General features: G+C 36.6%; 1 protein-coding gene and 1 non-coding gene across 2 annotated transcripts; one reads left to right on the forward strand and one right to left on the reverse strand.

Annotated features, from left to right (window-relative positions):
- Nucleotides 1-3,083: 3,083 nt before the first annotated feature.
- On the forward strand, nt 3,084-48,659 carry LOC126018704 (fatty acid desaturase 2-like protein FADS2B). The gene is made up of 12 exons (XM_049780802.1): nt 3,084-3,437; nt 12,453-12,563; nt 17,575-17,772; nt 19,735-19,836; nt 28,357-28,482; nt 30,548-30,608; nt 41,407-41,483; nt 41,913-42,010; nt 42,996-43,092; nt 46,113-46,192; nt 47,330-47,455; nt 48,608-48,659. Exons 1-12 carry the CDS (start codon nt 3,084-3,086, stop codon nt 48,657-48,659), a joined length of 1,482 nt encoding a protein of 493 aa, XP_049636759.1.
- On the reverse strand, nt 39,704-39,810 carry LOC126019634 (U6 spliceosomal RNA). The gene has a single exon (XR_007499266.1). It is a non-coding gene; the product is annotated as a U6 spliceosomal RNA (small nuclear RNA).
- Nucleotides 48,660-72,089: the final 23,430 nt, after the last annotated feature.

Below are 72,089 nucleotides of genomic sequence, written 5' to 3' on the forward strand. Positions count from 1 at the left end.
CAGGAGCTTCTGCTGACTCTGCACTCAGGGATCATTCCTATCAGGGCTTCAGGGATTGAATCTGGGGTAGCTGCGTGCAAGGCAAGCTTCTTACCTGCTACACTATCTCTTTTGCTCCAATGACAACATTTTTATTAAAAAAAAAGAGAGAGACAAAGAAAATGAGGTGAGTGTCAGGAAGCTGAGGCAATAATGAACAGACACAGGTAACTAAATTAGAGAGAAATTCACTAAATATCTGGTGCTGGAGCAATAGTACAGTGGGTAGGGCATTTGCCTTACACACAGCTTATCGGTACTCAATCCTCAGAACCCATAGGGTCCAATGAAATACATCATGAGTGACCCTTGTCCACAGACCCAGGAATAAACACCAAGTACTGAAGATTGTGGCCCCCAAACCATAAAGCATAAACAAAAATAAACAAATAAAATAAATAAACCAAGTATCATCGAGTAAATGCAGCTGTTCTATCTATAAGGGTTCCTCTAGATACCAGGCCTTAGACTAGTTTCCTCACATTTGCAATATAATTTTTTTACAAACATATTGTTATTGTTTTTATTCACCACATTATATAAAGTATGAATAGTGAGACAAAGATAATAACAATCTTGTGCAAGAATACACTATTACAACCTGGGAAATAGTTCAAAGGGTTGCAGTTCATACATGAAACCCCAAGTTTAATCCTTAGCTCTTCATGTAGTATTCCCAGTACTACTAGGTATGTTCTTCCTGGCTCCCTAAAACTCTGGCCTTAAATTAAATGATGAGGCCCACATAGTCAGATTGAGTTTAACTAGGAGATATCCCCAGGCACCTTGAGAGCACTCCCCATAAAAGAAAATATAATGTTTAGATATTTCTGACTCTAAAGGTTATGGTATTTGTAAATAACTTACTGCTCGCAAAGCAAAACAAGTACAAATGGTTTTAAAGTATCTATATTGTGTATCTCATGGTGATTCAATTAAATAATTTATTAAAATATCTATGCAGAACTTTCTTTATCTGTGGGTTTGCATTGTGAATGATGGAAAAAATAATAAATAAATATATGACGAACTAATTCCCTTAGACAAGTTAAGTCCAACAAACTTCCAATTAAATTTTGCACTTAAGCCTCATTTATGCTGAGATCTAGAAATCATCCTGAATTTATATGCATGTATAAATTACAAATATCAAATGCTTTCATCTGGATTTATGAAGATCTCATATGGAATAATGGGTACTACAGAAGGTTGCTCAATATGCTAACTTAATGTAATCCTGAGACTTGTACATAGTCTATTATTTTACTGATGGGTAAACTAGAAACAAAAGAAGTAAGGCAATCTGTGCGATGCTCTTCTGTTAGCAAATATTAAGATAAAATATAATCCCAGATTCATATAGCTCCAATATCCATGTTTTATTTTACATTTGTATCCCTGCTTTTAATATGTTCTAAATTTCTGAAGTGGCAGATGTCATTTGTAGAAAAATTGGGAAATCCCATTAAGAAGAAAGGAGAAAAAGCTCTAAAATTCAACTAAAACTAATACTACCATGTGGGAAATTTTTTGTTTTCTGTAATGTTGACTAAAAGAGAATTAATGGACTTATATTTCTACTTGTTATTCTATAAACAAGAAACCTCATTATAAATTCTCTGCATACTCTCAGTCTCTATATACTAGTAATCAATACATATGTGATTAATTAGCTTTCTTCCTTTTTTGGGGGGGCATTTGGGCCACTTCTGCTTTTTAGGAATAATACCCTTACTACATAAGCCTAAACTTTAATTTACTTAGAAATTTATCTCTACTGTGAGAATGTCAATTTCTCTATACTTTCATGAGATCTCTTTTATTAAAATTAATAAGATTTCCCCCCTGTCACTCCAGCATCTCTTCTGCCTCCTTTTTAAGCCAATAAATCAAGTTATTATGTGTGTCTACACCTTAGATTTAGAGCAGGGTGTCAAGAGATATTGAGATCTGGAATCAGAAAAATCTGGGTTCTGCATCAGTTTTCTTCTCACTCACCCAGTGATTCCGGCCATGACTTTATCTTTATCCCACGTTATTTTTTTTAATCTGAAAAAGCAGCACTGGCATTACTTTCCTCAAATAATTACTATAAATATGAAATCAGATAAAACATGTGACAAGATGTTTGTAAATTATGAATCTTACTAAATGTCAGTGGCTGTTAGCTTTAGGCAGGTTGACAGATCTGGACAACTTTCAAAGGAAAAGAGGAAAAGAGGAAAAAAATGTCTTACCATTGATTTGCTCTCCTGGCAAATTTAAACATTTTCTGCTAAAAAAGAAATATAGGCTTTAAAAAAGTGTAAAACTCTGAGGAGAAATAACATCTATCTTAAAGAACATTTCTAAGTCTGAAGTGTTATCTATCTAGTATTTCAGGACTATTACTACTACTACAGCTTTTGTTGGTATGAAGAATTAATAAATCTAAATGTTTCCAGAGATCTGTCAGAAAGGTCTTGAACCTTTCTGTATCCTGTCCAGCTAGATACAGAGCTGGAAATCACGTGACCAAGTAGCTCCTCCTCCTCCTCCCCAATGGGGCAAGTCACCACTTGCATCCTGGCTGCTATTGGTCCAGGAGTTTTACTCCGGGACTTTTAATGCAGAAGGAGGGATGCTCCAGAGTCCAGACAGCTGAGAGAGATAGAGAGAGACACACACAGAGAGAGAGAAACAGAGAAAGGGAGAGAGAGAGAGAGAGAGAGAGAGAGAGAGAGAGAGAGAGAGTGAGTGAGAGAGAGAGAGAGAGAGAGAGAGACAGAGAGACAGAGAGACAGAGAGACAGAGAGACAGAGAGACAGAGACAGAGACAGAGAGAAAGCTGTTAGAACCTTTCAGGAAAAGAAAAAAAGGAAGGCTCATGACACACAGAAATGAGGGTGTGGGTAAGTGATGTGAGGAGACAACTACTAGGCTGAATTATTTTTCTTGTGTTCGAATCCTACTGCAGGGGAGAAAAATCATTCTGATCACTTTTTGATCAGAGTAAAGGATTAGCTAGCTACTCCAGGACTCAACACAGAAATCCCAGTCCGGGCATGAAGTTTGAAGATACGCATGCTGGCAATGGAATCTTGGCAGAAAAGAATCCATTGCCTCTGGGTGAGAAGTCCCACCTGGATGAGAAGACTCAGTCATCCAATGGAAAGGCAGCAAATAGAAAGGCAGCAAATGGAAAGGTTGAGATCTGTGTAAAGCAGGAGGCAAATGGTAAGTGTGTCGTGCCCAGAAAAAGCCTCAACCAGTACAGTTGGCAGGAGATTCAGAAGCATAATCTGGAGACAGACCAGTGGCTTGTGATCAATCGCAAGGTCTACGATGTTACTCGTTGGGCAGACAAGCATCCCGGTGGACGTCGGGTTCTCACCCACTACGCAGGCGAAGATGCCACGGTAAGGATCTCTGAGCTCTTTCCTCTCTTTCCCTCTTCCAATAGCTGAGTGGCTGAGACCTTGGCTCACATCCCAACCCTGGTACATGTTCAAAGCTCCTTTGTTGCTCCCCTCCTCCCAAACCAATCTTTCAGCAATCTTCTGGAAACAAACTAAACCTTGAGGTATCTGTACCATCTTTGAGATAAGCTCACTTTGTTGGCAGTGGATACTGTGTCTTTGGGAATTTCTGTGTTTGTTTGGGGCGTTTTGTTTTGTTTTGAAATCGAGTACTGGCTTTTTTTTAATAGTTTTGTTTTGTTTTTTATAACTTTTTTTTATTATTCTGGTAATATCGTTATGATAATGTTCACGTTGATAGTAGTGATGTGCACAGTTACAGCAGTGACATATCCAAGACTTTCGCCACATGAAGTCCCTGTTATAAAACGTAGAAAATTACAAAAAGATGATAAAATTTCCAGGGAAATGTCCAACAATCCCAACAAATCTTCTAAAATGTTAACAATTTTTCAAACACTTGGAATAGGAGTTTCTTTTTTTTTCTTCTCTTTTTAATAATGTCTTTATTTAAGCACCATGATTACAAACATATGCGTAGTTGGGTTTTTAGTTATAAAAAAAAAACAAACAAGAATACCCCCTTCACCAGTGCAACAGAATTTCTGAGCCCTCAGCCAAGAGTAACTCCTGAACATCACTGGGTGTGGACCCCCCCACCAAAAAGTCAGCATGAGAAAAAAATGATAAGTGTGTAAAGAGTCAAATAGCATATTACACATTAAACAAGAAATAGTGTGAGATTTTTGAAATCGTGGTCCATAAGAACTTTTATAGTTAATTCATAAAATGTACATTTTTCATTTGATATTGATACATCTCACTGAACCCTTAAATGTATTTTGAAATGCCTTTTTAAATACTCCATTAGAAAGTTTACCTCAATCAAGAATTTTATTCTTTATGTTGTGGCAAGGGAATATATGAAAACCAAAGAAAGCTAAAGAATCCAATCATGAAATAAAATTCAGATGCAAATACTTTAATTTTGGGGCCGGGAAGGTGGCGCTAGAGGTAAGGTGTCTGCCTTGCAAGCGCTAGCGTAGGACGGACCGCAGTTCGATCCCCCGGCGTCCCATATGGTCCCCCAGGCCAGGGGAGATTTCTGAGCACATAGCCAGGAGTAACCCCTGAGCATCAAACGGGTGTGGCCCCAAAACAAACAAAAAAAAAAACACATACTTTAATTTCACCATTTTAAAAGCTTTATTTCTTATGGGGCTGAAAAGGCAGTGGGTGGGGTTCTTGTCCTATATGCAGCTAACCCAGGTTGATTGCTTGCACTCATATAGTTCCTTGAACCTACTAGAAGTGAGCACTGAATGAAGAGCCAGGAGTAAACCCTGAGTACCACCATCTGTAACCCAGAAACCATAATAACATCAAATATATATATATATATATATATATACATTTATGAATCCTCCAACTAGATTCAAAGCATAGGACTGAAAATATTGATTCTCTAAGCAATGGTTTATATTTCTGGTACAGAGATAATAATAATTCTGTTAATAACATTTTTATTTCTTCCCACTACTGATTTTCCTTCACTAACCAGGTTGGGGTTTGTTTATTTGTTTGTTTTTTACTTTGGTTTTGGGGTGTTTTTTGTTTAGTTGTTTTTGGCTGCATCTGGACATGCTCACAGGTTACTCCTAGTTCTGAGCACCAAATGGGGTACTAGGGATTGAATCCAGATTGACTGTATGCAAGACAAATGCCCTATCCATTGAATTATTGCTCTGGCCCCTGGCTAAGTTATATTTTTAATGACTGAATTAACCTTGATTTATAATTGTATGTAGATTTCAGGTTACAGCATTATAATTCATCATTTGTATATGCTATGTAACGTCATGGCACAATCTAGTTTTTAACATTCACATACAGCTGACCCTTTTATCTAATTTATATATCCCCTATCCTGATATAGTTCTTATAATCAAGAAAGCTTTTTATTTGTTTATTTGGTTGATTTTTTTTTATCTTCCACATATGAGTGGAGTCATATTGTTTTTCTCTATCTGACTTATTTAAGTATATGCAGAACTATTCAGAAGGATTATTTTCAACATTGGTACCCCTAGTTGCCCTGAATTGATTAGGGGGGAGCAGTGATCATTTTGAATACAATTGGATGTTATAGTGTTTGTTTGCTTTGAAGAGAGCGATTTCCAAAGGAGGATACTAAGGAATTAATTTTCCCTTTTGGGGGGCTTGGTTTGGGGGCAACACCTGGCTCAGGGGTTCCTCCTGGCAATGTGATCAGAAATTGCTCCTGATTTGGGGGACCAAATACAATGCCAGGGATCAAACCCAGGTCTGTCCTGGGTTAGCTGCCTGCAAGGCAAAGAACCGACTCCTGCGCTATCTCTCTTGCCCCTAAGGATTCTTTTTCTCAAAGGACAAAATAGGTGGAATAAGTTTGGATAGCTCTGCAACTCATCTATACTATTGCTAAAGTCAGAGTTTGTCTTTTCATAGAAAAGTATTATTCCATTTGGACAGGTGTATGTGTATATATTTTACATTTTTATTTACCCTTACATCATTGGGAGATTCTTCTACCATATACCAATCTTTATTCTTCATACATATAATTCTCTTTTCTTCTCATAGCCTCATGTGTCTCCAGGAGTGCTGTCAGATAAAATTTTATTTAAGGAGAAGTTACAGTTTTGTGAGAAAATGCTCATGATTTTATATGGAATGGGAAATCATGTGTGTCAGGAAGACAAATTCTACAAGATCCAGAGAACTGAAGGTAGAAAAACGTCTATATTTTGGTAATAAGAGAAAGATAAACAAAGATGAAGTTATGGGGCTGGAGAGAGAATGAAAGAAGTAAGGTGCTTATCTTGCACTCATTCCCAGATTCAAACCTTGGAACTCTTGGAGCTGTAGTGATAGTACAATAGATAGATAGTACAATAGAGTACTTGCCTTACACTTGGCCAACCGGGGTTCTGTTCCTGGTATTCATAAGGTCCCCTGAACCCATCAGGAGTTATTCCTTAGTGCAGAGCCAAAAATAACTCCTGCATAACACTAAGTATGACCCTAAAACAAAAAATAAAACAAACTAACAAAAATCCTTAGAACTCCATATGGTTCTACAAGCACTACCAAGCATGAGCTCTACACCACCACAAGAAAATAAGACAAAGAAAACATTAGAGTTTTTTTAATCTACCATCTTCTTTCCATAGCTCAAAAAATATGGGCGATACTTTTCTAATACCAGTTACAGAATTAATGCAGAACAGTGTTTTTCTATAGGGGCCATAGGAATGAGTTCCCAGGCCATGGGTGAAAATTGAGTAAGTGGAGGACCAATGGCATAAGGCAATGAAATAACTGTAGGATATAGAAAAACAGAGAATCTACAAGTTTAAGGTTAAAAGAAAGCAATATTGTAAATAGACAACTATTGGGGAAAACTTTGAGAAACTTTGGCTTAAAGGATGTGTTAGCCAAGACATAGATATTCAACTATCTTAAAATAAGAAACAGAATAAACTTGAGGCAACTCGGTGGATAAACCTATCGCTGGCTGATCATTTTGATCTCTGTAAGTTAGAAGACAATAATTCTGTATTTAATTCTAATTAACAATAAAAGATTTACAATAAAAACAATCATAAACTTGGGGGAAAAATCACCTCTACCACTTTATTTCTGGATAATGACAAGTCTAAGCTTAGTCCAGTTGTATACCTTAGGCTTAGACTATAGGAACCCAAACACATTCATGAAAATATTTTTATAAATAGAAACATATCAAGATAAATGACACGTGGCAGAAGAATTTTGACCACCACAGTATCCCAGAGGTATTCAAAGTAATGGAAGTCTGAGCTTAGGGATTGGTATATGAGTCTGAGGAAGTTATTGAAATGCTCTGAGACTCAGCAGCAGCACCTGCAAAGGGAAAATGATATGATTCACCTAATTGGTTTATGGTCTATAAAACTAATCCTTGTGTTTAGTGAAATTATAGCCACTAAATTAAAGGGACACTAAATTAAATTATAGCTATTACTGTACTTATCTATAGCCTCAGAGATGTGATTGTTACTGCCTGTTTGTCCTTAGAGTAGAAATTTTGTATTTGGTATCATATTTTGGGATTAGACATGCATATGGTGGGGAAATGTGCTGCTGCCTAGCAAAGAGTGAGATCATAAAGTCGGAAGGCCTGAATTCAGTGCTGACTCTACAACTTAAAAGATGTTTGCAGATTGCAATGTTAAATATAAAAGTATTGTTCCTGTGAGCCACACCAGACCCATGGCCACCCCTTCCAAATGAGCCATCTTTTTCTTATTTATACAGAAAATCTTCTTTAAGTCTCCATTCGTTTCATGAAAGGTGAGCAAAAATAAAAAGCCTAAGTATCTTCCCCGTAAAATAATTAATCCACTCATGTATCTAGTCATTTTAAAATCCTTGTCTGAGGTTCAGCCTAATAATTAAGAGTGCAGAGTTTGAAAAAATAAAACAGGTCTGGTTTGCATCTGTGCTCTGTCACTTAACAGGAATGTTTTCAGACAATTGATATAGCTCGTGAAGCCTTGGTTCCCTTATTGAAGAAGAAGAAGAATACCTTCATCATGTTACTATTGTGAAAGACATGAAGGTAAAGGAAATCATACTAAAAAAACCTTTATTATTACATAGTCCCTCTAAAACATATTCCCCCTCAGAGAAGTTTACTAAGAAAAAATAAGTCCAGAATGAAAAATTGACACATCAGTCCTTTGAAGATCTGATTGCTTTCAAACTATATATATATATATATATATATATATATATATATATATATATATATATATGATTAATGGCATAATGTTAAAAATAACTAGTAGACTCAGCTCTACTCCTTTGGAAAAATTCACTCCAAAAAAGCCAGAAATCATCTGTACATCTGAAAAGAGTCAATTGTTGAGATTACCACATGTGATGGCATATTTGGCAATTTTCAAAATGAGGATCGCAAAACACTGAATGTCAATAAAATAATACTAATAACTCATATGATATAATAAGCCACACTCCTTAGTGGCTACAGAACAAGAACAATTTTACCTAAGGCAATTGTGTCTTGGACTCCACATATGAAGGAAATGCCACTGGGTAGTACATAAATCTGAGTAACAACTTGAGAACAAAGAAAGCAGCTATTATCTTGTGCATTGGTCAGCCTATTCTTCCTGTCTTCTGAGCATGATTCTCTCAAAGGTCACTGAGGAATTAAGGTCTTTACCATGACAGTCAAAAGCCAACAAATCTAGAAGATGGATGTCTAAAAGGTAGAGTAAATATAGTAAATAATAAATTTCAGTTATTTGAGGATGGCAGAGTGTAATTGTGTTACCACCCAAAAGAGTTGTGTGTGGAGCCTACAGAAGCCAGTCAAGAACAAAGGAAAGGGAGGATATGCTTTCTTAAAATATGTAAAGGTTGGGCACAAATGTGAGTCATGCCATGAGAAAGACAGAAAGTCATCCCCACTCAGTCATTTCCTTTGCTGAGTATATTACTGTCAGATAGTATTGTGCTCAATTATTGTCAGTGACTGTCATGGTGTGAGGATGAAAAGAGAAGTAAAGGAGAAAATAAAGGGACAGGAAAGAAGAGAGACAAGGAAGAGGAGGAGAAAAGATTTTAAACACTAAACTAAGGAGAGATTGTCATTCTCTCCTTTTCTAATTAGAAACCATAACATTTCTCTAGCAAAACTCCTCCCACACACACACACCTCCTACCACAACTAAGCACAACCAGAAGCAATGAGGATCTCTCGGCTACTGGTGAAAGAAAAGTGATAGTATTAATTGCATCTTTTCCAGATCAGCCTTTTTAAAAAAAAAATTATCTGATTAGAATTTACTTGATTGGCCAAGGTGGAAGTACCAAAAAGTGAGAACAGTCAGGGAGGAGATGCTATTTTTCTGAACTGTTCATTTCTTTCAAAATATAAAGAGTCCAGAGAACACGATGAAGTCCTGAACAAGACAGTGGAGATGAGGGGATGGATTGTAGGAGTCTAGAAGTAATAATTTCTGACATTTGATGAGTGAAAATAATGGAGAAAAATAACTAACGTATGGTTATCTTATAGGAGTCAAAATGTATTTTTATGTGATGATATTAGAAAGAGAGAGATAAGCATATTGAAAAAATAGGGACTGGCTTGTCTTTATCTTTGCCACAAAGATAATGGAACTTCACAGAACAAAGCATAAAGCACCTAGAGTTGGCCCATAGATCACCTTATAAATAGGGCCACTCAGTAAAGTTGGACACTATCCCTTCTTTGCTTTATCTTAGCCTCTCACCTTTCTTTAGCAGTTACATCAATGTACAGGAATGTTGCTATCAAACCCTCTTTCTGCAAGTCTTTCAAAAAGATGATTTCACAACTTTGTATGCAGATTGTATTAGGAAATTTTATGTTCATTCCAAGAGTTCAGGAATGCCTAAGCTCTTTTATTATGCTACCCATCAATATAATAGAGTGCCACAGTGCAGGCCAATGCCAGCTATACTGGAAAACTGTCGATTTTTCAGTATTTTCCGATATAACATGGGCCTGTGAATCTAGAATATTCCTGTTATCATGCTGCTCAGAGTAAGCTGTTATTACTCTCTGATTGCTTTACTTTCTGATTCTGAACCCTTATGCTATCTTCTATCTGAATCTGCTCCTAAACAATAAACAGAATAGGAGTTTTCAGCATGTCTTTTTTTGAAAACTGAAGTCAGCAAATGACTTCCTGGTTTAAGAAGCCTACATTTTAGAACCACATAATGTGGCAAATAAAATTTCCCTCTATACTCTTGTAGAACATGTCTGACAAAGGAGTCAGAGAAAGTGTGCAGAAGCAGAATAGACTAATTCTTTTTTTAATTTTTTTATTTAAAGAAAATGCATCATATAGTTAACATAACTGATCATAATACATTTGTTTCAAGCTAAAGGAAAACAAAGTTATTAAAAATAGAAAGAAATTAGAAAAAAATCTAAAAAATAAAATGGGAGAGAAGAAAAAAGAAAGAATAAAAATTCAGTGGCAAGTATATTTGTGAAAATTATTGTATCTCCAATGAAGTCATTAATACAATAGCAGAAGATTTAGTAGGCTTTTTTTTTAAAGATAAGAGACAAAAAGTGCAATAAAAATGTGTATGGCAGTTGTTTTTTGTTCTTTTTGTTTTTGCATAGCATAGCAAATTTTGGGAAAATAGAAAGAAAATAGACTAATTCTAAATGATACAATGCCCCATTATGTCAACAATATAGAAATAATTAGGGGACATGAGTCGGAGGAATTTGATATAAATTCAAATTTTATTTTGATATAACTTGATTAAGCATATAAGCAACTCCTTAGAAATAGGCTTGAATGATATTCAGAGTTTATTCATGATTCTCAGGGGAGGATTTAGGCTTAAACTCTCAATTTTGAAATAAAATCTTTGTTTTCCAGATAGGGAGTGAGTTCTCACTAGAGATGTATATCAGAGAAAGGTTGTAAATCGGCACTGAGAATTTGCTACATGATTAGCTGAATCAAGTTAAGTAATTTATTATTTAAAATAAATGTATGGATTTTCCTGTTATTTTTATGACTTCCCCTTTAGAAAAGAGAAAATAGAAGCAAGTCAGGTGATGATTGTCCCTGATTGTTCATCTTGCAGGAAGTTATCAATGGAGAGATTGTTCCAGGGCTTCCTCTCTGACAGCTTTTACAAGGTCATCACTTCCAAATCAAACCTATGGCTCTGTGCATGGCCAAGTTGCAACTCAAGGGACATTTCATGTTTTTTTTATCACTCCCATCTCAATGCCAGAGGAGGCATCTCAGCATCTTCCTCCAGAAAGATCTTTCACTAAAAACACTTGAAACTGCTTTTAGTGAAGTGCCTCCCCCACCCCCCAGAAAGAAAATAACCTTTTCTTCCAAGTTTAAGTAGAATAGAGTAACCAGTGCTCCCTTCATGACCAATTGGAGTGGTTGATAGCCAGTGGGACCTGAGTTGAAAAAGTACCGTTGGTCACTCTTGTGTGCCTGGTGGTCATAGTTACTTCTTAGCTCCAATCTCAGTATGTTTTTTACAGAACAGTCTTGAGGCTCCTTTAGTGACAAGCTTAAGCATGCATGTGCTTCTGTAGATCATTAAGAACTCAAAGTCTAGGCCCCAAACTCATGTGTCTCTTTGTTGTAAGTTCCATGATTAACTTTAATATTTAAAGAGATCTTTCTGAGGGACATACCTGTTGTTATTTAGGGGCTACCTTTGGTTGGGTTTAACTTCTAGCTCGGGCCTCTATCAGAATTGGGGATTGAACCCAGAATTCCCAAATGCAGAGCATGTGCTCTAGCTATTCAAAATATCTCCCCGGCCCTACCTTTACTTTATAAGTAACTCCATTGAATGGTCTCTATTCTCCTGGTCCTTGACCAAGAAAGAGGAAAAACAGGAGACTGATGGAGGTTGTAATTGATCAAGCTATATTTGTTTACTCCATGTTGTCAGAGAGTGCGATCAACTTCCATACTCCTAATGGAGTTGGACTTTAAAGTTGGATTTCAAAGTTGGACTTTAATCATGCCCTCATATAAATTCACATTATCTAACCCTTCAGGTGCTCAGTATAAACTGCAGGGATCTCTTCTACTTTTTGGGAATCGCTTGCCTGCATGGAACTTGTCTAGTTAAGCAAAGGATTATATAGGTATCATTTCCAGAGTGAGCCCTTCATAGAGTAATTTTGAACAATTCCAAGAGTAATTTTGAATAATCAACCTAAAGCTTCAACCTGCAGCTCAAAGCAAATCCTCAGGGACTATGGCTGCTTCCAAGATGGACATAAAACAAGGCAGATAAGTTTATGAGGATAAACATGTCTGTTCTAAACCTCTATTTTTTTCTATCTGATTACAGGATGTTTTTAAAGCCATGCACCCGAACATAGATGTAGTACAATTGTACCTTAAGCCTCTGCTCATTGGAGAACTTGCCCCAGGAGAGCCCAACCAGGAGATAAAAAAAAATGTAAGTAAGTCTGAAGATTCAATCATTATAGAGAGGAGGAGAGGGCAGGGAGGAAGAACAGGAGAGAAACTGGGGACATTAGTGGCAGGAAATATACACGGGTAAACCTATTATTTGTACATAATAGGACTAAAACTCAAATGTGAAAAACTGTGCTTATAAAAAACATAACTATTATAAGCAGCCTTGTAAACTATAGTGTTTAAAAAAAGTAATTAAAAATTAAAAAAATCATTAAAAGAATTATAGAGGGGTGGACCCAGAAATATTTTGGGTTTATTTCTCATAATAAACTACCAAACATGCCTACATAGGCCTGCCATTGCCTGAATTAGTAGATTCATTTATCTCAAAATGATGACATCTTGCTTAGGCCCTTAAAATTCCCGAATATCAATGATGGTTTTAAAATACCGAGGAAAAAGGAATGAAGATTTTGGCCTGAACCAAACAGTAATTTCATAACCATAAGCACCTACTTCAGGCCAGTCTGTAAGGCATGTAACAGTGACTGCTTGATATTATTTGTCTGATGTCTGTGTTGTCTGTTACACTGAGTACCATGACAACAGGGAACATCTGTTTTCCCTTTTCATGCCTGTGTTCTCAGGACTATTTTGCACAAGTTCATACATGTATAGGCATGCAGTGAATTACTGAATGAAAGATGTGAATATATCCTATTCACAGCTCTTTTGATATTGGGGAAAATTATTGTTCAGGGGAAATAATCCTTTCAAAGTCTTGCAGCTGGAAGGGTCAAAGAATTGGAAGCCCAAGTCATTTTTGTTTCTGTGAGGGGAAGGGAGTGGATTCCCCAACAGTACTTAGGGGACCCTAAAGCTACTCACAACAATATTTAGACAACTGAGTTGGATGTTCAGTGTAAACGACTGAAAATGTGGCATTGCTCTGTCCCTATGGCTCAGGGACCTCCAGAGCTAGAACTGGCAGTGCTCAGTGAGCCATTGTGGTGCCATGGATGAAAGAATGATTAGGTGCATCTTATCTATGTCCTATCTCCCCAGATCCTTTAAAATACATCTTTCTGGCCATTATTCTTAAATGTGTTGACTAACTGACATTCTTCTAAAAGAAAGGGTATCTGTAAGAACCTAACATTTTTCTCTAATAAACAGAAAACTGTTCTAATGACAAAGTAAGATAATTATTCAGAAGTAAGAGAGATACCTCAATAAGCTGAAGCACATGCTTTGCATACAGAAGGCCCAGGTTAAGTTTGCATGCAGGAAGGGAAGGTTTGATTTGTCTGCAGTTTGCATCCAGGAGATCCCAGCATTGCATGATTCCCTGTGCCCCCTTGGGAGAGGCCCTTGTGAGCAGAGTAAAGTGTAGGCCCTAAGTACCACCAAGTTTAACTTAAAACATCCAAACCAAAATTACTCTTTACCGAAAAGGGTATTTTTCTATGAAAATAAAATTCCACCATAAATTTCTTTCGTACATCTATGTGGATATATACTTATGTGTATATATATACTTATATATACATGTAAGTATATATACTTACATATATAATATGTATATTTATAGACATATATTTATAGGAGAATTATTGTGTGAGAAAAATTTAAATACCAGAAAGTATGAGCTTAAATGTAGCATATATGATTGCCATGCTAATGATTTCATACTAGTCACTTTTCTGAGATTTGCTAACCCTATTCTTTTTCTTTTTCTTTTTCTTTTTTTTTTTTAATTTTTGGGTCACACCTGGTTACACTCAGGGATTAATCCTGGCTATGCACTAAGAATCACTCCTGGCTTGGGGGGACCACATGGAATGCTAGGGTATCGAATCAAGGTCTTTCCTAGGCTAGCACAGACAAGGCAGACACCTTACCACTTGTGCCACCTCTCCACTCCCTTTTCTTTTTTTTAATATTTTTATTGTGACAAGATTATTTTTTGTTTTGAGAATATATAAGATTAAGATAAATAGGGCCCGGAGAGATAGCACAGCGGCCTTTGCCTTGCAAGTAGTTGATCCAGGACCAAAGGTGGTTGGTTCGAATCCCAGTGTCCCATATGGTCCCCCGTGCCTGCCAGGAGCTATTTCTGACCAGACAGCCAGGAGTAACCCCTGAGCACCACTGGGTGTGACCCAAAAAAACTAAAAAAAAAAAAAAAAGATAAATAGATGAGTTCTGCAGTAAAAATTATTTAACATTTCTTGCCTTAATCTATTTTTGAGTTTCTTTTCTCTTTTTTTTTTTATAAAATCTTTATTTAAGCACCGTGATTACAAGCATGCTTGTAGTATGTTTCAGTTATAAATAGAACACCCCACTTCATGAGTATAACATTCCCACCACCAATGCCCCTCTCCCTCATTCCCAACCCCTGCCTGTATTTGAGACAGGCATTCTACTTCTCTCATTAAGATTGTCATGATAGTTGTGAGTGTAGTTATTTCCCTAGCTGCATTCACCACTCTTGGTGGTGAGCTTATTATTGTGTCTGTTCTTCCAGTCTTCATCTCTATTGTCTCTGGGCATTATTACAATAATGTCCTTAATGGGTTAAAGACCTTGGCATCCGGCCTCAAACCATAAGGTATATAGTACAGGACATAGGTTAAACACTCCATGACATTGAGACTAAAGGCATCTTCAAGAAGGAAACAGCACTCTCCAAATAAGTGGAAGCAGAGATAAACAGATGTGAATATATTAAGGTGAGAAGTTTTTCACCTCAAAGAAAATAGTGCCTAGGATACAAAAGTCACCACAGAATGGGAGAAACTATTCACCCAATACCCATCAGACAAGGGGCTAATATTCAAAATATACAAGGTACTGACAGAATTTAACAAGAAAAAGCATCTAAACCAATCAAAATATGTGGAGAAAAATGGAACAGACAATTTCTCAAAGAAGAAATACAAATGACCAAAAAGCACATGAAAAAAATGCTTCACATCACTAATCATCAGGGAAATGCAAATCAGAACAACTAGGAGATACCATCTCATGCCACAGAGATTGTCACACATCACAAAGGACAAGAACAATCAGTGCTGGTGGGGATGTGGAGAGGAAGGAATTCTTATTCACTGCTGATGGGAATGCTGTCTAGTCCAGCCTTTATGGAAAACAATATGGAGATTCTTCCAACAACTGGAAATTAAGCTTCCATATGATCCAGCTATACCACTCCTAGGGATATACCCTAGGAACACAAAAATACAATTCAAAAATCCTTTCCTCACACCTATATTTATTGCAGCACTATTTACCATAGCCAGACTCTGGAAACAACCAAGATGCCCTTCAACTGATGAATGGCTAAAGAAACTGTGGTACATATACACAATGGAATATTATGCAGCCGTCAGGAGAGATGAAGTCATAAAATTTTCCTATACGTGGATGTACATTATGAGTTAAATAAGTCATAGAGAGAGAGAGATAGACACAGTATAGTCTCACCCATCTATGGATTTTAACCCTTTTCTATGTGCAATATTGGATTGGAGAAAATGACCAGACTGGATGGCCCTGTTAAAATAATTATAGTCATTTAGAATTTCAAATTTCATGGGAAATTGAAAGTTTAACCCATTCATAGCTTTTCCAGTACTTTATTTTTAAAATTTGCATCACTGAATTTTGAAATGCAATTTTTTGGCTTCAAGAATTATGTTCATAGATTTTAAAAAAAATAAGTCCCTCCTTTCTTATTTCTCAACAATATTGCTCCTATTTTTGTACTCTAATCACTTTTCAACTGTCCAGGTTTGAAATCTATTCATTAAACATAGTTTTATTTTTTCCAAATTCTCCAAATATTTTCCAATAAAATGTGGTAAACTTGGAAATCAATGTTAACATTGTACAAACACACATAAACACACATCAGTGGTACCTTCACACAGGGCCTGAGCACTTTTAATTAGTAGACACACAGTAATGTCTTAGGAACTTTTTCCTATTTCTAGTTGAACAGAAAAAGATTCATTGAGTTATTCAATCATTCTTCAATTGAACTAAAGTGAATTATTTTTGCCTATGTACATAATCTATGAAAGAGCCCTTTGCACACAAGCAGCTGGTGCTGGAGAAAACACTTTACAGGGGTCGAAGTGGTTACATAAGCGGTAAGCATCTGCCTTGAGCGTGCTATCCTAGGACGGACTGCGGTTTGATTCCCTGGCTATATGGTCCCTCAAGCCATGAGCAATTTCTGAGCGCATAGCCAGGAGTAACCCCTGAATGTCACTGGGTGTGCTGGAAAAAAAAAAAGAAAAAGAAAAGGAAATACTTTACAAACTATTCTATTAATTACAGTGTACATAACTAGTACATAAAAGTATGGTCCAGACAGATATTTCTGTGGGTAGGGTTCTCATCACATGATTGAACCAGGGTTCAATCCCTACTCTCTCAGATAGCCCTTTGAGTACTACCACGAGTGACCCTTGAGAATCACTAGATGTGACATAAAAATACAAACAAGATAAAAATTATATATATAAAAAATAAGTACTAGCTGCACCATAAAAACTCTCCAAAGAAGAACAGGATATCTATCAATGCCTGAAATATCTGAGGATGATTTAAAGGGCAACTGTTCATATCGCTTTACTGAACACCACTGTACCTGAAATTCTGAGACCAAGATGTAACTCAAATGTTAGAGCCCACGCCTTATAAATGGGTTCGTACCCTGGTATTGCATGATTCTGTGAGCACAGCCAGATGTGATCCTGACAAACATTTTAAAAATATAGACACAATCAATCTCTAAGTTTTGTAAGACTGAGGACAGTATACAAATCACTATTCTTTTCTCCAAAGAACATAAAACCATAGCTTTTCTTAATGTTTTATTTATTCACTGCTTCTTGTTTTAAATTCTGCCCAATTAACTGTATTAATAAATTTCTCTTTTGAAAAGTAAGCAGTAAATAATTCAATAAATTATTATGTTCATTTGTGTGTCTGTCCCCTGAAGGATATAATTTATTCTTTGAATATTTATTTCATAGGCCCAGTTAGTGGAAGATTTTCAAGAATTGCGGAAGTCGTTGGAAGCTATGAAGATGTTTGATGCCAACCTAGTCTTCTATTTCCTTCACTTTATCCAGATCTTGTTTTTGGAAGTACTGGCTTGGCTAATGCTATGGCATTTTGGCACTGGGTGGCCTAATACAATATTAATTTCCTTAATCCTCACAATTTCTCAGGTGAGTAAGTTTCTAAATTGATGCAGAATCTTCAAGGGAAACCTCATGAATTCTCCCTCTCTTAAATAGATAATACCAGTTACCCCATGCCTCCTATCAAGCTACCCAAACAGTATCTGATATCAGATACTATTCTATTCTATGAATAGATATTTTCAATCCCTGGGACCCTATCTTTGTAAATAGGATAGATAGTACTCTGAGGAGGATTGAGTAAATTGTTATGTAAAATATCCAAGTACATTGACTGAGATAAAAATTTTTGTCCACTGGGGGCCTGAGCATAGTAGGTAGGGCATTTGCCTTGTATTTGGCTGAACTAGTTTCAATCTCCAGTACCCTAATGGGTTCCCCTAGGCTGCCAGAGGTAATTTCTGAGTGCAGACTCAGAAGCAAGCACCATACTTTGGACATACCTGAGTTCAGTCTATAGTATTATAGGCCTTCTATCATCATCAAGAATATCCCTGCGATTCCTGAGCACCACTGGGATGCTTCTTCTGTTTCTGGTAGCACAAGTTCTGATTTTTGCCTTGAACTGCAGGTCTGGTTGCCCAAGATACCTAGTTGGTCAAGTCACTGAGAGTCTTAAGTCTGATAAACACTACATTTTTTCCCCCACATCAGCATCTTTTCCCACATTACTATCAAAAAGAATGTATAGATTCTACCTCAAATGACAACCAAACTCTGGCATATAGTCTGTGGTTGACAAATCTTTGTTTGATGAGCATGACTTCCTATGAGCACAGTAACTTGAACACATGAAGGGAAATGCAATCACTACCTGCCATTGGGAAGTAAGCCATCCAGTGAGGGGAACTAACATTGGTCAGGCCTACCTAAACAGACAAAAGGACAGAATAGTATAGAAGAACAAGTAGAGGAGTAGACATATGCTCTTGGAGCAGAAAAGCATTCTAGTGGGTACAATCAGAAGATATTTTATAGAAGAGTCACATTGATATGATTTTTGGAGATCAAAGTTTTGGTCATGAAAAGCCAACTTGGGAGCTGGAGCAATAGCACAGTAGTTGAGCATTTGCCTTGCACGTGGCCTACCCAGGATGGGCCTGGGTTCTATCCTCGGTGATTTCTGAGTACAAAGCCTGAGCGCTGCAAGGTATGGCCCAAAAACAAAAACAAAAAAAAGCAAAGAAAAGAAAAGAAAAAGAAAACCCAAGTTGCTCTCTTCCTTGAAAGGCTACATTGGGAAATATGAAAGAAAACAAGTAAATATATGTTTAGTTTTTTGTTTGTTTGTTTTTTGGGGTCACACCCAAGAGTGCTCGGGGTACTCCTGGCTCTATGCTCAGAAATTGCTCCTGGAAGGCTCAGGGCACCATATGGGATGCTGGGATTCAAACCACCATCCTTCTGCATGCAAGGCAAGTGCCCTACCTCCATGTTATCTCTCCAGCCCCAATATGTTTAGTTTTTAATATAAGCCAGTACTTTACATGTATCAAAACTGTACAACAATCTCACAAAGAAGGCTTTATTTCAGTTAGGACTAAGATTCTAAGATAACTTGCCAAGATGTCATAAGCTACTAATAACTAAAAATAACATGGTAAAGGTTATATAGAATCTTTATCCAAATATACCTGTCTCTACATGCCAGCATCAACATAGGAAGAATTTTTGTGTTTGTACTGCCAGAACTTTGAAACCAGGTCTCAGGCACAGAAGAAATGCACATTTTTATCATTGAGTTATATCCCTAACTTTCTTACATTGTAAGATTTTTGAAAGTAGTAAGGACATTTGCAGATGAAAGAATCCCATTCATGGAAATATCAGGGTGGGAAAGAGTATCTGTGGAAAATCAAAAGGAAATTTCTTGAAGCCTGAAAAAAATTTCCCACTGTTCTCAGATGGGCTCTTGAGTCAGCGTGGGGTCTCTTTTCTGAAAATGTTCTCTACTTTTCAGCTTCTCTAACAACCACTTATCTCTCCTAGGCTCAGAGTTCATTTTTGCAGCATGACATAGGACACCTTTCCGTATTTAAGAAATCCAGATGGAACCACCTGATGCACAAATTTGTGATGTGTCATCTCAAGGTACAGAATGTTCTGGAACTCTCATGGAATTCTTTGGTTGTTATTTGATTTTTTTTTTGTTATGGGTCACATTTATACCTGCTTAGGACTTACTCCTAACTCTGCCAGCAACCACTACTAGTGGTGTTAGGGACTGATATGTGAATCAAACGCAGGAAAAATGCCCTAGCCATGGTACTATATCACCAATGGCTTTCTAAAATTCTTGGAAGTTATTTCTAACTCTGTACTTGAATTTAATTTCTATAAAATATTTGTCCACATCCATAAATACAAATAAATATACTGACAAAGTAAATATTATATATATATATATTACTATATAATATATTATAATATCTTTACAAAAATTAGAGAGTTATTTTTTGTTTTGCTTATGCAATGTCAGAAATTGAACTTAGAGCCTTACATAGCCAAAGAATAAATTCTACCACTGAGCTACATGTCCATTCTTAACTTATAATTTTAATTTGATAGGTAACAGGTTTGTTTTTAAGAGGGTCTAATTTTTTCTTAGATCAAAAAATTTATTTGGCTCAGAAGAGAAACAGTGTTTGATATGAAGATGTGTACATAAAATAAAATTATGAAGAGAATATTCTTGGAAGGTGTCTGCACATTTTTTTCTGGGAATCTGGAAAAATTCAGCAAACCTAAATAGTTCTAGAATCATGGAGCTAAGAAAAAAATAAAGAAAAAATAGGGGCTAGAGCGGTGATGCATCAATAGGGTGTTTGCCTTGCACTCAGCTGACTTAGGATGACCTATTTCCCCACTTCCCATATGGTTCCCCCAAGCCAGGAGCGATTTCTGAGTTCATAGCTATGAGTAACCCCTGAGCATCTCAGGGTGTGGCCTAAAAACCAAAAAAAGAAAAAAGAAAAAGAAAGAAAAGTTACAGTAGAATAGGTAACAGTGAAAAGGAAGAAAAAGTAGATAATTATGGTCAGATAGCTGTGTAAGAATCAGAAGGTACAAAAATCTAAAATTAAAATCTAAATCTCTAAATTTAATTTCTAAATTAATTAAATTTCTAAATTAAATTTAAAAATCTAAAATCTAAAATAAAATTTTCCTGAAAAAAAATCATATGATGATGACAGTTAATTTTACCTCTCTGCACACTATAAACTCTAAAAGGACAAATTGTTTTATGTGCCCCTGTACTTTATATCCTAGCAATGTCCAATACATAATGAGTCTTCAGCAAGCAGAATGGATTTGAGCTCTTCTGACTATGCACCTATATCCAAGACAGATCTTAAATATGTTATGTTCTATTTATGGTTCTTGGTATTTTCACCTGTAACACTGGGAGTCCAATTTTTCTCTGCTTTTCTCAAATATTCTAGTATTTGGATGACTACGTTCTTTTGCTAAGACCAAGAGAAATGCCTCTGAGCCATGCACTAAGCCAAATTCTTGCATTCAAGCCAAAATTCAAGTAAAAATTTAGGGCCTCGTTTTTCCTTCGAACTGTGCTTTGTTTGAACTATGGGCGTAGAATATTGAGGATCACTTATTACAAATCCTGCTTCCAGTTGAGTGAGTTGAGGCTTAAATATATTAAGTCGTATAGATTGGAATGTGTATTTATATTAAGAATAAATCTGCCCCCAGATGTATTGTTGGGAATCAATAAATGGTCATTTCATGTGACAATTTTCATTTCATTTCATATACAATATTTGTATATGTAGATTACATATGATACATATTACATCCTAGTTTAAAAGTAAAGCGAATGGTGGAGTCTGATCTAGCAGAATTTACTAACAGATGATAAAGGAGGACACAGAATTTTAATGAGTGCCAGGTTCAGCACAAGTGCCTTTGGACAATTGCCTACTGAATCATAGCAATGGAAATTAGAGTACCAGATTTTATAATCAAGACGGATAGTCAAAGGGGCTCATTAACTCTTTATACTAGTGTTCCTATGCTAGTCAACATGAGAATTATGCGGACTCCAGAGCAGTGCTTCTCTTTTCTAAATGTCACTCACAAGTTCAGAAAGAGCTTTAGGAAAACTCTGATGCAACATAGAAAAGCACTGCCAGTAACAAGTCACATTCATTATGCAGTTGACTTTGCATTTAATTTTGGGGCATTGGGCATTCATGAGAAACCGATGACTATTGCCAAATGTTTGTACTTCCTGTTCCAACCCTGCAGTTATACAACCTAATATAGGGTCATGACCCACAGTGGCAAAAGCTAGAGTCTAGATGTTCTGATTTAATTCATATATGGTGAGGTTTGGACATTAGCCATTTTGAACGTTTCTCTGCTGAGTCCAAACTAGAACCTAAATTCAGAACAGATTGTCTAAGAACAGCACTGTCTTCCTCAGCCACTAACTAGCTGAAGAAGTTGCTTAATGTCTATGAACTTTCATTAACTCAGGTGTCAAAAGGAAATTGATGGTAATGATATCGTCAGAATTAGCTGCACTATTCGTGTGTTATGCACGATGGCTGCCATTTTGAGAAATGCCTATCATGGTTAGCTGACATTAATGTTAGGGTCAGACCTTCCATAATTAAAAAAAAAGAATTGGAGACCAGACCATAGAGATAGTACAGGGGTTGAGCTTGTCTTACATGTACCTGACCTCAGTTCAGTTCCAGCACCATCTGATCCCTTGTGCATTGCAAAGAGTATGTAAGCCCTGAATAGACAGCCAGTAATAGTCCTGAGCACTTCTAGTTGTCCTCAACAAAAAAACAATTGAAAAAGGAGGGTTTTCTCAAAAACCCTTGAGAAAAACATTTTACTGTGATCTATGTTCTCCAATTGAGTACATGAGATTTCATTCAATCAAATTAGATTGGGTTGAATCTGAACAAGAACTAGTAATAAATCTGTCATATCAACTGGTTAAAATAAATAATATGGAGCCATTTCATGTGACAGGCTTTACTTAAACAGGAAATTGCTGTAGACACACTTGTCTGCTCTCTGTCCTCCTATACTAGATCAATGAAATGATTTAGGAGTACTCAAAAATCTTGATGCCAGAAAAGAAGCAGAGGGTTTATTTTATGTGATTGTAAAATTCAAGCAATGTATCCTGCAACCCTTCTTTTTGTTCTAAGAAAGTCAGAGAAAAAGTGAGACTCATATGACCTGGAGGTAATTGGTGATTGATTTGGTCTTGTCATATGAAATATTTTCTATTAGTCTCACCTTCACTGGTGCTTTAAAACTTTTTTTTCTTTCCTTCTCATTGATCTACCTTTGTTATAGTTCTCCCTCTGTGACCTCAGAAACAATTTTGTACTAGTTGTAATGAATGGAACCGGGGTAGCTTATGATTAGAATAAGAAAATAGGAAATGGCTATCAAAGCAAATCAAGTGCACTCTCTCTTGGTACAGGCAAAGCCAGTGATTCATGAGCAAAATGAATATAGGTTTCAACTAAGCATGGGAAAGAAAATTATTCCCTTGAGAAATTTCCTCCCACGTGAGATGGGAAAGGTGGGTGAAAGGGAAATAGCAAAGAAAATTACAAACAACAGCATTCCTATCTTAAACATGCATCATGATCTTAAATTTCAAAACTTGAATTTATGTCCTTTTATCCCTTCCTGCAACCTAGAAAGACACAGAATGAGATTCCATTTAGGATCCATCCTGGGATTTTTATTCCCTTGCTGTGCAAAAAACATTTATGTTGTGGTTTTGAGTGTTTGTGCAAACAAGCCACAAAAAATATACATATAGTTTGGTTTTTGTGCAATGCTAAAATCAAAACATAATCTGCATAGCATATTTTCCAACATGCCTCACCCCAGTAAGCTTATTTTGAAAGTTGTAAGACTAAAGCATTGTTCTAAGGATAAAAGGGTAGAGTTTTGAAATTAAGACCTTCTTGGGGGCCCGGAGACACAGCGGTGTTTGCCTTGCAAGCAGCCGATCCAGGACCTAAGGTGGTTGGTTCGTGTCTGCCAGGAGCTATTTCTGAGCAGACAGCCAGGAGTAACCCCTGAGCACTGCCGGGTGTGGCCCAAAACCCAAAAAAAAAAAAAAAAAAAAAAAAAGACCTTCTTGGAAAAATTGTGTCTATACTGTTTCTATAATAACATCCTAAAACACTGAGGAGTGAGTCCTATATTAGCTGTTTGGGTTTTTTTTCTGAAATTCTTCTAGTCATATTGTCCACTTTACAAATGTAGAAATTTCTCAAGACCATATACCTGGCCTCATGGGTTTAAGTTCAGGTGGTACTAGATTGTTTATACTGTATCAAGGGAAAAAAAACTAACTTTAAAAGTGAGACTGACTTAGGATATTCCTATATGGAACTTGACATGAGGCATCAACTAATTATAGGCACGCAGCTAATAATTTTCTCCGTCCCCATGGATTTTTTACTTATCTCCAGTAATGAGTGGCTTCCTGGTGGAGAAGCAGCCAGGAAGAACCTACTGCTTTAGATTATATCCATAATTATTCTCACTGATGTCAGAGGCTCTGAGACCTGGAGTTATCAAGATCTGCTCCCCACTGATTATGAATCATACTGTTTATCTCAGCAATGATGTGCACAGATATCCCTCACCTAAAAGGGTGCATTTACTTATAAATGGAGTTCTCAATGGATTTCAGTGCAATATCACAGTGTTCTTTTAAAAGTCTGCAACTCTATTAGATGATGTTTCTTCAAGGTGGGAATTCCGTCATTATGTGATTATTTTATATTCCAAAAATCTATGTCAATACTAGCTCCTTGACAGTACAAATTTATGTAGCAAAGCTGGGCTTGGATCCTGAGTATGGGTGGGTCATTAAGTGTCTATAAATTAGCCTACAAAACTGGATTTGTTTGTTTTGTTTTGTTTGTTTTGGGGTCACACCCGAGAGCGCTCAGGGATTACTTCTGGCCCTATGCTCAGAAATAGCTCCTGGCAGGCTTGGGAGACCATATGAGGTGCGGGGATTCAAACCACCATCCTTCTGCATGCAAGGAAAATGCCCTACCTTCATGCTATCTCTCCAGCTCCCAAACTCTAGATTTTTATGTTACAATTATTTGTTTAACAGCCCAGGAAGGTTCATTTAGGCTGTCTGTTGAAGCATATGTCTTGGTGTTTCTAAGGTTCTCTAATGTCTAGGCACTTCACATAGTTTCTCCTACAAGTCCTGTGTTCTTCCCTAGTTTGTCCCTCAATGTCCTATCCCATGAAACTTGTAAGAGATCCACTGATCTGTTGCTCATGCTCTAGAGACTGTTTCATATTGTTGGTACTCAATATTCTTTGTCCCTTTGGCTCTTCTTTGTTCTCTGACCACATATGTGGGAACTGCTGCTGTTCTGTCATCTCCTCAAACACAAGTAACAAATTTAAAACATAATGTAGGTTGCAGGAATATAGTCTTATAAATTAACATCTGTATATACACTGTTTGCCATCATAATTTATTTATATCCATAACATACAGCTGGCTTTTGATTACTTTATTTACCTACCCACTTCTCCCTTTCTTATATAAGCACTCTTTTGTTTTTGTAATCCAGGAGTCTGAGAATGTGCTTGTTTTGCTTTGTTCATTTGTTTGGGGTCTAGGGTCCCATAGTGCAGTGCTCAAGAACGATTCTTGATTTTGTGTTTATGAGTGATCCTTACAGTACTAGGGAAAGGGAACCATATGCAATGGCAGGGACTGAACCTGGAACAGCTACATGAAAATGAGGCACCTTACCTTCTGTACTATGTCTCTGACACTTGTTCATTTGTTTTTTATCTTTATCTTCCACTCATGAGGAAATTACATCGTGTTATATCTTTCTCCATCTGATTTATTCTACTAAACATAGTACTCTCTAGTTCTTGTCTCTGAAACAAACTAACAACTGAAAGTATTTTATCTGTTTTTTATAGCTGATAAGTATTCTCATGTGTGTATATGCTCATGCAATGCTAAGAGATACATGTTTGATATGCATGCAATCTCGTTTTAAACATTAAAATAGTTTTATTCTATTTTATATAAGATTATTAGAGCCTGTATATACAACATAATTTTTTATTAACCATATTTTTTATTTAAGTAACATGATCATATTTGGGTTACAGTCATAACCAGAACACCCCCCTTCACCAGTGCAACATTACCCCCTCCCCCCTTCCCATCCCCTGCCTGTAATCGAGACAGGCATTCTACTACAGTAATTTGTTTTTAAGTTCAGTAAGTTGTATTTTTTTCCTTAAAGGATAAGAGTAAAAAAAATATAGTAAAGGTGTGATAGTGGCAATCGCCAATGTTTGCATAGGTCCAGAAAAATGGAGAAAATGGAAAAAAAAAATCCTTGACCTGATTACAAAAAGGCCTCACCCCAGAAGTTTATTGGCATAAGACAGACTCTGGGTTCCAGGCATACCAGTCTATCCAACTCCAGTCATTCTCAAGGTCCCGGTGAAACTTTTTCTCACTTTAGCTATAGTTGGTATCAGACTTCTATATTTAAAGACTCTGGATTCTGTGCATTTCTTTCATCGATGTCAGGCTGATGTGGAGCATCCTCTAGTTTCAGCACATCATTAAATGCAGAGCGATCTTCCCTGCATGCAGACTGTTGCTGTATACAACATAATTTGAGCCAAGTCACTCTAGGAAATCATTTCAGATTCATAAACCATTAAAATATTTATTGATGGACAGGCCCTCAGATCAGTGGAATAAGCTTGAATACTCAGAGAATGTTCCCCAGACATACAATCACCTAATTTTTGATAAAGGAGCAAAAAATCCTAAATGGAACAAAGAAAGCCTCTTCAACAAGTGGTGTTGGCACAACTGGGTAGCCACTTGCAAAAAATTGAACTTAGACCCCCAGCTAACATCATGTACGAAGGTAAAATCCAAATAGATTAAAGACCTCGATATCAGACCCAAAACCATAAGATATATAGAACAACACGTAGGTAAAACACTCCAGGACATTGAGACTACAGGCATCTTCAAGGAGGAAACTGCACTCTCCAAGCAAGTGAAGGCAGAAATTAACAGATGGGAATATATTAAGCTGAGAAGCTTCTGCACCTCAAAGGAAATAGTGCCCAAGATACAAGAGCCACCCACTGAGTGGGAGAAACTATTCACCCAATACCCATCAGATAAGGGGCTAATCTCCAAAATATACAAGGCACTGACAGAACTTTACAAGAAAAAAACATCTAATCCCATAAAAAAATGGGGAGAAGAAATGAACAGACACTTTGACAAAGAAGAAATACAGATGGCCAAAAGACACATGAAAAAGTGCTCCACATCACTAATCATCAGGGAGATGCAAATCAAAACAACGATGAGATACCACCTCACACCCCAGAGAATGGCACACATCACAAAGAATGAGAATAAACAGTGTTGGCGGGGATGTGGAGAGAAAGGAACTCTTATCCACTGCTGGTGGGAATGCCGTCTAGTTCAACCTTTATGGAAAGCGATATGGAGATTCCTCCAAAAACTGGAAATCGAGCTCCCATACAATCCAGCTATACCACTCCTAGGAATATACCCTAGGAACACAAAAATACAATACAAAAACCCCTTCCTTACACCTATATTCATTGCAGCACTATTTACCATAGCAAGACTCTGGAAACAACCAAGATGCCCTTCAACAGACGAATGGCTAAAGAAACTGTGGTACATATACACAATGGAATATTATGCAGCTGTCAGGAGAGATGAAGTCATGAAATTTTCCTATACATGGATGTATACGGAATCTATTATGCTGAGTGAAATAAGTCAGAGAGAGAGAGAAAAACGCAGAATGGTCTCACTCATCTATGGGTTTTAAGAAAAATGAAAGACATTCTTGCAATAATAATTTTCAGACACAAAAGAGAAAAGAGCTGAAAGTTCCAGCTCACCTCAGGAAGCTCACCACAAAAAGTGATGAGTTTAGTTAGATAAATAACTACATTTTGAACTGTCCTAATAATGAGAATGTATGAGGGAAATTGAGAATCTGTTTAGAGTACAGGCGGGGGTCGGGTGGGGAGGAGGGAGACTTGGGACATTGGTGATGGGAATGTTGCACTGGTGATGGATGGTGTTCTTTATATGACTGAAACCCAAACACAATCATGTATGTAATCAAGGTGTTTAAATAAAAAAAAGAATAAATTATTTATCCATGATAAAAAAATATTTATTGATGTTGGAATCTCATGACCATGATCATTTTTGCCCAAGAATTAAAGTCTTAGACTTGATGTTTTGGTGAGAGAAATAATATTCTCTGATCAGCTAACATCATATTTTTATAAAGATCAAAACTCAGAAGGATATAAAATATTTTATTTCAATATCTCATTGTGATTTTTTATTATTTGTGGCTTTTGCTGAATTTATTTTCCTAAATCAGACAATAATTAGTTTCATAAGATTTGTGATTTCTCCAACTGGGGAATCATTTTGTGACCTGGCAGCAGGGGCAAGTATGAGAAAGTCAACTATTTTACCTGTGTTCTTACAGCTCATGAGTTTTCTGTTCTCCTTAGGGCCTATCCACAAACTGGTGGAATTATCGACATTTTCAACATCATGTAAAACCAAACATCTACCCCAAAGATCCAGATATTGATGTGGGGCCACTTTTTCTAATTGCAGAGTCACAAGCTGTGAAGGTATGTTAAGAAATTCTGGAATGTTTTCATGGAAGGCCCAATTATACTGAACTGAAAAGATCAAACTGTAGATTTCAACTTCAACCATACCGAGAGAACCTGTGCTTACAGAATATAGATTTGAAATAACTGGCTCTGGTGCTGTAATAATAGATGAAGATATAGAGTACATGAATTTTACCCTTAAAGGTCATCCAGTCTAAAGTCCCATGACAGGAAATAAGACAATCTATCCCACCCTTCTTGGGCAATCCTAGCAACAGATGGCTTCATGCCCAGTGCCAGTCACTAATTCTGAGGTAACCCCATTTACTATAATATAATGCAATTATATGACTAAAGGTTGACAATGGCTCTGAACATTTGACAAGAATTTGAAGACAGTCCTTTTGCAAGAGAGGTCAACACACTCAATAATCACTAAATCACAAGCCTTTAAATAACAAGTTATTTCACATAACTGTAGCTCAAAAGAAAGTGCTATTATTTTTAGTTCTTTTTTATATTAGTTTATGTCTAATAAAGCACAGACCAAATTCTTCTAAAACACTTAGATATTCTCTCATAAGGATTTTTAAACAGGAAAAGGATAGGTCAATTCTGGAAATTCATTAATGAGTTATTTCTAACCTTAGCTTAAAGTCAATAGGTAAAGAAATATTAATTATAATGTTTATTAAAATTAAAAATATTTTTGCTTTGTTTGGGGGTCATATTCATGGGTTATTAGAGTTTAGTGCTTAGGGATACTCCTAACAGTGCTCAGGGAAACTATATGTGTATCAGGGATCAAACTGTGGTTGGCCACATGCAAGGGAATGTCCTATGCAGTGTATTGTATCTCCAGTCCAAAAGTAAAGATTCTTGAGCTTAAAAGATAATATGGGAGTAAAGGCACATGTACTGCATGTATCTGACATATATTTGACCATGGATGCCACATAAGTTACACAAAGAGAGACCATCCAAGCATAGTGCCAGGAGTAGTCCCTGAGTACTTCTGTGTGAGGCTCAAAACCTGAAAAATAAAAATACAATAGTTCTTTCCACATGGTCCTTCCTAACTTACCATCCTTCTAAACTACATTCAAACATTTACTCATTCAGCAAGCATTTATTTAAATTTTCAATGTACTAGATCCTATGAACACATTCTTAAAAACTTAGAATCCTTGGATAGGTAGGGCATTAGTCTTGCATTCAGTTGACCTGTGTTGTTTTCTGGCATCTTTTATAGTCCCCTAAATCCATTAGGTGTGATTCCTAAGTGGAGAGCCAGACATACATAAACTGTGAACGTTACCAGGTGTAATACTGAACAGAAAATGATACAATATTTGGACACAATATTCAAAAATGTTTTTCTCAACTGCCAAGATCTTCCACTTTCTCTACTTTCCATATTTTATACTATTTAAAATTTAAAATTTTAAGTTATTCCAAATATTTATTAGTACTTCATTGCTGTTATATTTTTATTTATAACAATCAGAATTAATAGACAACCTTACTATTCCACGTAGAAGAGAAAATATCACAAGAATGTAACCCAAACACTGCTCGAAGAGTTGTACCTAAAAAAAAGCATAGAGAAAAAAATATAGACTTCATATGAATTTTTATTCAGTTCATTAAGTCATAATAGATAAATCACAAGCTATTGTTACTGAGGAGGCACCCTCAAAATTTATTGTACTTCAAAGACAGCAAATAAAATAACAGTTTGAGACCCATGATGAAAATGCAATGGAGGAAAGATAGGGAGGTGCCATGCTTTTATTATTTATCATATCACCATTTAATAATTATCTCATCAATTATTACAAACCACTGAAATAAACCTTTCAGGGAAGAATTAAAACCAAAAATGTTACAGTAAATTCTCTTGTTCTAGTTCTGATTCCTATGGTTTGAGAACCAATGAATTCTAATCAGATGGCTCTAGAAATATAGATTCGACACTTATAAGACTTCAGACACAGAAATACACACGTAAATGTGCCAATGGCATTGAATGTACTGACCAGAAGTAATATCTCTTATTCAAGTTTTATTCTCTGTTTAGTATGGCAAGAAGAAAATTAAATACATCGACTATGAAAAGCAGCACCTGTACTTCTACTTTGGTGAGTGTACTTGGAGCCCTATTCTTTATCACCCATTTCCTTAAAATTATATCACTGGAGTTGTTTCATAGAGGTCAATCTGTGTCTTATCATGACTTAAGATGGAAGTAGTATGTATTCTTTAAGATGTCCCAGAGGTAAAAATCTGAAAAGGGGAGTGAGGAAGGAAGGAAGGAAGGAAGGAAGGAAGGAAGGAAGGAAGGAAGGAAGGAAGGAAGGAAGGAAGGAAGGAAGGAAGGAAGGAAGGAAGGAAGGAAGGAAGGAAGGAGGGAGGGAGGGAGGGAGGGAGGGAGGGAGGGAGGGAGGGAGGGAGGAAGGAAGGAAGGAAGGAAGGAAGGAAGGAAGGAAGGGAGGAAGGAAGGAGGGAGGGAAGGAGGGAAGGAGGGAGGGAGGGAGGGAGGGAGGGAGGAAGGAAGGAAGGAAGGAAGGAAGGAAGGAAGGAAGGAAGGAAGGAAGGAAGGAAGGAAGGAAGGAAGGAAGGAAGGAAGGAAGGAAGGAAGAAGAAATCTTCCTTGAAGAAATCTATCTGTTCCCATAGCTTACAAAGTGCTGTAGATGGTATTTTAGTAGATAAAGCCACTTAAGTCATATGGTTGAGTAAATGAATGAATGAATGGTCTAAACTGTGGAAAATCCACCTCACTAATTGCACTGCCCTTGGGAGCTACCTCATTGTTTCCTTTCCCTTCAAATGCCAAATTAGCATTTCAGATACAAATAAATGAGTCAAACCCAAATTTGCTAAGAGCTGGACATATGGAAAAGATGGTGATAGATATTTGATTCAGACTAGTGCAGTGGTGGAGAGTTTTCAGTGAAAATGGAACTTACCTTTACTAAAACAAAAAGTGGAGACAGTTTTTTATCGTTTTTTTTTTTTTAAGTGAAGACATTTTAAATGGTGGGGCATGCCAAAGGGAAATTCTGAAAGATCAGGAAGGGTGGAACAGTTGGTTCAAATGAATAAACTATTTGCAACCACTTACTGGGACTTATGGAAGTTACGTTCCTGAGCTCCAGGGAACTGGAAGACAGGCTTTCTTTGTATTACATCTCCAAGAATTGAACTTTAGGTTTCTGGATTATTCCACAAGCTAAATATTTTAGCTCCAAAATATTAAGTATTTTGAAAAGTTTGTTTAGTTTCTTTTTTTTTTCAGAGGTCTGTATAATTTTTATTTTCAAACAGTTATTTCAATTTTAGCATATACCCACAGCATATACTTGAAAATAAAAAATAAACAAAACCATATATAAAATGTAGAAATACATTGTAAATTTATTTTTATTTAAACCAAATCATATTTTATTAATTTATATTATAAAGTTTACAATGTACTGTAATGTGTACTATAAACATTTTAAAATGTTTTAGCATATATATTTTTATTTTTTTATTTGAAACATTTTTCCTTTATTTAAACATCTTATTACATATATGATTGTGATTAGGTTTCAGTCATGTAAAGAACACCCCCTTCACCAGTGCAACATTCCCACCACCAATGTCCCAAATCTCCCTCCATCCCACCCCACCCCCACCTGTACTCTAGACAGGCTTTCCAGTTCCCTCATTCATTCACATGATTATGGTAGTTCTCTGTGTAGTTATTTCTATAACTGCACTCACCACTCTTTGTGGTGAGCTTCATGAAGTGAGCTGGAAGTTCCAGCGCTCCTCTCATTGTCTCTGAGGATTGTTGCAAAAATGACTTTTATTTTTCTTAAAACCCATAGAAGAGTGAGACTGTTCTGCGTCTCCCTCTCTCCCTCTGACTTATTTCACTCATCATGATAAATTCCATGTACATCCATGTATAGGAAAATTTCATGACTTCATCTCTCCTGACGGCTGCATAATATTCCATTGTGTATATGTACCACAGTTTCTTTAGCCATTCATCTGTTGAAGGGCATCTTGGTTGTTTCCAGAGCCTGGCTATTGTGAATAGTGCTGCAATAAATATAGGTGTGAGGAAGGGGTTTTTGCATTGTGTTCTTATGTTCTTAGGGTATATCCCTAGAAGTGAAATAGCTGGGTGGAATGGGAGCTCAATTTCCAGACTTTGGAGGAATCTCCATATTGCTTTCCATAAAGGTTGGACTAGATGGCATTCCCACCAGCAGTGGATAAGAGTTCCTTTCTCTTCACATCCCCACCAGCACTGATTGTTCTCATTCTTTGTGATGTGTGCCAATCTCTGTGGTGTGAGGTGGTATATCATGGTTGTTTTGATTTGCATCTCCCTGATGATTAGTGACGAGGAGCATTTTTTTCATGTGCCTTTTGGCCATTTGTATTTCTTTTTTATCAAAGCATCTGTTCATTACTTCTCCCCATTTTTTGATTGGATTGGATGTTTTTTTCTTATAAAGTTCTGTCAGTGCCCTGTATATTTTGGATATTAGCCCTTATCCAATGGGTGTTGGGTGAATAGTTTCTCCCATTCAGTGGGTGACTCTTGTATCCTGGGCACTATTTCTTTTGAGGTGCAGAAGCTTCTCAGTTTAATGTATTCCCATCTGTTTATCTCTGCTTCCAGTTGTTTGGAAAGTGCAGTTTCCTCCTTAAAGATGCCTTTAGTCTCAATGTCATGGAGTGTTTTACCGATGTGTTGTTCTATATACCTTATGGTATCAGGTTTGCTATCAAGGTGTTTAATCGATTTGGATTTTACCTTCGTACATGATGTTAATTGGGGGTCTATGTTTGCTCTTTTGCAAGTGGCTAACCAGTTCTGCCAGCACCACTTGTTGAAGAGGTTTTCCCTGCTCCACTTAGGACAGGGGTCCTCAAACTTTTTAAACAGGGGGCCAGTTCACTGTCCCTCAGACCATTGGAGGGTCTGACTATAGTGAAAAACAAAACTTATGAACGAATTCTTATGCACACTGCATATATCTTATTTTGCAATGAAGAAACAAAACAGATACAAATATAATATGTGGCCTGCGGGCCATAGTTTGAGGACCACTGACTTAGGATTTCTTGCTCCTTTGTCAAAAATTAGATAATGGTATGTCTGGGGGACAATGTCTGAGAACTCAAGCCTATTCCACTGATCTGAGGGGCTATTTTTATTCCAATACCATGCTGTTTTGATAACTGTTGCTTTGTAGTACAGTTTAAAGTTGGGGAAAGTAATGCCTTCCACTTTCCTTTTTCCTGGGAGTGCTTTAGCTATTCGAGGGTGTTTATTGTTTCATATGAACTACATATGTTTTTGATCCACTTCTTTGAAGAATGTCATGGGTATTTTTAAGGTTGCATTAAATCTGTATAATGCTTTGGGAAGTATTGCCATTTTAATGATGTTAATCCTGCCAATCCATGAGCAGGGTATGTGTTTCCATTTCCGTGTGTCCTCTCTTATTTCTTGGAGCAGGACTTTACAGTTTTCTTTGTATGGGCCCTTCACGTCTTTGGTCAAGTTGACTCCAAGGTATTTAAGATTGTGTGGCACTAATGTGAATGGGATTGCCTTCTTGACATCCATCTCATCCCTATCTTTATTGGTGTATAAAAAGGCCATTGATTTCTGTGTGTTAATTTTGTAACCTATATGAGTCTATTGTTTCTAGAAGCTTTTTGGTAGTCTTTAGAGTTTTCTAAGTAGAGTATCATGTCGTCTGCAAACAATGAGAGCTTGACTTCTTCCTTTCCTATCTGAATTCCCTTGATATCTTTTGCTTGCCTGATCACTATAGCAAAAACTTCCAGTACTATGTTGAAGAGGAGTGGTGAGAATGGACAGCCTTGTCTTGTACCAGAATTTAGAGGAAAGGCTTTTAGTTTTTCTCCATTGAGGATAATATTTGCCATTGGCTTGTGGTAGATGGCTTCAACTAGATCAAGAAAGGTTCCTTCCATTTCCATCTTGCTTAGAGTTTTGATCAAGAATGGGTGTTGAACCTTATCAAATGCTTTCTCTGCGTCTATTGATATGATCATGTGATTTTTATTTTTCTTCTTGTTGATGTTGTGTAGGATGTTGATAGATTTACGGATGTTAAACCATCCTTGCATTCCTGGGATGAAACCTACTTGGTCATAGTGTACTGGATCCTATTTGCCAGGATTTTCTTGATCTTTGCATCAGCATTCATCAGGGAAATTGGTCTGTAATTTTCTTTTTTGGCAGCATCTCTGTCTGGTTTTGTTATCAAGGTGATGTTTGCTTCATAAAAACTGTTTGGGAGTGTTCCCATTTTTTCAATTTCATGGAAAAGCCTGGCTAGGATTGGTAGTAGCTCCTCTTGAAAAATTTGAAAAAAATCATTAGGAAATCCATCTGGGCCTGGGCTTTTCTTTTTGGGCAGATGTTTGATTACAGTTTCAATTTCCTCAGTAGTGATGGGGGTGTTTAAATATGCTACATCCTCCTTACTTAACTGTGGAAGGTTATAAGTGTCCAAGAATTTATCCATTTCTTCTAGGTTCTCATGTTTAATAGCATAAAGTTCCTCAAAGTAGTCTCTGATTACCCTTTGGATCTCTGCAATATCTGTCGTGATCTCCCCCTTTTCATTTCTAATATGGGTTATCAGATTTCTCTCATTTTTTGTGAGTTTTGCGAATGGTCTATCAATCTTGTTTATTTTTTTCAAAGAACCAACTTCTGCTTTCGTTGATCTTTCAGATTGTTTTTTGGTTTTCCACTTCATTGATTTCTGCTTTCAGTTTTGTTATTTCCTTCTGTCTCCCTAATTTTGGTTCCTTTTGTTGGTCATTATCTAATTTTTTGAGATGCATCATTAAGTTATTCAGGTATGCCCCTTCTTCCTTCCTGATGTGTGCTTGTAGAGCTATAAATTTTTCTCTCAGGACCACTTTTGCTGTGTCCCATAAATTCTGGCAGTTTGTGTCTTCATTATCATTTGTTTCCAGGAAAGTTTTTATTTCCTTTTGGATTTCATCTCAGACCCACAGGTTGTTCAGTAGCAGGCTGTTTAATTTCCAATTGTTAAAGTTTTTCTTCTGTGTGGCTTTGTAATTCACATCTAATTTCAGAACCTTGTGGTCAGCAAAAGTAGCCTGCAAGATTTCTATCTTCTTGATTTTATGGAGGTATGTTTATGTGCCAGCATGTAGTCTATCCTGGAGAATGACCCATGTACATTGGAGAAGAATGTGTATCCAGGTTTTTTGGGATGGAGTGCCCTATATATATCTACTAGTCCTGTTTCTTCCATTACTCTTTTTAGGGTTAGTATGTTTTTGTTGGGTTTCAGTCTGATTGACCTCTCAAGTGTTGATAGGGTCGTGTTGAGGTCTCCCACAATTATTGTGTTATTGTTGATTTCTTCTTTCAGATTTGTCAGTAATTGTATTAGATAATTTGCTGGTCTCTCTTGAGTGCATATATGTTTAATAGTCTGATTTATTCCTGTTGCACATATCCCTTGATTAGTACATAGTGTCCATCTTTGTCTCTTACCACTTTTCTGAGTATAAAGTTGGTGTCATCAGATATTAATATGGCCACCCCAGCTATTTTGAGGGTGTTGTTTGCTTGGATAATTTTCCTCTAGCCTTTGATTTTGAGTCTATGTTTCTTCTTACTATTCAGATATTTTTCTTGTAGGCAGCAGAAGGTTGGATTCATCTTTTTGACCCATTTTGCCACTCTGTGTCTTTTAATTGGTGAATTTAGTCCATTGACATTGAGGGAGATGATTATCATAGGATTTAATGTCATCTTTGTAGATAAGTTTGCTGTGTTTGTTGGTCTCTCTTGTCTTAGAGTAGACCTGTCAGTTTTTCCTTTGAGGCTGGTTTATCATCTGTGAAGTTTCTGAGCTGTTGTTTTCCATGAAGCTATGTATTCTTCCTTCAAACCTGAACATGAGTCGGGCTGGGTGCAGTATTCCCGGTTAGGCATTCATTTCATTCAGTCTTGTCACAATATCCCACCACTGTCTTCTGGCCTTGAGAGTTTCTTATGACATGTCTGCTGTAAGTCTTAGGGATGCTCCTTTGAATGTAATTTTCCTTTTTGATCTTGCTGCTTTCAGTATTCTATCTCTATCTATGGGATTTGTCATTGTAACAAGGATGTGTCTTGGGGTGTTTTTCTTTGGGTCTCTTTTAGCTGGTACTCTTCGGGCATGCAGGATTTGATTGCATGTAGTCTTTAACTCTGGGAGTATCTCTTTGATGATGTCTTTGACAGTTGATTCTTCCTGGAGATCTCCTTCCTGGGTTTCTGGGACTCCAATGATTCTTATGTTGTTTCTGTTGAGTTTATCAAAGGCTTCTATTTTCATCTGTTCACATTCCTTGAGTACTTTTTCCATTGCCTGTTCGTTTGTCTTAATGTTCTTTTCCAATTTCTTCTGTTTTGTTGAGTTTTTCTGCATCACATCTTCCAGTACTCCGATCTCTCCTCAGATGCTGATACCCTGCTGGAGAGGCCATCCATTGAGGTTTTCAGTTGAGCTACCATGTTTTTTAGATCTGTTATTCCAGTTTGGAGTTTCCTGATTTTGTCTTTGTGTTCTGTTCAGAATGATCTATGCTTTCTTTGACTTCTTCAGTCATCTTCCTATTGCTATTTTAAGTTCCTTATCCGAGAGATTAATCAGGTGGTTAGAATTTAGAAGCTTTCATCTTCATTCTCTGTGCATGGTGTTTGCCTGCGAGGTTTCCCAATTGTCACGCTTGTAGTGTGGTTTTTCTGGGCAGTTTCTATGTCAACACCAAGGCCTAGTAAGGAAAATATGACAGATGACCAGACTACAGTTTATTCAAGTAGAGAATTTGTCAAAACTGAAAAAATGGTTACCCAGGGGATAAGAGGTAAATAAATTTGGGAAAAGAAATGATTGGTTGGTAAAAAAAAAAAAATAGAAAATCGAGCATAGAGGCCAGAGGGATAGCACAATGGGAAGGCACTGGCCTTGCATGCGACCAACCCAAGACTGATCCAGGTTGATTCCTAGCATCCCATATATTTGTCCCCTCCCCCCAAGCTTGCCAGGAGCGATTTCTGAGCACAGAGCCATGAGTAACCTCTGAGCATCACATGGTGTGGCCCCAAAACCAATCAATCAATTGATAAACTACTTTAAGAAAAGAAAACAGAGCATAATGTAGTATATAAAGATAATTGATTAAAAATATATTACCCAATATATATAACATTATAAACCAGTGTTTGTTCTATAAAAATATTTTAATAAAACCATATTTTATTATTTTTAAAATTCACTATCTTTATAACATGATTTCAGATATGCTAATGAAATTTTATAATATATGAAAACATACATAAGGGCTCCAAAAATATTATTTCATTTTATCATGGCTCCTAAGGAAATTTCTTGAGACCATTATTTTCTGAATTGGCAGAAGTGAGAGGATGTAAAAAATTTTTTTCTTCACCATTTTATTCTTAGAACTTTACACACATATTTGTTATGTAGCAAAACTGTACTTAATTTACATTTTAATATAATTTTTATTTTGATCATAGTGTCTCATATATTGTTGAAAATAATATTTTAGGTACATATTTACATAAAATCCGGGAGATTCCCATCACCGATTTGTCCTTCCTACACCTCCGTTTTCATCCTACCTCCCATATCCTCCTCCCTCACCCCCGGGGCCTCTAGAATATGTGGTCCCCTCTGTACCTCGCTTACTACTTAGTAGTCTTGGTCTTGGTGCCTCCCTTATTTCCCTCTCTAACTGGAAGGCAGGACTAGATAGTTCAAGTTATGTGGTTTTTTGAAGAAGAGAAAAGTAATAAACTGGGGTAAAAGTCTAATACCCCTAAAATGGGCGGAATCCTTCTAGAGGCTCTGATCATCGGTTTGAGAGACGAAGGAGAAAAAGAAGGTGAAACACCCCAACAGTACAAAAAGAAGTGTCAAATATCCAGTGAGCACTCCAACAATAACGATAAGCACCACAAAAAACAAAACAAAACAAAACAAAAAAAAAAAACCCGCCATGTTCTTGAGATAAAAAACATGTCAGAGCACATAAAGAAAGAAAAGAAAAGAAGAAAAAAGTATATATAAATGGGGACAACAACTTCAATAATCACACCAAAACAAAGAAATCGACAAAAAAAGTAGACAGGTAAATAAAAATAAAAAATAAAAAATAAAAAATAATAATAAAAAATGAAGATAAAAATAATATATAAAAAATAAAAAATGTTTTGTGCTTTTTGCCTTTTCTTTTTCCCTCCTGCACTGGCACAGTAAATATTGGGGTCATTCGAAACGGAATTCACTTGGCCTAAGAGATATGGGGTTTCTCCACCCTTGGAGTATGTTGTCATGGGATTTACTATAGACTCTTATACTAATGTTGGAAGTATAGGTTTCACCACTGTCTTTTGGGATCTTCTTGTGGTGTGTGGGTTCCCAGGCATCTTTCCATCACACCCCCTGACCTTCTTGAGATTGGCAAAAGATTTGCAGCAGGGAGGTCTTGGAAGAGTTCTTGCATTGGGGATACTTTTAGAACTAAGTCCGGTTTCAAGTAACAGTCCATGTTAGGGGGAGTTGGTAGGGAGGGCCGCGCAGCATGAGTCCGCAGGGAAGTTGGTTGCCTGTTCTTGCAGGGGGCGAGGTGTGGGTTTGACTGGGTGTCCCTTCGCTTGGGTGCTGGGTACTGGTTCGTTAGGGTAAGAGGTCAGTCTTGATGTCTAATAGATTAAGGACTGAGGATGAAGAGTTTTAATATGGTGGGAGGTCTGGATGGGATTGAGGGGTGAAGAGATAGTTGGATTTCCAAAGGGGGAAAGGGGAAAGTATATGGAAGGGGTAGGAAAGAAGAAAAGAGAAAATACATTAGAAAGAAAGGGAGAAGAGAAAAGAGAAAAAGAAAAGAGAAGAGAAGGAAAGAAAAATAAAAAAGAAAGTAGTGAGAAGAGAGGAGAAAATAGCAAGGGAATGCTAGTTTGCTTGAATGTGTTCAATGAGTAGGGCCTGTACTATAAGTCTGTACGTCAGAGTTGCTGCTTTGGTGGTCTGACTGGTCACGTGCTTCAAATCCTAAAAGAAGGTATAACCTAGAGATAAAGTGTATGTTAAAGAGTTTTCTCGGGACATTCTCGTAGTGCAAGCTGGGTATGGTAAAAAATATGGAACTCTTCACAAATTTGCGTGTCATCCTTGCTCAGGGGCCATGCTAATCTTCTCTGTATCGTTCCAATTTTAGTATATGTGCTGCTGAAGCAAGCACGAGGAAGTAAAAATTTAAAGGAAAAAAATAATGTTGCCTGTTTTTAATACACATGTGAAATATAACATATATGCTTTATATACTTTGCATATAATTCTTTCTTTTATTTGTTTTGTTTTAAAGTTTTTTATTGACTGTAATTCTGTGCCACAAGCATTACTGTTAATAATGGTTTCACATGCACATAATTAAAATACCACACTCATCACATGTATACCCACATCTCTTCTTCAACGACCCTGGTTCCCCTCTTTTTCAATATGTATTTATCTTGTGATGTTGACTTTGACCATTGTTTTTTACCTTATTGTGCATTTTTGAATTTCATATGTTAGAGAGATCATTTTCTATCTATCTTTTCCCTCTGACTGACTTCACTCACCATGATATCTTATAGTTCTATTCATGTCATAGTAAACAGAATAATTATGTTATTTCTTAGAGCTGCATAGTAGTCCATTCCATACCATATTACTTCTTGATCCCTTCCTCTATACTTGGACTTTTGAATTATTTCCATATCTTGACTATTAAACCAAGAAGGATGAGGAACATAGAAGTGCATGTATTATTTCAAATTAATGTTTCTATGTTTGGGGATAAATGCCAAGAAGTGATATCATCAGATCTTTTGGTAGTTCTTTTTTCTATATTTTGAAATATTTCCATATTTCTTTCTATTTTAGAGGCTGAAACAGATGATATTCCTAATATCAGTAAATAAGGATTCTGTTCTCTATATTTCTTAATGTATATATGACTGAAATCTCAGAGTTTACAATCTGTGCACAATATAAGAAACATTTTTTAAAAAAGAGCTTTCTTCTCAGCTAGCAGCAAACAGCTCAGTAAAATCCTCAGACAATGACTTTAATGACCCCATTGTGAGATATAACAAATTCTCTTTTATTGAGGCATTTTTCTGAAATTCCATTAGCTATTTTGCTGTAAAAGGCAATATAAAATACATTACTGTGTGCCTGCTAGGGGTGTGGTAAGAAACTAGAAACAATGGTGGCAAGAAGGTCACACTGGTTATGAAATTGGTGTTAAAAAAAAACTGAATGGTTGAAACAACTGATTATGAACAACTTTGTAAACCATGGTATTTAAATTATGTTTATATAAATATTTATGTAATTTAAATAGTATAATATATTACATATATAATACACACGATATATATATATGCTTTGTGCTCTAAATGTGCTCACTAATCCTGGCTTAGAAAACATTTTAAAACCTTATGTGCCTTCTTTATCTCTGTCATCTCACTGTGTTATGATTAAGGTTTCCATAGGGATGAATTAGTTCATGACCCTTGACGCAACTTGAAACTCCCAGTAGATACCAGTATCTCTATTGAGAAATATTCAAATCTTCAAAATTTCCCATGTCCTCTTGAGGAATCTTGAACCAAATACTTGTTTAATCTCAGAGGGTCCAGAGGAGCCCAACATATGGGCACCCCATATATTATATATGCACCCCACACAGAGGTCACCTTGCAGGGCTGTATGTTAAAGAGAGACTCCTATGACTTGCTTTCTCACCTTTTTCTGTTCTCATGGATTGTTTCTTGTGGTTGTTTTTCAGTGGCGCTCCCCTTACTCATGCCTGTATATTTCAATCTGCAATCTATGCAAGTGATGTACCTACGAAGGTATTGGGCGGTGAGTAAACTGGCTCAATCTCTGTAGCTATATCAGATTTAAAAGGGAGGTGAGAGGGCTAGAGAGATGGTCCAGAAGGAACAGTGCTTGCTTGGCATGCTGCTGACCCAGGTCCAACCTCAGGTATTCTATATGGTCCACCAAGTCTTTCTAGGTGTGACTCCTGAGAGCAAAGTCAGGAGTAATCCCTGAGAGCCTCCAGGAGTGGCCCCAAAACCTAAACCAATCAGCAACAATAACCAAAACAATGGACTTGCTTTGTCACTTATATACCTAACCTCCTTCAATATATATGTTGAGTAGATAATATTTTGATATATTAAGTCAATATAACTGAATATAATTGAGTGTAATTATGGGGACCTTACCCAATAAAGGGAGATAAAATTGTTTACTGGGTAATAAATTGTCAAGCATTTCTCTCTACAGGACATTGCCTGGGTTAGCAGTTTTTATATCCGTTATTTCATCACATTTGGCCCTTTCTATGGAATCTTTGGAACCATTTTGCTCATATACTTAGTCAAGTAAGAAAACAATAACTTCTTTTGATCCCATAACCTGTTTCTTTATAACCTATTACTCCTATAGCCTATTATCTTTATCATCTAATATAATTTAATCTATAAATGAACATTTCCAAGAAATGCAAAACAAGGAAATTGAAATTGTTGCATAAATAGAACTCCTTGGTAGAAAATTATTTCCTCCTTTATTCTCTTTTTGATACATGCATAATTTCTCATTGAAGAATTCTATCTGATCCCCACATCCTTTGAAAATTATAACTCACTCAAACACTATAATCTTTGCTAACTTGAAAGGAAACACATAATTTTTATTGCTATATAGGACTTTTTCTGAAAAGCAAAATGACTTCCTATTGAGTAACTCAGTTCTCTAGTTTATCTCTCCATCATTGTTTTGCATTTTTATGCTAAATTCTTCATAATAAAAAGATATAACATCTACTATCAGCAGGCATTTGACTAATTTGAACTACATGTGTTCCTTTATGTGATGCAATCCTGACATGATGTTGTAATATACATGGTATCCATATCATCAGTAATTTTTTATAGAGTGGTAATTGAATCTCAGAGAGAGTAAGTCAGTTGCCCAAGATTATAGAGCAAATGATGGCCAATGCCAAAACAGAGCATAAATCCAACAATATTCAATAACAAAGGTCAATCATGCTGTCAGTTATTTTGCATGTGTCCATAAATTCTCTCAAGATAATTTGATTCTTGCATCAATGACATCAGCTTTGGGGCACTGTTACCCTACCAGAACCAGCAAAACTATTTATGTGACATAAATTATGCAGTTTTGGTTTTAGATACAAAAAGAAATTCTAAAGAGGAAAGCATATTTCCATTTCATTGAAACTTTTGAGTCTCTTCCATTCCATTTATTGCCAGCGGTTCTACCTGAAAGTTAGGCAATTTCAGTGACTGGAAACTGAGCCTATCCACAGAATCATAACTTGATCACTTTATTTTCCAAAAGGTTTATTGAAAGTCCTTGGATTGCCTACGTGACCCAGATGAGCCATATACCAATGAAAATAAGCCAAGAGGAGAACAGAGATTGGTTTACCAGTCAGGTAACATTGAATTTTTGGAAAAGTCTCCTGTCATAATGATTTAGAGTTTTGTTACCTCAAAGAATAATAGTTGATACCAAATGCTGACCATTGCTTTTTACCTCACTAAGAGGTAAAAGTAAGAGGCAGGATTACACATGATAAATTTGAGACATCAAGATGAAAAAATCAATAAAGTCCTGCAGCTAATAGGGTAGAAGTATATTTCAAACCCAAAATTTGATTTAACAACCTTCACATTAAACTAAATATAAATAAACCGAAGTCCAAAAACCAAGTCCAGCTTTATGGCATCTTCTGTCCTATAGCCACCTAATGGAGAGACAGTGGCAAAGAATACATTTGCTATATGAAATTTTCTAGAAAAGGTTTATTAACCCATGTTCTTAACCTTCATAAGACAGTCTCTTAAGGGAATCAGAACCTTCTAAAATTACAGGTGAATCATTAAAATACCGAAGAATTCATCTAATTTTATTACAGAGAGAAGGGACATAGCATGTTCTTCAAAATTAGTTCACCATGCACTAATTCATTACCAGTACAAAATAGCTCTTCCTGTAATGACAATATCCTATCCATTGGACATACCGTGATTAACCAGGGAGTCCAGGTATTATCCTGCTTTTTTTTCTTCAAGATTATAGCCCACTCACTGGTCCTTTCCTAGGCTATTAAGTAGTCGTTCTCAAACCTTTTAGTCACAGAAGCCATATATGTATTTTAACACTATTATTTGCATATCTTTGACCTTACATTATTTATTATAAATACTTACATATTTTATGCATTATGTATATATAATATATCTACTGGTTTTGCTGTTAATGCTTGCTCTTGGCTCTGCATTCAGGGATCACGCCTAGTGATGCTCACTGGAACCTTTAGTGGCAGAGATCAAACTTGGGTGAGCCACATGTAAGGCAAGCACCCTGCCTGCTGTACTATCTCTCTGGATCTGTTATATTCTTTAAAATTAATGAGAATCTCAAAGACCTTCTGTCTACACCTAGGATATATCTACTGATAGGTATTGTGTTTTTAATTATGACATATTTTTAAGGTAAATGTGATTTGAAATAGACCAGAGAAATAGGACACACTTGCCCTACAGCGGCTCACCCAGGTTTGATCCTGGGTGACATATAGTCCATTAGCACTACTAGGAGTGATTTCTGAGCACAGAACCAGGAATCAGTCCTGAGCACAACCAGGTATTTTTCCCATAAAAAAAAAAGCTTTGAATAAAAAGCATTCTTCTCCCAACGCTCGCCCATCTCCACTACACATTTAAGGCATGCTCCCATCACTTTGAGCTATCTCCGATCCTAAAATGACATTGTTAAGGGGGAAGATGGGGGTCACATTCTGTGGTCTCAGGGACTGTTTTCTGTCTTTGTGCTAAGGGATAACTCCTGCAAGTGCTCAGGAAACCATATGCAATGCCTATGATTGAAGGATGGTTTCCACATGCAAAACAAGCATCTCAATCCCTGAACTATCTCTACAGTCCATTTTTTTCATTTTTAAAACTTTTTAATTTTATATTTTGGAAGTTGGGGTTCACATTTACTGATGCTCAAGGGCTACTCCTTGCTCCATGCTCTGTGCCAAGGATCAAGCCCAGAGTATGCACTCTAGACCATTAAGCTATGTCTCTGTCCCCCTAAGATAGCATTTATTTTATTGAGATTCTGTGGTTTACAATATGGTTAATAATGGTTTCTCATGCACATAATTCTAATACCACACCTATCATCTGTATACTCATATCCCTCACCCAAGGACCCTAAAATGACATTCATATGGGTTTTTAATCTTGGCATTCTTAAAAACCTAAAAAATTCATAGGATTATGTTTTTAAATCCATAAAATAAAGTTCACTTGATAATAAAGGAACACATATTAAAAGGCAGTTGTAGTCTTAGAAGCACTGTTTAATCCTTCAAATATTTACTCCTCCATTTAGAAGTCCTACTAGGCCAATCTATGAAAATAAAATCCAAAACTCTATAATTTAATTCAAAAGCCTACAATCCTACTTCCATTTGTAAAGCCTTCATTCATGACACCTTGTCTTCTGTATTTAAGGATTAGTAGCATTATCACTGCCCCTAACTTACTTCTTCATACTTTTTTCATAACTATTGTGTCTACTTATCAAAATGTTGAATTGACTTTTTAAAACAGTTTTTAAAAATAAATTTTTTGAACACGGAAACACTTTTATGTTCTTAATGCTGTATTAGAACACCACGATTACCAAGTTGTTCATACTTCAGTTGTTTTAGGAATTAGATATTCCAACACTAAGACACTACCAGTGTGGTTTTCCTTCTACCAATTTCCCTCCCACTATCACAGTTTGCAGGCAGAATCAAATTTACTTCATATTGTTTGTTACAATGCAAAGGCAATTGTAATTATCTAAGCTTACATTAGCAAGAGTCAATTTGAGGACATTGTTATATCTCACAGTGGTATTACTAAAATCTTTGTCTGAAAATTTACTAGGTTGGTTGGTGCTAACTGAGTCTTCTGTGTGATTGTTTAGGCCCATTGACCTTGCTAGTCTTCTATGCAACTTTCCCATCAAATTTGTTGTAATCCTGCTGGGCTCACAGTACTGTGAAAGTTTGAGGTGCCAATTGACTGCACAGTCCAGGATCTAGAGATCTGTAATAATTCCGTGACTTGGCAGTTTGATAAGTGCTGGGCCATTCAGATTGGAGTTGGGCCATTTCTGTGTCAGAGGTGGTGGAGATAAGCTGCTTTGCTTTCAGAGGCAGAAAGGGGATTTGCCTTCCACCAAAGTTGTCTACCTGGAACAATCAACCTGAGAAGATTCAATATCCATCATATTCTTTGGATGTTCTATATCTTTTTGTTTTCAGTCACTCAGTTTCCTACAAAAAAGAAGTAATAAATCAATATTTGATCAATGAGTAGATAAAAGAATAAATATGCTTTGTTTGGTAGCTGGGCTCATTAACGTCTAATGCAAAATTCACTTTTTTAGGTCCTGGTCACCTGTAATGCAGAACATTCCTTTTTCAATGACTGGTTCTCTGGACACCTGAACTTCCAAATTGAGCACCAGTGAGTGATAATAGTGATGACATAAATGACTGGGGCACTATCATATGTTAATTATCCTCTCTCATGAGTCCTGATGTGGGTATCTCAGAGACAAGAGATTAACTAGAACTCTCTAAGATCTGTTACTTAGCATCAGTGGTGAGGAAGAAAGGAATTGTGGGTAATGAGAATGGGATTTAGTACTAAGTTTTCAGATTTCTATGAATTTGGGGGGATCAGGGGGTTGTTTTCCTTATATTTTGTTTGTTGTCAAGCCTCCACCAAAAGAATTCTACTTATCATTTAGATTATCCAGTTAAAATAATCTGTTAGTTTGCTTGGTAGTATCCTGGGTCAGTTAAATATGTGTGATCTAAAGAAAGAGAAAATAGTGATAGTTGGAGAGCTATTCTTTCCAGAATATTCAGGGGAAGGATTTTACACATCCGCTTTAGCAAAGCCGTCCTTGAGATTGGCAGAAAAAGAAAGAATTTATACCTATGAATTTGTGGGGAGTTGGCATCCTTTCTTGCATATTAGTTCTTATAAAAATGAGAAAGAATTTTTTTTTGTATTTTTCTGGAAGAAGGTGAAAACTCAAGAAAGTTATCTGACTGATTGGTGCAGATATTGGATAAAAACCCATTTTTCCTCATTTCTCATTTCTATCCTAGCACTTTCACCCTACATCACTAGAGCTTTTTAAATATTCACCAGTTCATGGTGCAGGACTTAAATATATGTGAGCTGGTGAAGGAGCCTAGAGAAAGAAAGACAGCCAAGGAGAGATGGCAGATGAGGTGTGTGTGTGTGTGTGTGTGTGTGTGTGTGTGTGTAAGAGAGAGAGAGAGAGAGAGAGAAGAAAATAGGACCTACAGTTCTTTACAAATACATTGATTTAACCTAGATTTAAAAAAAAAACACTGTATAGAAAGCTAATATTAATTCCCCTCTCAAACATTTGCTACTAGTTGACTGAGAGTGTTTTGGCAATAGTTTCTGAACTTCTCTGCACAGTAGAAGAAAGTTCTCATGCCAGGTCAAGACTGAGCTTGCATGCTGGCTCAGTTTAATTAGTATATAAATCCAAAAAGCCATGATTAAAGTCATTTAGTTTTCTCTTGATGTATGAATACAATCTTCCATCTGTTTCCCTAGTCTGTTCCCAACAATGCCACGTCATAATTATCACAAGGTGGCACCTCTGGTGAAATCACTCTGTGCCAAGCATGGATTGCTGTATGTGTCAAAGCCCATGTTGACAGCGTTTGGAGATATTTCCAGGTAATAACAGTCTCTCTGGACTCACAGTTTTCTGGTTCTCATTTCCTGCCACGACTGGGCTCCAGCCAGCTCATTTGCCTGTGAATCATTCACTCAACAGCCTTTATTAGGGACATCTTTATACCCAAGCATGGATCTGAGACTCTCCCAGGAACCACATCAAGAGTAGTAATGATGATACTAATTCTTAAAACTGCCCTCAAGTAACTTAGAGCTTTAATATCAAATTACATATCAAGTTTCTTAAAATCAGAACTAGGTGTTTTGTCTTTGCATTCTCTTCAGAACTTGACGTGCTTTGATATTTAAGTGGCAGGAGGAACCTTCCAAATATCATGTCCTGGTTAGCAAATTTAGAAACCTGTGACATCAAGGAAGCCCCAGTGTGTCAATATGCCAAGTAGGGATAACTGATCCTTTTTCATGCATCCCAGACTTGCCTTAACAATAGTGGTAAGGCTGATGGGAAATAAAAAGCTATCCTCAACTCAAAGTCTTTTAGACAATATTGTTCTGATCAAATTGATCATAACTGGTCTAGGTTTAATAATGTTCTCTTGTTCTTGAGGTTAAATCAAAAACAAAACAGTAACCATGGTCACTTGAGGGTTAATGGAATAAAAAATACATGGTGACAGATTTAGAAAAGGTTTTCAGATATCATCCAAGGGATATATGCAGAAGACCACAGATCTGTACAAATAATTTATGGTCAACTAGGCTTATTATTCAATGTCAGGGCCTATGGATGAGTGCTGCCTGGAATCATAAATGCTATCAATTATCCAGGTTTTCCCAATAGTTCTTGGAACAGGAAGGACTCCAGAGCTGTACTTTGCAAAAGTTATGGAATCATGTGGTGACAGGGATGAAAAAAGAGTTAGCTACAAGCTGGATAGGTGCCTTAACCCTAGAATACTTTTTAAAGAAGCATCACAAAGAACCCCTGGGGTGACATTAGTGTATTCTGCGCACTGTACCACCTGGTCCATACTGCCAGAAGGATCACTGCTGAGAGGAGATCTGTATCCCACCTGTTTCCCCAGTCCTGGTAGATGGGTAGATGTGACTGTAATTTAAAAAATAATAGGTATTACATAGAGTTCCTTCTTTGTATGAGTCTCACTTACTAATGATTTTATCTCCCTCCAGGACCTTGAAAACTTCTGCAGCCGTCTGGACGAAAGCTTATTATGAAACATGATACAGAACATCAGTTTTTTGACAAGTGTGTCATTGTAACTCTGAAGAAAGTTGGTGAGTGTGTAAGAGCTCTTCCCTATTTAGACATTACTGCCACTGTTATCCAAGTGTGCCATGAATACACAGTAATCCTACCCCTGAATATTTTCCTGGCAAAGAAGAAGCAGAAGAAACCTAAGATGACTTCGGCCAGGGTGCCCAAGGATTTTATTTTTCAATAGAGCTTGAACTTAGATCTGCCAGTAGATCATCTCATATCATCTTGATTGGCCCATCTCAGTCTGATGAACATGCCTAGAGAAGCCAAGTCAAAGTTTTAATTTTGAAGCAGAATGGACGGAAGTAAATCAAAGGAGAGACCTCTCATGGAAAATAGTACAATCACTTTGAGAAGAGACTTATGTATTTAAATAAATTCCTGTTGAAACGTAATTTTTTACTAATCTTTGATTTTAACTTTTCTTTGAAAAACAAGTATAAACAATATTAAATTCTCCTTAAAGTCTCTTTGCATAATACTAAATTCTTTTTCCATAATTCTCTTTCATATTAATATAAATTTTAATATCATTTTATATTTTTATTCTTGTGCATGCATATATTTAACTTGCATATGTGTAGTATATATGCAAATACACACATATACATGTATTTCTAAGTTCAAATATCTTAGAGATATCTTCCTATATTCAATTGACTTCTAGCAGCTAAATCAGCAGATTCAATATTTAAAGGTATCTGGGCTCTGCTAAAGAATAAACTATCAGGTAACAAAGACATCTAAATATCTAGAGCTCATGTTTTATACACTAAATACCTAGGTTCAGCCCCCTTGAACTACTGGCAGCTACACCCATAGCCCACAGCTGCCGCCATGCAAATAATCCAACTTCACTGCTACACAATTTATCTCTGCAGAAACACCTAACCAACAATAACTCTAGGTCCACTGGGGTTTTCTCAGAGAGGGGGAACAGCAGCCTCCCTCCAGCACCATTCCCATTCCCTACCTGTGCTAGAAGCCTCTGCAGCCTCACTCAACCCTACAGACTCCACCATATAAACAATGGCCCAGGTTCACAGTTTCATGACTAATCTCAGAAGAGTTGCCAAGCTAAGCTGATGAAATTCCTGGATTTGCCAGTCTCGGAGCTGGAAACCCTTGGGCCCCTAGAACAGGAACTGGCTAAGAATCATTCCAATTCTACAGATCCAGGAGGTTTTGGAGCAGGTGGTCACAAGCTTGGCAGGATGGGTGGGAACTAAGCACAATGGTGGAAGAAAGGTCACACTGATGGTGGTATTGGTATTGGAATACTGAATGCCCCAAATTACTGTTTTGTGAACAATTTTGTAAACTACAGTGTTTACATAAAGTTGAAAAACCATAAAGAACTTGTACAATTTACTAATACAACAAATTTCCCAAGTTAAAAACAAAAAGACAATGGAATTGAGCAGACAATTTTTCAAAAAAAAAAAAAAGAAATACAAATTTCAAAAGCCACAAATTTCTCAAACAAATATGTTTAGTGATAGAACTTAAAAATAAATAAATAAATACTCAGGTTCAGTTTCCAATACCACATGGCTCCTTACACACTGTCAGGAATGTCTCTTGAGCAATAAGATCAATGAATAATGTCCCCTAATCATCAGTGAGTATGGTCAGAAAACAGAAAAATGAGCAAAAAATAAACTGTCCCTTAGTATACGATTTATTTGGTTTTGGGCCGGAACTGTGGTACAAGCAGTAGGGCATTTGCCTTGCACCTGCTGACCTAGGACTGACTGCGGTTTGATCCCGCAACATCCCATATGGTCCCCCAAGCCAGGAGGGATTTCTGAGCCCATAGCCAGGAGTAACCCTGAGCTTCACTAGGTGTGGCCCAAAATTAAAAGACAAACAAGCAAAAAGATTTATTTGGTTAACACCTACCCACAGAGAAAAACTCGTGAGTTTTATTATAAGGTGATCTTAAAGAAAGAGATGTATTATCCTTATCATATAGACCCCAGGCTGTCCTTAGGTATATTTAAGCCATCACGTCATGCTTAACATGACTTAGATTAAAGGGTTTGGAAGCTAGAAGGATGATTGTATACTGAGTACTACAGAGATATTGAGTGTCTTTGCTTCTCTATTCATGACAACATGTGAATAGCACACATGTCTATCTCCAGCTCTAAGCAAGTCAGTGCCACAAGTTTGTAGTCTGAAAATCTACCAGGAAGCATTTCATTTTCTTACTTCAAACCCTACAAAATACTGCCTTCATTTCTGAATTTTATCATTGTGATCCAAACTCCCCATGGCAGAAGAGAATGTTATGAGCTGGAAAGGAAACATTTGGGCTGAAGCAGAGAGAGTGAGGAACATAGCAGTTCAAGGAGAGACAGTTAAGGATAATACGTGAAATTCTTACACAAAGCTGAAAAGCAAGATGTGTCTTCATGGACCAGGCACTAAAGTGCTAAAATTAACAAATAGTAAATTTAGGTAGAGGATAAGGAGGGGGAAAAGCTTTGCTTATCATGGCTCTTTTTGTTTGTTTGTTTGTTTTTGTTTGTTGTTGCTTGTTTTTGTTTTGGGACCTCACCCAGTAATGCTCAGGAGTTACTTCTGGATAGGCACTCAAAAATCGCTCCTGGCTTGGAGGACCCTATGGGACCCCAGGAGATCAAACCGAGGTCCATCTTAGGCTATCTCTGGCAAGGCAGATGCCTTAACACTTGCGTCAAGCCCCAGAAGCAACTGTCAAGACTCCAGAATTCTTCTACTTCTATAGCTTTAGATGTTTTCTCCTGCTTAAAACGAAGGTAGTAACTGAGAATGGGAGACAGGGATTGATTTTTGCTGTCTCATGTGGTTCAACTCCCCAAAATACTGAAGCAGTTTCTCTGGTCCCCAAAAGTAGCAAGTAGACCTCTCCTGAGACAAACTTAATGGTTCTTAGACATTTCTTCCACTGTATCCAAAATTAACCCATTCTCTAGTTTCCTACTTGAAATTGGTCACTATATAACTGAACATGTGTAATTAAGTTAAAGAGAAGAAAATGGATAAAAAAGATAACATTTTAATCAAATATGTAATAAGCACTTCTATACGGAACTAAATCCTTCATGATTATTTTCCTATTTAATACTCAGTCACTACACGAGATAAATTCTAAATTAATTTCATAAAGAATTTGAGACTTTGGGAAGCCAAACAATCTATCTGATGTCAGAGATAGAAAGTGGTAGAGTTTAAAACCAGGGGTGTCTGACTTTGTTGTCACTGCTCATTGATTGCCATTCCAAAGGGAATTGAAAAGTAAATGGGAATGAAGGGGCATCAAAAGATAAGGGTAGTTGGCTATTTTTTTTTTTGAGACCAATGTGAATTTACAAGTCTTTCACAGTTGTATTTCAGGCACATAGTGACAGTGAATTAGGACCACCATCAGTGGCCCACCAACCACCAGTGTTGACCTCCCTCCACCATACTTCTAAGCATGTACCCCATACCTCCACCCTTAGTCCCCTAGACTGCCAGTGTAACAGGTCCATTTTGTGTATAGCTTGTTATAGACTGGATCTATTTGGGTATTTAGGGATGACCATATTTTATTTCCATTCAATGCTCCTGAGACTGCTTGGCCCCTGGATCCCATCTGCTTTTTTTTTCTTTTCTCAGTTTGCAGAAAGACATGTAAATCTGAGGCAGAACAAGATGATTCATGTTCTATGGACATGTGAATAAAAGGCAGGGAGCTATCTAGAAGCTATAAATATAAATTAAATTAAAAGGGGCAGATGTGGCAACATTTTTTGTTTTTTATTTGTTTTTGCAAAGGCACAGTAAATGGAGAAATTAGACAGGGAATTCCCTTAAAAAGAAACACATACATAACTCCCCAGGTACAGGTGAAATGAGCATTATTTTTATTCCTCAGTGAGAAAGGAATGAGGAAAGGGAGGCAGAAGGATCCAGTGACAAATTGAAAAACTCCTGAGTACCAGCTTATATTTACTGATCCTAAAAAGTATGTCTTGGGTAATTTCACTTGGGAAGAGTCAGGCTAACATTCACCCTATCAGATGGAGAAGACACAAAGCTATTTGGAAGTACCAAATAGAAGCATGGCTTTGAGATTTTATACAAGATGATTTAGTACAGGATGGTTTTGAAATTTGCAACAGTCTGAGTTCAAACCTAGAAATACTCACCTACTTTCTGGCTATCTTCCTGCAGTTTTCCTTAATACTCTACTTCCTCTAACGCTTTACTCTGTTGGGCAATATTAGGCAGGGAAGAAACTGCCTGCATTCTCATTTGGGTAGGTAAGGGCTACCGTAGAGTCAGGAACATAAATTCTAATTTCAGCTCCTTCCTTGTTTTATTTCACTTCAAAAAAAACTTGGGCACTCACACACTCCATACCTCAATCTGTAATACAGGTGTGGTGCCTACTAATACCTGGCTTGTATGCATCATAACAAGGTGTGGACAAGTCAAAGAGAATTATTTCATAAGTTGGAAACCCATTCAGATGATGATCATGGTTATTATTTATAAGGGTTCATCCCAGCCCAGAAGCAGAATTTTCAGAGTCACATTGGAAATATACTGAATCATATTTACAGTAACATGTCACCTTACTCCATATGAGTTTTTGAGTCACAAGTGAGAATATGATCTATCCTATTGTTACAAACAAAACCCTATTGTCACTTCCCTTTATGACTCTACTAAAGTCCCTAGATCCAGCATCCAGATATCAGACTAGAAAAATTGTAGCGAATTATGAATTGTATTTATTACCCAACTACTAGTTAACTAGCTGAGTGCACCATTGTGTCTTTGTAAATCATGCCAAATGAAAGTACAAGAGTTATTATGTAATAGCTATTTTATTTTATGAAGGACTTTCCTGAACATTTTCCGGTAATCCTAATAACATAGGCATTATAAAAGATTTAACTTAAACTCTATGAAGGTAGAAGTATACTTAAGAACTTTTCCTTTGGGCCGGGCGGTGGCACTGGAGGTAAGGTGCCTGCCTTGCCTGCGCTAGCCTAGGACGGACTGCGGTTCAATCCCCCGGCGTCCCATATGGTCCCCCAAGAAGCCAGGAGCAACTTCTGAGCGCATAGCCAGGAGTAACCCCTGAGCGTCACAGGGTGTGACCCAAAAACCAAAAAAAAAAAAAAAAAAAAAAAAAGAACTTTTCCTTTAGCAACACTACTTAGGAAAGTTTATAAAACACATCAATGATGAACATTGTTACAGTAAGCAGCTGTTATCATTCTCTAAATTTTGACATAATAAGTTTACTTAATTTTTCTTTGAATTTGCATCATATCTGACGATGCTCAGTGGCTACTTTGTCTCTATGCCAGTATTACACCTTGCAGTGCTCAAGAGACCAACTGTATATGTTACCAGGGATTAAACTAACATTAATTGCATGCAAGGAAGTGCATAGACTCCCGTGCTATCCCTCTGACCCCCTAATTTATTTTGTTCTATAGCTATCAATCTATCTTCTTATTCATTTTTAATGTGCTTCAACACAGATTTTCAAACAAAAATAATATTAATTAAATAACAAAGTGTAGGGACCGGAGAGATAGCATGGAGGTAAGGCGTTTGCCTTTTATGCAGGAGGTCATCGATTCGAATGCCGGCGCCCCATATGGTCCCCCGTGCCTGCCAGGAGCAATTTCTGAGCCTGGAGCCAGGAATAACCCCTGAGCACTGCCGGGTGTGACCCAAAAACCACAAAAAAAAAAATAATAACAAAGTGTATTATTGTTTTCAGTGAAGTCTTGGAGAAAATTATATAGCAATTTTCTCTTTAGGAAAATTTAAAAAAAATTGTGTTATTTTATAAAAATATTATCAATAGGTTTCTACAAAGTCAATGATTATCTCAACATATCAAACCATATTGTGCATGCAATTACCTTTTATAGTTTTTATTAATTCATATATTTGTCTCATTGTCATTCTCATTAATTTGGCACAATTTTGTTGATCATCTATTATATATCAAGCATTGATTTAGGATGGTGAAGTAAACAAAAGAGGTGTGAATTTAATCTCTAAAACCTCGCATTCTCCAGGGAAGGCAGCCAATAAGTAAATAAAGGGTATAAAAGCCAAGATCATTACATGTAAACAAAATGAAGGGAAGAGAAAAGAAATAATAAATTGAAGATTAAATTGAAGTAATGCAGAAAAGCAAATTTGAAGAAAATATGAAGGAACCTTCTAAAACATGCTGGTAGAAAGAATCATCAATAGCAAATGCAAAAACTTTGAGGCAAGAACAAGTTTCTGTTTAAAAAAACAGAGCTCGAGGGCTGGAGAGATAGCAAAGTGATAAGGCCTTTGCCTTGCACATGGCCAACACAGGACAGACCCCAGTTCGAAATTTAGGCATCTCATGTGGTCCCCCGAGTCTGCCAGGAGCTACTACTGAGCACAAAACCAGGAATAACCCCTGAGTGCTGCTGGGATTGACCCAAAAACAAAACAAACAAACAAAAAAACCCAGAGCTCGAGGCCTCTAAAAATGGTCAAATACTGGCAGGGTTTTTCCTCATCTTCTCCTTTGCTTCATTTTTCCCTTGCATTTTTAGCAGCATTTTTTTTGTTTGTTTTTTTTTGTTTTTTGTTTTTTGGGTCACACCCGGCAGCGCTCAAGGGTTCCTCTTGGCTCCTGGCTCTACGCTCAGAAATCGCTCCTGGCAGGGTCGGGGGACCATATGGGATGCCGGGATTCAAACCACAGTCCTTCTGCATGCAAGGCAAATGCCTTACCTCCATGCTCTCTCTCTGGCCCCTTTAGCAGCATTTCTAACTTCATTTTGTTATTTAGATAAGCATTGTTTTCTCTGGATAATCTTACTAAGTGTCATATGTCATATTATAGCTCCTTTTCTACAACCCCAAGTTTGATTTGTGAGTGACAACACTAACCATGATGAAAGAAAAGAAAAGGATTGCTTTAGCACTGAAAGAATCTTAAGTAAATTTATCTATCAGGTCCTTAGGAATAATGTCTTTCTGGATCTTGGAAAGAAATAAGAACTTAAGAACATGCTCTCCAGAGGTCACCCAGAAAAAAAAAGAAAGAGAAAACATTGACTAGACGAAGACTCTAATGGTGCTGTCACTGAAAAGGATGAGGGGAAGGGCAGGAGATGATAATGTTGAAAGAGATAAGGTGAGTCAAGAAGATATTTGACTTAAGATCAGAGAAGAGAAAGGTTGCAAATGTGACTAAGAAGCAGATATCAGAAAAAGACTGTCAAGAAAAATCTATGTAAGTTCAAATTTAACTGACTGTTCATTTTGTAAAGTTCAGTAAGGATCATAACAAGAGGAAACAAGCATCCAGGCTTAAAAATGTTCACTGCTTGTGTTACCAATAGATTCTTTAAAAACTATGCTACTAATATATGCAAGTTTTATCATTTTTAAGCACAAATAAAAATGTGGTATTTTAATGTCAATAATATTAATATTAATTCTATTATCAATACTTAGTATTAATTTTAATCAACATTAAATGAGATTTTAATGTTAAATTAATTTATTATTCAAATTTTAATACCTCCCCAAGTTTTCTGTGGTGGCACCAACATGAAATTAGAATACTTATAAGAAACATAATAGTATGTGGTTTTAGGATTTTGACTACCCAAGATGATCCATGTAGGACCTCTCTGAAGAGCCCTCAGACCCCTCCCAAGTCAATCAGAGATGGAGAAACAAGATCACAGAATATCAGGATGCCCCAAAGTCTGGGTTAGGAAAGTTCTGGTCTATGATGTCTCAAGAAATACAAATTTTCTTCTGTGTCCTACAGGCAGAGAATTTTCTGTATTTTTAATCAGTTAAATGTATTAAAAAATCAGGATTCTGGGGGTTAAAAAAAAAGATCAACTGGTAAAGATTCACACTCTACCCATAACTCCTTTTGCCTGATACCTCTTCTCTAAGGGCAATTTTCTGTATCTTTCAAGTTCTGTTTGATGGACTAGGCAAACATCTTATTTACAAAAGAGCAACTCTCTTATTCCTCATAGAATTTAAACTCTATACCTCAAATAATTTGATTTTGACCATTTCAACATGACCTACAAAATCTCCCAATTAAGAGAAAAAACCAAAACCATAAGCTGCCACTACTTAGTGATGACAACTACATATCTTTTTTCATGATAAGTATCCTATTCTTGGTCATTACTGCCCAGAATCTATGTCATTTTGATGGTCCTTATTTGGTATGGGGATCCAAAAAAACTGTAATTATATAAATAAATTTAAAACCAGTCACTTGAAACCTTTGCCCAGTCCATTATAAAGATTGCATAAGAGCAATTTGAGTCTCTTTCTCATCAGGACAAACTCAAAAGTTGACTCACTGCAAGATAATTTGTATTCTGACACATGGATTCTTGGGGAAAGGACCAGAAAGAATTTGAAAGATAATAAAACCAGGCTAGTCTGAGCCACAGTGTTCTTAAATCTGAGATCTCAGTAACCAGAGTCCAGAATCATGGGATCCTTTTAATAAGAACCCAGCTACTTCTAATTCATCTTGTGATTCCAACAGCTACTTTTTAGAGATTACCTCCTATATTCATAGATAATGAAATAAAATAAGTCTTTTAGATTTTTTTAGTAAAACACATATTAAAGTGTTAGTACAATGCCAGGCAGTGGTCAACTTTCAGGAGCTACAGAATTGTACTCTGTGATTTGCCTCTTTTATCATCAGAATTATTGAATTTGCTGTTTGATCATTATAAAATCCACTAGATATTTGTATGTATATTTGTTCATGGAGCCACCTGATATATATCCCTTGCCCCCAAAAGGGACATAGCCTCTCTCTTCTTCCAATTCTAGCCTTTAACTTGTTTTATTTATTTTATAAAATTATACACCAGCTGAATTTATCACCTTTGTTGTATATATCAGCTCAGTGGATTATAAATTCAAGCACTGAATCCTGAAAGTATGTTTAGTTCATGAAAGAATAAAAATTATATATTGAAATATATGTGAAAATGAATATAAAATGAAAAAATATACGAATATACATATATATGATCTAGGCCTGATTTCAATTTCCAATATCAAGCCACCAAGAATCTCCAATAGAGTCACCATTGGAGGAGCGATTGTTATGATTATCTTCAGAAATTCTAACATAAAGAACTTCTATTAAGGGAGCTGAAATTTGGGGGAAAGGGAAGGTATATTCAGAGAATACTCCTGGCTCTGTGCTTGGTGATTATTCTGGTAGTGTTCAGAGTTTTGAATTCAGAGTATTGGATTGGCTATATGAAAGATAGATAAGCACAATATCCCATATACTAACTCTCTGATCCCAACAAGTTGTAACTTTTATTAAAAAGATAATAATAATACCATAAATTAAATTTAAAAGAATGGAGTAATATGATGCTTGACTTGCATTACAATCAAGCTGGTTCAATCCTCAGTACCTCATATTTGTCCCTGGTATAATTCCAGGATGACTCCTAAGCACACCTCCAGAAGTAATCCCTGAGAACCATGAGATATGGCACAAAATCCAAAAAAGAGAAGAAAATGAAAAATGTATGACAGTTCAGGACTTAAAATTTGTTAAAAACAACTAAGGGGCTTATTAGAATAGAAATGCTAACTTTTTGGTTTCTCTTTGCCTCTGTAAAAATGTTTCCTGGATCAACAGTTGCCTTAGCTACAGAGAGATTCTACAAAAGATGGTTTACTGTGCTGTCCTACTACTGAGAAGTTCCATGAAGAGGTCAAAGGAAGCACTTTGTATCTCCCTGGACTCCTCTTAACCCTATTTGTTTTCACTACCTTCAATTTTGATCAACTCTCATACAAAAACCTTTTGAAATCCCTTCTATGCATCAATTGTATTAAGAATTGACTTCCAATTTGAATTTGGTTATGTGTGGTTTGATCATGTTTTATATGATTTGTCTGCACTGAATTTGAAGCTACTGCTTCTATTTTCTCCATTCAATAAAACAATTGATCAGACTGTGAATCCAGGAATCAAACTTCATTTATTTCTTTCTTTCTCCTAGCTTCTAAATTCAAAATGAAAGTAATTTTTGTAAACTATGTCCCAAAACAGATCAAATAAGGATTGTGGCCTATTTTCCTTATGCTCTTGATTTGTCACTGTTATTACTCAACTAAATGACTATATGAGCCTCATCAAGATTCTTCTGGTTTTCACCTCTTGCCAGAGACAGTACAGTGGATTGGGTACTTGCTTTGAGTACAGTTGACCTAGGTTCAGTCTCTGAGATCATATTCTATTTCTTAGGATCACAAGCAGAGATCCTAGAGCACTAAGTTAGGAGTAAGTTAGGAGTAAGCCCTAAAACACCACCAAAAGTCAAGAACTGTAATAATTATATCTACAATAAAAAGAACTATTTAATGCTACTTCCCTGTTTAATCTACAATGACTTGACCTAATGAAAATCAAGGCCAAGTTTTTCACTGAAACCCCAAAGGCTAAATATAAAAGTGCCTTTGCCTGGGTCTCTGATGCATTGTGGTCAAGCTGCCTTTAGATCTTCAGTCTGCTTGTTTGCCCTCAAAACATACAAACAAGCCAAGTACATTCTAATTCCCATCTTATAAAATTGGAATCATCTTTTTCCTCAAGTGAGTTTGATTCATCCTCTGGATCATCTTCAAAATGATGTCTTTCATAATAAAAGTTGTGCCCTCCTCTAGTGCCTCAGCATACAGCAAAATGTTGTGTTCCTCAAAACACCCTTATTAGAAATTACATTGCTTATTGATGTGCTGATATACTATATTATGTTAGAATATAAATCCCATGATAGTCATATCTTTATCTATTCTTCTCTGACCCCAGTTCTAGATCAGTTCTAGATAGGTGCTACTATGTCTCTCAGAAAACATACAGTGCATATAGAACTACTGAATCTTCATTTTTAGGAAGATTAAAAAACTTTCCATGTGAGTTCTTTTAAAAGTTTAGACCCATTCCTAATGAATGGAATTTTAAATTCAAAATTAGAACTGAAGTTTTTATATTCAGGATTTATCCTGTGGAGTGGTTGAGTCATTCTCATCTCAGAGCCTCAGATCCTTTATCTGTAAAATGCAGACAATCATAATACTTAAACTTTAGACTTGTGAGCAGATTAAATATGATAATCCACATAAATTCTTTTAGCTCAATGCTTCAAAATAATAAGCTTTCTATAGATGATACTATTGACATTGGATTTATGCTATCAGAATTCATCACCCCAAAGTAGAAAGGTTTGATTTCTCTATCATAAATTGTGCCTTTCCTATTCATTTTCATTCTTTTATTTATTCTCTGGAGATTTAAATATATTTAAATTTATATTTCCAGGCATAGGGCTAGGTTTCAGCTATAAAAACAAGTAAATATCTTGCCTTTAAGGGGCTCACCATACAAGGTAAAAATGTTATTCATGTAAGTTATTAAAAAGGGCAGATAGATGAGCTATGGGGAGAAAAGGGGAGAAATAGCAACGTCACAAGTATTGGAAAATGGAAGCAGAAGAACATATTCCTGAAACAAGAAAATCTCCAGAAGTGTAAGTGTTAGGAGAGTGAAAGGAGTAGAGACAAGGGTTCAGAAAACTGTGCAGGAGACAGCAGGGCTTGGAGAGAAGCGAATATTAAGAAAATTGTGAAAGACTCAGTATGTTGAGTCGAGGAGATTGAACTTTAACTTAATACACATGGGAATTCATGGAAGATGGTTAGCCAGGGGAGATAAACCATCAAATGGACATTTGAGAAAGACTGAATTTGCAGGAGAGCAGAGAGGTATCTTAGCAAGTAGGGCATTTGTCTTGCATGTGTCCCACCTATGTTCGATCCCCAACATCCCAGGCATCCTTATGCCTTCCAAAAGTAATTAATTCCTGAGTGCAGATCCAAGAGTAACCTCTGAGCTCCACTTGGGAGTGACCAAAAACAAACAAACTAAAAAGACTAGATTTGTGGCAGATGAGACTTTTATATAGGAGATGAAAACTTTTCCTGTCATTCTGAGAAGCAGCAGCAAAATTTTGAATGAAGAGATGAATAAGGAGTGGCAAATAAAAAATAATTAAAAGAGAGGTAGAATTAATCACTATTTAGTGAGTTATGGCCAATGGATGGAAGCCATTTAAGACTGAGAATTAGATTTTCCTCTTAGGTATGTTCCAGGAGTTGGTCCATGGGTGATTATAAATAGCCAATAATCACGATCTAGTGAACAGCTGATGAGTGTAAAACATGACCATCAATGCTTAGTATAGTAAGTGTTGGTCAATAAAAAACAATGCCTGTTGCCTAATAGGTATATAAACAGTAGGTTCAAATTTAATGTTAAAATTAATAAGCAATCCTAAATTCATACAAAGTCTGTGAGAAATTTAATAACTTCCTGTTGACTCAGTTACTAAATGATAGAGCCAGGTATTGGACTCAGAAGAATGACACTAAGACTTCCTGTTTCAAATTACTATGCCAGACAATCTATCACTGTGTCCATCCTCCTAGAATGATTAGAAGTACAGCCATTTAATACTCTATGACAGTTCCTAGAAGCTCAATAAATATAAGGAGGTTGAAGTGAAATGTCAATTTCTAAGAACCTTCTGTTCTTCTGTTCTTTTCTATCAAGTCTATCAAGATTATAAAATGGGAGGACTTTAATTCTATGAGTTCACTGAACAGCTGTATTTAGGGAAAATATAGAGTTCACCGAATAGAACTGTTATAACTACAGGGTAATGCTTTAAGACTTTCTTCAAATGGCTACTACTTGGAACAAGAATGATAACACAACAAATCAGCAGCTTGCCTTGCATTTAGTTAACCTGGATTTGATCCCATCTGATCTTCTGAATAATGACAAGAGTTATTCTTTGCATAGAACCAGGAGTAAGCTCTGAACACCACCAGGTGTGGCCTCTAAACCAAGAACAACTACAACAATAATAAAAAGTAAAAGCACTAAATAAATAGTTACCACTTTATGAAGTGATTTATGGATTTAATAAAGTTAGAAAGGCTTGGTTTTGCCTTTACTTGCACACAGTTTCAGTTGAAGATTCTGATTTGTAAGGGCACAGAGTATAGGTACATGACAATGACAACTGCTGTAGCATCGAAAAGGAAAAGAGAAAATCATATTGAGGGAAGCTTTCAAACTTGTTATTCCTGTTTTTTGGCAAAGCCCTTCACAATTCTAAAAGTACTTGCATGTTCACTCCCTTATTAGTTTTCTAATATCCCAACTAGTCCTTGACTGGGGTTACTAGACTTAAACCAAGACCAGTCTCAAAGTGAAACAGGGAAAGGTCCCCAGGATCCTAGACATAAACAAAACACATGTCCCTATAGGACAGGTACTTGAAAAACAATTTTAATGGCCTCAACTGGGAAACTCAACATTAAGCATTCTGGAGTATTACATTCTCATGGGAATGAATCCTAATCCCATAGCCTTGTAAAGTGTGTCTTCCTGTTGGAAGCAAAAATATCACCTTAGAGTGAGAGAAAGAAAGAAATATTATAACATAAATATTATTTTTTAAAAAACAACCCACCCTATTTTCTAAGCCAAGATACATAGCTTTAATATGTGAATGGAAAGTCTTTAGATATATATACATATATATATATATATTTATTTAAGCACCTTGATTACAAACATGATTGTGGTTGGGTTTCAAAGTCTAGAAGCCAGAGATATAAACTAGGAATTTTTATCTTTAACTATTTACATCCTTCAAAAAAGTTTCCTTCAGAGAATAAGGAGTAGTAACAGGGTATCAGGATCCAAGGATGAGACTCTAAAACATAGAATAGAGGGGAAGGAGTGTTGGCCTGGAGGGGTAAGGCATCTGCCTTGCCAGCGCTAGCCTAGGACTGATAGCTGCTCAATCCCCCACCGTCCCATATGGTCCCTCAAGCCAGGAGCAATTTCTGAGCGCATAGCCAGGAGTAACCCCTGAGCATCACTGGGTGTGGCCAAAAGAAAAAAAACAAAATAGAAAAAAATATATATATATTTATATATATATACAATGGAGTATTGTTAGCAATAAGAAAAAAATTACTGCAACTTGAATAAAACTTGTTTGATAAGTCAAATAAATCAGAGCTTAAACCCAACTACAAATATGTTTGTAATCATAGTGCTTAAAAAAAGAAAAATATATTATTTAAAAATACTAGATTAATTAATTTATTTATCTGTGACATATAGAAAAGATAAAAATAGTAAATATTAAATTAAGGCATACTCTCAGCTTATAATTGCAAAAATGAGGTTAATCGTCAGGGAGAGATAGCCTGGCAGTAATATAAGGACAGTAGTGAAGGATCTTGGGCAAATTGGTGGTGATTAAAGTTCAGTGATAATGTAAATCTAAACATTACCATAAAAATTAGGGGCTGGTGAGGTGCGCTAGAGGTAAGGTGTCTGCCTTGCAAGCGCTAGCCACTGCGGTTCTATCCCCCGGCATCCCATATGCCCCCCCTAAGCCAGGGGCAATTTCTGAGCGCTTATCCAGGAATAACCCCTGAGCATCAAATGGGTGTGGCCCCCCCAAAAAATAACCAAAAAATATTAATGCCATTGTAGCCATATTATACAAATCACAATTAAAAATATTTTTTAAAAAATTTTAAATAAAATTGAGTGAAGAGCTGGTGAGAGTGTACAGTAGGTAAGATAATTTGACTTGTACATCACCAATCTGTTCAACCCCAGCACCCCATATAGTCTCTGAGTCCTTGCCAGGAGTGATCTCTGAAAACAGAGTCAGGATAAAAGCCTGAAAACTGTCAAAAATGGTCCGAAAACTAAAATAGATTAAAAAAATAAAATAAAGGTGAATTACGACTTCAGTGTCACATGAACTCAAGTATCTTGGAGTCAGCATAAGTAAAAACATGAAGGATCTATGCAAAGAAAACTACAAAACCCTGCTTCAAGAAATAAGAGAGGACACAAGAAAATGCAGACACAGACCCTGATCATGGACTGGGAGGATTAATATCATTAAAATGTCAATACTCCCCAAAGCATTGTACAGATTTAATACAACTCCTCTAAGAATATCCATGATATTCTTCAAAGAAGTAGAACACTCCTGAAATTCATTTGAAACAATAAGCACTCACGAATAGCTAGAGCAATCCTTGGTAAACCCTGAGGCTTCTGGGGCTGGCAGACAGTAGGGGACCTTCCTTTGTCTCCCCCCCCCCGCCCCCCCCCCCCGTATCTCTGTGCCCCTGGGACGGGATAGGAACTACAGATGGGAGGGGCTTCAGGTAAAGGCCTGGAGGGGGCGGAGCTCCGCTGACTTCCACATAGGGGAGGAGGACAAGGGAGCCAGGCTCAACAGCGCCATCCACCATTGTGGCCAGGTGCGGTACTGCACTGGCTGGCAACAAGAGGAGGCAGCAACTAATCAGGCTCCACTAGAGGGCACTCTAGAGGCCAAACTTCAGCCAGCCCACCCAACAGTCCCACCCAGAGCTGCAATCCTGAGAAGGGACCCAGCCCCACACCACAGGGAGCAAAAGTAGGCCGAAATCGGAAGGCACTGCTCTCCAAGCCACAATAACAAATGCAATAAAACATGGGTAGACTGAGGAGGACCCTAACAGCTGGAGATACAGAGAGAGCTCCTACTAAGTTCCCAAGTCCACCAAAACGCACAGATCTAAGAGATGAAGATTTAAAAGCAGCCATGAGAAAGGAAATGCAAGCCCTGGTACAGGAAATGAGAGAATCACTAGCCACTGAGTACAAGAAATCCATGGAGGAACAAAGGAACAAATTAGCAAATTAAAGTACATCTGATACAGAATATGAGAGACTCCAAACAAAAGCAATTAAAGGAATTAACAGACACCGTAAAAAGCCAGACAAGCAGAATCACAGAGATGGAGAAACACATAGTAGTACTTGAAGGAAAACTGTAAACCAAAAATGACCAGGAAACCAACAAGGAATTAAGAGGCAAGGCACTGGAAGGAAAAGTCCAGTACTTAATGAACAAAGACAAAAGAAGTAATCTAAGAATTGTAGGTATACCAGAAGGGGAGGAAACAGGGAAAATGGAAAAACAAGTAGTTGGGGAAATAATGGCAGAAAACTTTCCCACCCTTTGGAAAGAAGACTCCGTGCAAATCCAGGAAATGAAGAGTCCCTAATAAAATAGACCCTAATAAACCAAGACATATAATAATCTAAATGACAAAGAGAGAGAGAGAGTGAGAGAGAGAGAGATGAAATTCTTAAAGCAATAAGGGAAAAAAGGAACCTCAAGTACAAAGGAAGGGACATACGAATCAAACCAGATCTCCCATTTGAAACAATTCAAGCAAGAAGACAGTGGAATAAAATATTTAAATGACTGAATGAAAGAAATTTTCAGCGTAGGGTACAATACCCAGCAAAACTCTCATTCATATGGGATGGTAGCCTAAAAACATTCTAAACAAAAACGATCTTGCATTATTTGTGCAAAGAAAACCAATTCTAAATGACCTACTCAGAGACGAACTATACAATCCAAACCCCCAATTATAACAACAACCACCCTACAGAACACAACAGCACAACAGCCCTCTCTCTCAATAATCTCCCTAAATGTTAACAGACTAAACTCTCCCATTAAAAGACACATAGTAGAGAACTGGACTAGAACACATAAACTGGACTTCTGCTGCCCAAAATAAATACATTTACAAGTACAGGACAGGCATAGGCTTAGAATAAAAGGATGTAAATCAATTTTTCAGGCTAATGGAAAACAAAAAAAAGCAGGGGCAGCCATTCTTATATCAGACCAAATTCCATTCAACCTCAAGAAAGTGATCAGAGACAAAAAGGGTCATTATATACTAATCAAGGGTACACTAGATCAAGAGGTACTAACCCTGATCAATATTTATGCACCTAATGTAGACTCAGCAAAATATGTGAGGCAGTTGCTCACTAACCTGGAAAAACACATGAAGGGAAACACATTTCCCTTAGTAGGAGACCTTAATACTCCACTATCACCACTGGACAGATCCACCAAACAGAAAAATAGCAAAGAAATAAGAGCCCAGGGTTAATAGACTTATATAGGGCCCTCCACCCCCAGAAAACAGAATACATATTCTTCTCAAGCCCTCATGGAACCTTCTCCAGAATAGACCATGTATTAGGATACAAATCTAACCTATATAAGACCACAAGTGTAAGGATCATTAGAAGCACCCTATCAGATCACTATGCAACAGAGGTCAAAATTGACTGCAAGAAGAAGCAATGGAGAAAAACTAGTACCTGGAGATAACAGCATGCTGCTCAATAGCAGCTGGATCAAAGAGCAACTCAAGGAAGAAATAAAAAGATTCCTTGAGACAAACGATAATGAAGAGACAACTTTTTTTTGTGGGACACAGCAAAAGCAGTAATTATGGGGAAACTCATAGCAATATAGGCCTATATCAAGAAAGAGGAAAGTGACAAAATCAACTGTTTAAAGGATCATCTCAAGGAATTGGAACAACAGCAGCAAAGAAATCCAACCACAACCAGAAGGCAAGAAATAATAAAAACCAGAGCAGAAATAAACAACATAGAAACTAAGAAAAAATCAATCAATGAGACCGGGAGTTGGTTTTTCAAAAAAATAAACAAGATAGACAAACCACTGGCAAAACTCACCAAAAAAAGAGGGAAAACACCCAAATCAGTAGGATCACAAATGAAAGGGGAGAGATTACAACAGAACCCCAAGAAATACAACATATAATGATATCATGTTATGAACAACTATACTCAGTTAGGCTGAAGAACCCAGTAGAAATCAACAGATTCCTGGAAAAATATCATCTTCCGAGACTGGAAAAGGAAAGCCTAGAAAGCCTAAACAGACCAATCACTTCAGAGGAAATTGAAGATGTAATTAAGAAACTGCCTAAGAATAAAAGTCCAGGCCCAGATGGATTTACAGGTGAATTCTATCAAACATTCCGAGAAGACCTACTACCACTTTTCCATAGGCTCTTCCAAACCATAGAAAAAATAGGAATTCTCCCCAACTCCTTTTATAAGGCTAATATCACACTCATCCTCAAAGATGGCAAAGACACCACCAAGAACGAAAACTACAGACGACTCTCACTAATGAACATAGATGCAAAGATACTCAACAAAATCTTAGCAAACTGAATCCAGCACTTCATCAAAACGATCATACACATACATCTCTTTCTTTTTGCACTCTGGCATGATTTGAATTCAGAACCAAGACTACTGTGTGGTGCTTCTCTTTATTGCTGTAGGGCTCACTGGATATTTAATTTGACATTTATATTTGCATTGTTATGGTGTTTCAATTACCTTTTTCATGTCCTCTCTCAAACTGAGGCTGATAGCCACTAGAAGGACTCCGCTCATTTTCAGCATATTTTTTAATTTATTTAATTTTTTTTGCTTAATCTTTACCCCCATTTTATTACCTTTCTTTCCCTTAAACAAAACCACATAACTTGATTTATCTAGGTTAGCCTCTCAAAAGGGAGGGCACCAGGACCAAACAGATGTATGATCACTGATAGTAAGCTAGACAAAAAGAGGACCACCTACTCTAGCAGCCTGGGGGGTAATGGTGGGGGATATAGGTTGCAGAAATGGAACAGGAAAGGAGGGAGGACAAATTTAGTGGTGGGTATTCCCCTGATTCAATGTTAATACTAATGTGAAAGATATGTAAGTCACTATGATCAAAATTTTAAAAAATGCAAAAAAAAAAAAAAAAAGAATGGGGGGAGATCACTTCCCCCAACTTCAAATTATATTATAAAGCTATAGTCATTAAAACAGCATGGTATTAAAATAAAGACAGACCCTCATCAGTAAAATAGACTTGAGTATTCAGAGAATGTTCCCCAGACATACAATCAGTTAATCTTTGATAAAGAGGCAAGAAATATAAAATGGAGAAAGAAAAGTCTCTTCAACAAGTGTTGCTAGCATAACTTGTCAGCCACTTGAAAAAAAGGAAAGCCAGGCCTCCATCTAATACGAAGCACAAAGGGCAAATCCAAATGGATTAAAGATCTTGATATTCTACCCTAAACCATAAGGTATATTGAACAACACATAGGTAAAATACTCATGACATTGAAACTAAAGCATCTTCAAGGAGGAAACAACACTCTCCAAACAAATGGAAGCAGAAATATACAAATAGGAGGACTATATTAAACTGAGAAGCTTCTGCACCTCAAAGACAATAGTTACTAGGATACAAAAGTCACCCACAGAAAGGGAGAAACTATCCATTCAATACCCATCAGATAAGGGGCTAACCTCCAAGGTATACAAGGTACTGACATAACTTAACAACAACAACAACAACAACAACAAAATCTAGCCTCATCAAAAAATGGGGAGAATGGAACAGACAATTTCTCAAAAAAAAATACAAATGGCCAAAAGGCTCATGAAAAAATGCTCCACATCACTAATCATCAAGGAGATACAAATCAAAACAACAATGTGGTACCATCTCACACCACAGAGACTGCCATACATCACACACATACAAAAATCAAACAGTACTGATAGGGATGTCAGGAGAAAGGAACTCTCATTCACTGCTGGTAGAAATATCATTTAATCTAGCCTTTATGAAAAACAATATGGAGATTCTTCAAAAAACTGGAAATTGAACTCCCATATGATTCAGCTGTACCACTCCTAGGGATATACCCTAGGAATACAAAAACGCAATAAAAATCCTTTTATCACACCTATATTCATTGCAGCACTATTTACAATAGCCATAATCTGGAAACAACCAAGATGCCCTTGAACAAATGAATGGCTAAAGAAACCGTGATACATATACACAATGGAATATTATGCAGCTGTCAGGAAAGATGAAGTCACGACATTTTCCTATACATGGGTAGATATGAAAACTATTATGCTGAGTTAAATAAGTCAGAGGGAGAGAGAGAGACACAGAATAGCCTCACTCATTTCAGGGTTTTAAGAAAAATAATACATTATTGTAATAATGACCAGGGATGAGGGCCAAAAGGACTGGCTCATGAAATGAAACTCACCAGAAAGAGTGATAAGAAAAGTTAGAGAAATATCTACACTAACAACTACCATGACAATGTTAAAAAGTAAGAGAAGTAGAATCCTGTCACTATTACAGACAGGGGGTGGGGGAGAAAAGAGATGGGGGGTATTGGTGGTGGGAATATTGTACCAGTGAAAGGTTATTTTGTTTATGACTGAAACCCATCTATAATCATGTTTGTAATCACGGTGTTTAAATAAAGATATTATTAAAAATAAAGGTGAATTAAATTAAAATTTAAATTTAAATTAAATTTATTCTAATGGATGCCATAGCAATTATCAATAAGCAACTGCCCAGATTCACTGCTAATCTCACATAGATATAATCCAATCCATTAAAATTTATGGGTACACATCTGACACCACAGAGACTGGCACACATCACAAAGAACAAGAACAATAGCACTGGTGGAATATGGGGAAAAAGGGAACTCTCATTCACTGCTGGTGGAAATGCTGTCTCATCCAGCCCTTATGGAAAACATTATGGAGATTTCTCAAAAAACTTAAAATTGAGCTCCCATTTGGCCCAGCTATACCACTTATAGTGATATATAGTCTAGGAACACAAAAACGCAATACAAAAATCCCTTCCTCACACCTATATTCATCGCAGCACTTTTCACAATAGCCAGACTCTGGAAACAACCAAGATGCCCAAGGTGAATGGTTAAAGAAACTGTGGTACATATACACAATTGAATATTATGCAGCCATCAGGAGAGATGAAGTCATGAAATTTTCCTATACATGGATGTACAGGGAATATATTTTGCTGAATGGAATAAGTCAGAGGGAGAGAGTGAGATACAGAATAGTCTCATTCATCTATGTTTTTTTTTAAAAAATTAAAGACATTGAAATAATTTCCAGAGATGAGGGCCGGAAGGACCAGATCAAGATAAGATGGTAAGTGCAGTTAGAGAAATAACTACACTGAAAACTATCATAACAATGTCAGTGAGTGAGGGATGTAGAAAGTCTGTCTCAAATATGAGGGGGGGAGGTAGAGGAGGGAAGAGATGGGGACATTGATGATGGGAAGTTTGCACAGGTGAAGGGGGTGTTCTTGTTATGACTGAAACTCAACCTCAATTATGTTTGCAATCACGGTGTTTAAAAAAAATCACGGTGTTTAAAAAAATTATAAAAAAAATTATAAAAAAATTATAAAAAAAATTATATTCATTGCAGCACTATTTACCATAGCAAGACTCTGGAAACAACCAAGATGCCCCTCAACAGACGAATGGCTAAAGAAACTGTGGTACATATACACAATGGAATATTATGCAGCTGTCAGGAGAGATGAAGTCATGAAATTTTCCTATACATGGATGTACACGGAATCTATTATGCTGAGTGAAATAAGTCAGAGAGAGAGAGAAAAACGCAGAATGGTCTCACACATTTATGGGTTTTAAGAAAAATGAAAGACATTCTTGCAATAATAACTTTCAGACACAAAAGAGAAAAGAGCTGGAAGTTCCAGCTCACCTCAGGAAGCTCATCACAAAGAGTGATGAGTTTAGTTGGATAAATAACTACATTTTGAACTGTCCTAATAATGAGAATGTATGAGGGAAATTGAGAACCTGTTTAGAGTACAGGCGGGGGTCGGGTGGGGAGGAGGGAGACTTGGGACATTGGTGATGGGAATGTTGCACTGGTGATGGGTGGTGTTAAAAAGTAAGAAAAAAAAAAGAAAAAAAAAGCTTGTTTTTCAAAAAAAAAAAGAAGAGAAAAAAATTATAAAAAAAAATTCATGGGTGCATTGATCTTTGGACTGAAAACTCCATAGTCCCTTTAGAAGGGGACAGACTGAATTCCTTGTCCTGCAGAGATACCCTGGCAGCCACACAAACAGAATTAGTATGCACACACACACACACACACACACACACACACACACACACGAAGAAAAGAAGATGAAAGAAAAGTAATTGTTGATTGCATAATAAATATTCAAAATTTCAAAAAATCCCACTTAGTAGTTAGCAAAAACTTTTTTTCCCACTGGAAATCTTCAGCAGGATGATTGTTTTTTCAAATTCTGTTTCAACTCCTGGAACCTCAAGTTGTCAAGGGAATCAATATAAATCCCTTAGGTTACAAGTATAAATTTCCTAATTAAAAGGGACCCCAAAGGCAGACCTTGGATGCACAATCAGACTTGACTCAAATCTGCTTTAAGGCAAAGGGAACAAATCACCTGCATATCAGTTATGCACCATTGCAGTGTACACAAGAAGCAACAGAGGAAAGGTGAGAGATAAAATTTCTCAAAATCTTAAGAAATCATGTTCACAATTTTGGGAGGGAAATATGTGAGGGAACTCAGTTTGTCTGAGTGTTCCAATAAAAACATATCAGAAACAATTAAATGACCTTTAATGGATCAATCAAAATTATATTTTAATATATTACTTCTTGTATAATAACCATGTAATGGATGTGAATTCAAAATGGTGACCTGGTTCCAGCAAGTTGTAAATATGATTACTATGTTTCTAGATTCAGAGAAACATCTAGTCAAGATTTCTCTGATAACTGCCTCCACCTACTAGATGTTATCTTTTTTGAATAATTTTTTTAACTATTTAATAGCCAATTAACTCAAGAAAATAACTTGCACTGTTCTTCTCTTCTCAGCCCTCACTGAGTTGAGCTGAAAAAAAAATTTTTGTTGTTAGTTATAACTTTGGTAGCTATCCTGTTAATAAATTTGTAAAGAATCCTCATGAGTCAAAACAATTTTCTAGAACAAGAGCTCATGGTAGTAACTAGCAGTTTTCTATATTCTATCATGAAAATTCTTTTTACTGGCATCACATCTCTATAGGAATTGGCTTGCTAAGATGTACTAATAGCAAAGACACCTACTAGCAATGCTGAAGATGTGTTTTTCTTGCTATGATCAATTTCTTCTATTGATACTTCACAGTATTAACTGTGTAGAATTATATAAAAAACAGTATATATTACACATTTATCAGATAAAAAAATCCAAATAGAATACATGTTAATCTCATGTTTATATAAATAAGTCAGTATCTAGTAATTCTTCATGAAGTTTCCTAAAATAGATGAGTATATGTTTAAAATTATCAACACTCCTTTTCTCAAATTTATGTGTTGGGAAACTGGTTTCTGTTTCTGCTTCCTACAGGTGACCTCTTTCTCTTGGGTCTCCGGTTGGCTTACGTGTGTTTCAAGTT

This window comes from Suncus etruscus, chromosome 9 (genome assembly GCF_024139225.1).
Source record: "Suncus etruscus isolate mSunEtr1 chromosome 9, mSunEtr1.pri.cur, whole genome shotgun sequence".
Taxonomy (NCBI): Eukaryota; Metazoa; Chordata; class Mammalia; order Eulipotyphla; family Soricidae; genus Suncus; species Suncus etruscus.

Excerpts from the sequence above, each read along its gene's own strand:
- LOC126018704 (XM_049780802.1), top strand. The coding sequence starts at position 3,084 with ATGAAGTTTGAAGATACGCATGCTGGCAATGGAATCTTGGCAGAAAAG. Across the intron at positions 12,564-17,574 it reads ACCAGGAGATAAAAAAAAAT|GCCCAGTTAGTGGAAGATTT; the intron begins GTAAGTAAGTCT and ends TTTATTTCATAG. Across the intron at positions 47,456-48,607 it reads GCGTTTGGAGATATTTCCAG|GACCTTGAAAACTTCTGCAG; the intron begins GTAATAACAGTC and ends ATCTCCCTCCAG.